At 49.5% G+C, this 65306-nt stretch overlaps 1 protein-coding gene, 1 long non-coding RNA gene and 1 pseudogene across 3 annotated transcripts; 2 read left to right on the top strand and 1 right to left on the bottom strand.

The window, feature by feature from the left end:
* The first annotated feature begins 6240 nt into the window (after positions 1-6240).
* Positions 6241-6588, top strand: LOC142923233 (peroxisome proliferator-activated receptor alpha pseudogene; annotated as a pseudogene).
* An 8673-nt stretch (positions 6589-15261) lies between these two features.
* On the bottom strand, positions 15262-20457 carry LOC142923234 (uncharacterized). Its single transcript, XR_012940622.1, has 3 exons — positions 20064-20457; positions 16610-16720; positions 15262-15988 (listed from the first exon to the last, which is right to left on the bottom strand). It is a non-coding gene; the product is annotated as an uncharacterized LOC142923234 (long non-coding RNA).
* A 224-nt stretch (positions 20458-20681) lies between these two features.
* On the top strand, positions 20682-30542 carry LOC116949273 (mRNA export factor GLE1-like). 2 transcript variants are annotated; one of them, XM_032966389.2, is made up of 14 exons: positions 20683-20992; positions 22302-22431; positions 23062-23243; positions 23860-23914; positions 24419-24482; positions 25070-25185; positions 25525-25594; positions 25786-25928; positions 26350-26540; positions 26663-26792; positions 27027-27131; positions 27277-27359; positions 27837-27900; positions 29341-30542. In XM_032966389.2, the coding sequence occupies exons 1-14, from the start codon at positions 20940-20942 to the stop codon at positions 29407-29409; spliced, it is 1455 nt and encodes a 484-aa protein (XP_032822280.2). In that variant the 5' UTR covers positions 20683-20939; the 3' UTR covers positions 29410-30542. The 2 variants fall into 2 exon arrangements, with proteins under 2 accessions (XP_075920287.1, XP_032822280.2); XM_076064172.1 differs by lacking the exon at positions 27277-27359 and having other exon boundaries at positions 20682-20992.
* Positions 30543-65306: the final 34764 nt, after the last annotated feature.

The following is a 65306-nucleotide window of genomic DNA, read 5'->3' as shown; positions in this document are numbered from 1 at the left end:
CCTACACTCCCTCACACTTACACTCCCTCACATCTACACTCCCTCACACTTAAACTCCCTCACACCGACATTCCTCTCACACCTACACTCCCTCCCACTTACACTCCCTCACACCTACACTCCCTCACACCTACACTCCCTCACACACTCCCTCACACCTACACTCCCTCACACTTACACTCCCTCACATCTACACTCCCTCACACTTACACTCCCTCACATCTACACTCCCTCACACTTAAACTCCCTCACACCCACACTTGCGCACACCTATACTCCTTCACACCTACACTCTCTCACACCTACACTCCCTCACACTTACACTCCCTCACACCTACACTCCCTCACACTTACACTCCCTCACACACACCTACACTCCCTCACACTACACTCACTCACACTTACACTCACTCACACCTACACTCCCTCACACTACACTCACTCACACTTACACTCACTCACACCTACACTCCCTCACACCTACACTCCCTCACACTTACACTCCCTCACACCTACACTTCCTCACACTTACACTCCCACACACCTACACTCCCTCACACCTACACTCTCTCACACTTAAACTCCCTCACACCTACACTCCCTCACACTTACACTCCCTCACACACTCCCTCACGCCTACACTCCCTCACACCTACACTCCCTCACACCTACACTCCCTCACACTTACACTCCCTCACACCTACACTCCCTCCCACTTACGCTCCCTCACATCTACACTCCCTCACACCGACATTCTCTCACACCTACACTCCCTCCCACTTACACTCCCTCACACCTACACTCCCTCACACCTACACTCCCTCACACACTCCCTCACACCTACACTCCCTCACACTTACACTCCCTCACATCTACACTCCCTCACACTTAAACTCCCTCACACCGACATTCTCTCACACCTACACTCCCTCCCACTTACACTCCCTCACACCTACAACTCCCTCACACCTACACTCCCTCACACACTCCCTCACACCTACACTCCCTCACACTTACACTCCCTCACATCTACACTCCCTCACACTTACACTCCCTCACATCTACACTCCCTCACACTTAAACTCCCTCACACCCACACTTGCGCACACCTATACTCCTTCACACCTACACTCTCTCACACCTACACTCCCTCACACTTACACTCCCTCACACCTACACTCCCTCACACTTACACTCCCTCACACACACCTACACTCCCTCACACTACACTCACTCACACTTACACTCACTCACACCTACACTCCCTCACACTACACTCACTCACACTTACACTCACTCACACCTACACTCCCTCACACCTACACTCCCTCACACTTACACTCCCTCACACCTACACTTCCTCACACTTACACTCCCACACACCTACACTCCCTCACACCTACACTCTCTCACACTTAAACTCCCTCACACCTACACTCCCTCACACTTACACTCCCTCACACACTCACACCTACACTCCCTCACAACTACACTCCCTCACACTTACACTCCCTCACCTACACGCCCGGTTTTACACTCAACATTTAGAATCAACGTCACGTGTTTAGAGAATTTGACTGCTTCTCATAGGTTTTTTCGGTAAAGTCACGTATGTAGAAATACAATAAAATAATATTGAAACAAAAACAATAACGACGTTTCGATCACAACACAAGCGATCTTCATCAGGTGTCAAGAACAAATCATGGAGGTAAATACAACAAGAAGATGAGAGAATTCAACAAACCCAAGAAACATTATGTGAAGCTTCTGTGTATGTGCAAGATGTGCTTGTTTCAGCTGCCGCGCTCTCTCTGGCCCCTCCCCCCAACCTTATTTCCTATTTAAGGCTTCTGTTCATCCCTCCAGCCCCCCTCTCTCTCTCTCCTTGCTTCCCTGTCCGTCTTTCCTCCCTCCTTGCCTCTTGTGAGCTTGTATATGTATTTCTACTGACTGTGTACCTCGTATTTTTTTCATTCTATGCTGGTATGTGCAATCCAGAGGTTGAACACGAAATTTAACACTCTTCTGAAATTCGTGGTCCGCCAGGAAGTGTCTGTGTTGTTGGCCTGACTGGTTGTGCTTCACATAATGTTTCTTAGGTTTGTTGAATTCTCTCATCTTGTTGTATTTACCTCCATGATTTGTTCTTGACACCTGATGAAGATCGCTTGTGTTGTGATCGAAACGTCGTTATTGTTTTTATTTCAATATAATTTTATTGTATTTCTACATACGTGACTTTACCGAAAAAAACCAATGAGTAGCAGTCAAATTCTCTAAACGCGTGACGTTGATTCTAAATGTTGAGTGTAAAACCGGAGCACCCGGAGAAAATCCACGTGACCACAGGGAAAGAGAGAGACACGCAAACTACAAATACACAACAGGCGTCAGGGTCGGGATCGAACTCACGTTCTCCTGTATACCAGGCGTGGTAGTTAACATCTCCTAGCCACCATAGTGCCCAGAGCGCCATCATCCTGTGCGAGAGACACCGATTGACTGATCGATTGATCGCCCCCGGCGATGTTCAAGTCCACCTCTTGAACGGTGCAGGCCCAGAGCGCCATCATCCTGAGCCGGGGGATGGGGGGGGGGTTAGACGGCGGTCATGGAGAGGGGGGGGGGTGCAAGGGTTGAGGGTTAGGTGACGGGCAGTGGGATTGAAGTGAAGGGATTGCTAGAGGGGGCCAAACGGGCTGGAGAAGAGATGGAGCTGATGCGGTACAAGATGATGTGGAGCTGAGTGTACTTGCCGATGACTGGTACCAACGGTATCAAGATCGGCCTCCGTGTGTATATAATCAGCACGTGTAATCTGTGTGTGTAATCTGTGTATGTAATGTGTATGTGTAATCTGTGTATGTAATGTTTGTGTAATGTGTGTGTGTAATCTGTGTATGTGTAATCTGTATGTGTAATCTGTATGTGTAATCTGTGTATATGTAATCTGTGTATGTAATCTGTTTATATGTAATCTGTGTATATGGATTCTGTACGTGTAATCTGTGTGTGTAATCTGTGTATGTGTAATCTGTACGTGCAATCTGTGTGTGTAATCTGTATGTGTAATCTGTGTGTGTAATCTGTATGTGTAATCTGTGCATATAGATTCTGTACGTGTAATCTGTGTATGTGTAATCTGTGCATAAAGATTCTGTACGTGTAATCTGTGTGTGTAATGTGTGTGTCATCTGTATGTGTAATCTGTGTATATGGATTATGTACGTGTAATCTGTGTATGTAATGTGTGTGTGTCATTTGTATATGTAATCTGTGTATATGCATTCTGTACGTGTAATCTGTGTGTGAATGTGTATGTGTAATGTGTATGTGTAATCTGTACGTGTAATCTGTGTGTGTAATGTGTGTGTGTGTCATCTGTATGTGTAATCTGTGTATATGGATTCTGTACATGTAATCTGTGTGTGTAATGTGTGCGTAATCTGTATGTGTAATCTGGGTATATGGATTCTGTACGTGTAATCTGTGTGTGCAATGTGTGTGTGTAATCTGTATGTGTAATCTGTGTATATGGATTCTGTACATGTAATCTGTGTATGTAATGTGTGTGTCATCTGTACGTGTAATCTGTGTATGTAATGTGTGTGTGTAATGTGTATGTGTAATCTGTGTATATGTATTCTGTACGTGTAATCTGTGTATGTAATGTGTGTGTGTCATCTGTGTATATGTATTCTGTATGTGTAATCTGTGTGTGTAATGTGTGTGTGTGTGTAATGTGTATGTGTAATCTGTGTATATGGATTCTGTACGTGTAATGTGTGTATGTAATGTGTGTATGTAATGTGTGTGTAATGTGTATGTGTAATCTGTGTATATGGATTCTGTACGTGTAATCTGTATGTGTAATGTGTGTATGTAATGTGTGTGTGTAATCTGTATGTGTAATCTGTGTATATGTATTCTGTACGTGTAATCTGTGTATGTAATGTGTGTGTGTAATGTGTATGTGTAATCTGTGTATATGTATTCTGTACGTGTAATCTGTGTGTGTAATGTGTGTGTGTAATCTGTGTGTGTAATCTGTGTATATGCATTCTGTACGTGTAATCTGTGTGTGTCATCTGTATGTGTAATCTGTGTATATGGATTCTGTACGTGTAATCTGTGTATGTAATCTGTATGTGTAATCTGTGTATGTAATGTGTGTGTGTGTGTAATCTGTATGTGTAATCTGTGTATATGGATTCTGTACGTATAATCAGTGTATGTAATCTGTGTGTGTAATGTGTATGTGCAATCTGTGTGTGTAATCTGTGTATATGGATTCTGTACGTGTAATCTGTGTATGTAATGTGTGTGTCATCTGTTTGTCTAATCAATATGTGTCATCTGTGTGTGTGTAATCTGGAGTGTAATCTTTGTACGTATGTGTGTGTAGTCTGTGTGTGTACTCTGTACGTGTAGTCTGTGTGTGTGTAATCTGTACTTGTAACGTGTATGTGTAAGCCGTGTAATGTGTGTAATCTGTGTGTATGCAATGTGTGTGTGTAATCTGTATTTGTAATGTTTGTGTGTAATATGTGCAAGTAATCTGTGTGTGTGTACAATCTGTAGTGTTAACGTGTGTGTGTAATCTGTTCGTGGAATCCGTGTGTGTGTAATCTGTGTGTGTGTGTAATGTGCCCGTGGGGAGCAGTAGTGTCGCGGTTACAGGCTATACGTGGGATCTTTGTGTGTAACCTGTGTAATATGTTTGTAAATGTGTGTGCAATGTGTTTGTGTAATCCGTGTTTGTATAATCTGTGTTTGTGGGGGTGTGTGCGGTTTATGACTGTGTGATATCTTGAAACCAAGGTTGGTGCCAAAGAGCACAAGTCACGCACAGGTGACTGACTACGATGATGAGTTCAGCGGGGAGACAAAGGTGACTGGGTGTGGTCCCAGCCACACCACGCCAAATGGGGGCTCGCTGACAGCGGTCGTCTCGACGGCCTGCACAGCTGCATAGCAGCAAGTTTGTTGAACTTCTTTCGTGCCCAATGTAGCCACCCGTGCTCATCGCGGGTGCAGGCGCGGACCCAACAAGCTAAACACAAAACGCAGCTCTAAAGAAGTGAGTTTTGTCAATCTAGATGGCGATTTTAAAGTGCACAGCTCCCAGCTGATTCCTTTTTTGGGAAGGAAGAGGCGTTCCAGACGGCCGCAGAAAGCGTGTCCGCAAGCGCCACGCGATGCGGTGACCGCCGCCGTCGTCTGTGTGAGATGGCAGCAGCCGGAAGCCACCGCCACCGCCACCGCCGCCGCCGCCGCGAGGATGGCCACTGGAGTCGACGTGGGAGGGGAGGGGGGGTGGGCACTTTGGCCGATCAGACATCATCAGTGTGAGGGACCGCCACACCATGTGAAACCACTGTTGGGTTTGTGACAACAGCACGATGATGATGATGATGATGTTGGGGGGAGTTTTCAGTTTTCACGTTCGGCGGGGGGGGGGGGGGGGGGTGCGCACTGAAGGCCCCCAGTGGCTCGCGGTGGCCTTAGCACACGAAGAACACTCGCTGGCTTCATTCTCCTTGACGAGATGATGCAGGCTGCAGAGCGATGCTGCGGGCAGCAGGTGGCAGTGCGGTCACGGTGCTACCGAGGCCACGCGGTGGCCTTCCCTCTGCGTCTGTGTCCCTGTGTTTCAGCACTTGCGCCAACAGTGGGCTACGGGATATTTGTCTTCGTGTACACGCGTGTGTGTGTGTCTGTGTGTATGTATGTCCGTGTGTCTCATCGTGGTCGTATAACCTGGTGCGGTGGGTAAAATAAGCGCCACTGGGGAGACAAAGGCGGCCGAGTGTGGTGCTGGCCACACACCCCCTCGTGTGACGTCCCGGCCTGCGTAGGTGCTCGCTCACAGCACTTTCCCCAGCAGTATGCTAAGGCTACACGGGGGATCTTTGTCTTTATAGCGATAAACATGCCGCGCTACGAACCCAGTGACCCGAGTTCGATTCCCGCTCACGGCCAACACGTTTTGTCCGGGGAACTCGCGGTTTTCTCTGCCGTGTGTACACCACTCACTATCCCCAGTTGGACGTTCCACTGTAAGGACGGCAGAGCTTGGACAATTGTTGGCGAGCAACTCTGGGCCTTCCTTTCCCGCTTGCCTGTGGATTTTCTCGAACCCCTGAATCACCCTCCTCCCTGCCGCGTTGCGCGCCACGTGAAAGTCTCGGCCGGGCGAAATTTTCCCTCGCCGCTTTCTAATCGTCGCTCCCTTGCCCGCGCCCAGACCGACCGGGCCTCCTGGACGTGGGCCCCGTGGAGCGGATGCAGGAGCGCGTGCTGCAGGCGCTCGACCTGCAGCTGAGGCGCAGCCACCCCAAGAGCTCCTTCCTCTTCCCCAAGCTGCTGCAGAAGCTCTCCAACCTGCGCCAGCTGGTGGCCGAGCACGCCCAGATGGTGCACGACATTCGGCGCACGGAGGCCGACACGGCCATGCCGCCCCTGCTGCATGAGATCTTCAAGGACATGTACTGAGGCACCCCCCTTGGGTGGGGGGAGCCCCCTCGGCTGTACCCGCCCCACCCCCGCATTCTACCCCCCTAGACACACAACCCCCACCCCCGCTGCCCCTCGGTGGAAGGCTTTGACCTTCGGAAACTGAACTCTCTGAAAGTAAACACAACGGGTGGCGTGAGTGTGGGGGGGGGGGGCGAGCGGGGAGGGAGGTGGACGTCTAAACAGTGGCCCCCACCACCGCCACCACCACACAGCCACCACCGGAGGAGGGGGTTGTGGGAGGTCCCCACCCCCCAACTGCCACTGAGCGGGGCAATGGCTGTGGTCCGGGAAGTCGCAAACTCTGTTCGTGAGCCTGCGTTTGCCACCAACGAAGAATACGTTATGATGCTGTTGCTGCTGCTGCTGATGATAATGGTGGTGATGACGATGGTGATGGCTGGTGATGGCAATGGTTATAGTATTGATGCTGCTGACAATGGTGAAGATGGTGATGATGCTGCTGATGACAATGGTGATGATGGCATCGGGGGTGGTGATGATGGCGATGTTTGATGGTAACGTTTTTAGAGTGGTGATTGGTGATGGACGTGGTATTGATGATGATGATGTTGCTTGTTGATGAGAGGAAGATGATATTGATGACGACGATGGGGATGATGACAGGACACGTGATCTCACGCGATGCCATCTCCAGACACCTACGACCACATCACCTGGAGTGCGCCAGAAGCGAGGAGAGATTTTACGTTGAGCCTGCCCAGTGGTGCTGGCGTCAGACAGACATTGTGGGGGCTGCCTCGACCTTCGTCGACTCGCACGGTGTCTCGATTTGAACCGACGCTCGCCCGTGTCACGTTGGGCATGCACGCACACGTGTACACACACGTGTACAGGATCTCGATCTTAATGCGAACCAGCATCGCGCGTCTCATGCATCACGCCGTGGCTTCGTTTGGCAATCACCGTGAATTGGGGGCGGAGGGGCGGACGAGATGGAGGGAGCGTGGGGCGGAGGGGCGGACGAGATGGGCAAAGCGGCGCCCGAGACGGAAGAGCAGGAACAGGAACCTTCGACTCGAGGCCCACGGCCACAACTGGACGGCTTCCCCTTTCACTTTCTTCTCTGCCCGGTTCCGCTTTATGTTGGGGGCGGGGTGGGTGGGTGGGTTCAGCCACCAGCGCCGTCATGAAGGACGCGTAAACATTCACCCCCCCCCCCCCCGCGGCATCGTGGTAAAAATAATCCGGGCAACGCGACAGAGTGAAGAACGGCCAGTTCCATGTGACATCCGGGGGGGGGGGGGGGGGCGGAGGGTGACACGGGGGACAGCGGCTTGGCTACCGAGGGGTGGGCGGAACCATCGCCACAAATGGAACTCTTCAGGGACACTACCGGCTATGGATGTAAACGCATCTCCTCTGTACCGGGGGTGCTTGGGGCGGGGGGTTGCCACCTCCGAGTTCACAAAAACCGGGACGTATCGTGTGCAAGAGGATATCGCACACGGCCACGCAGGTGCACCCATTATTCTGGAGTTGTTGATGCCTCATTACTTATCGGAGCTTCCGTTGTTGCTCTCGCTCGATGTCTGTTCGGAACGCTGCTCGGCGGGCTTGGGAGTCCGGGGTTCCACGGCGTTGGGCGAAAACCGTCGGAGTGGCAAAGCCTGCCCGATAATAATCCCGTACGATTCAACTCTCTTTGTCCCACGTTGAAATAATCCTGTCAGCTGCGTTGCGAAAACGAGACTGACGCGACGAGGCGAAGTGGATGCGGCGTGGCCGAAATGACTCCCAACGATTGGTGGGAAATGGTGCACCGCGTGCATCATCATCACCACCATAATCACCGTCATCACCACCGCCATCACCATCACCACCATCACCACCGCCATCACCACCATCACCACCGCCATCATCATCACCACCACCATCACCACCAAGGCGACCACCACTATCACCACCATCACTATCACCACCATCACTACCACAACCATCACTACCATCACCACCACCACTACCACGACGGTTCTCATCAAACTGACAGAAGCGGGGGTAGGGGGTGTGGGGGGGGCTCGGCTCTCCCAGGAGGACGTCAGAGCTGCCTCTTCAATAACGAGAGGTCGATCTCGGGGGGAAACCCCGGGACAGGTGGCAACCCTAAGCACAGTCCCTGCGTGCGTTCACCTCGCCATCTCCGCACGCCGAGATTCGGGAGGAGGTTGCGGATGTGGGACTCTAGAGTCGAGATTTATCATCTCAGGGAGGGAGGGGGGGGGGGTGAGAGTCTGCCTCCTTCGTTTCGTGTCGTCTCGGTTGCGTCGTTTTGTCCGATTGTTGGTGTCGTTTGTTCCGTCTGCGTTGATGTCGTTCCGTCTGCGTTGGTGGTGTCGTTTGTTCCGTCTGCGTTGGTGGTGTCGTTTGTTCCGTCTGCGTTGGTGGTGTCGTTCCGTCTGCGTTGGTGTCGTTCTGTCTGCGTTGGCGGTGTCGTTTGTTCCGTCTGCGTTGGTGGTGTCGTTTGTTCCGTCTGCGTTGGTGGTGTCGTTCCGTCTGCGTTGGTGGTGTCGTTTGTTCCGTCTGCGTTGGCGGTGGTGTTCCGTCTGCGTTGGCGGTGTTGTTCCGTCTGCGTTGGTGTCGTTCTGTCTGCGTTGGCGGTGTCGTTCGTTCCGTCTGCGTTGGTGGTGTCGTTTGTTCCGTCTGCGTTGGCGGTGTCGTTTGTTCCGTCTGCGTTGGTGGTGTTGTTCGTTCCGTCTGCGTTGGCGGTGTTGTTCCGTCTGCGTTGGTGATGTCGTTTGTTCCGTCTGCGTTGGCGGTGTTGTTTGTTCCGTCTGCGTTGGTGGTGTCGTTCCGTCTGCGTTGGTGGTGTCGTTCCGTCTGCGTTGGTGGTGTCGTTCCGTCTGCGTTGGTGGTGTCGTTCTGTCTGCGTTGGTGGTGTCATTTGTTCCGTCTGCGTTGGTGGTGTCGTTCTGTCTGCGTTGGTAGTGTTGTTCTGTCTGCGTTGGGAGTGTTGTTCCGTCTGCGTTGGCGCTGTCATTCTGTCTGCGTTGGTGGTGTCGTTCTGTCTGCGTTGGCGGTGTCATTCCGTCTCGTGATTCCCGAGCCGATTGTCCGGCAACTCTGCGGGTGCCTCCGCGTGCCGGGTTAAAAGTAATGAGAAGAACCGACACTCGTTCGCGGGCGCGAAAATACTCTATGCAATGTACCTGGAGCCAAAAACTAATTGATGTAAATAATCGATCATTAATCGATGAATAATCGCTACCCCCGTATTCTCCGGAGTATAAGACACGATCCGGAAAGTAAGACGCCACTCCGGGTGTCTTCCCTGTGTAAATTAAGTTAACACCGTACACAGCTACCGGAGCATAAGACGCACTCCCAAACGTTTGTTTTAACGTAGCGTGACGGGGGGCAGGGGGGGGGTTATTGAGTGCGTCTAACAATCCATAGATTATTCTCATTGTCTATCGCTGGGCTCTTGGGGGGCGGGGGGAAGGAAGGGGGGGGGTGATGCTGTGAAGGAGCGAGGTGTAGACTTGTGCACCACACACACGTCCCGTGTATTTGTACATATCGCAGCGAGACCAGGTGCTGTTGATGATGACGGGAACAATGGAGCAATGCAAGGAACTAAAAGAGGAGGTGGGGATGATTGACGACCTTGGGTGGTGGCCTCGGTTACTTTCACCGGTGATGGTGGGCGGGTGAGTGGGCAAGTGAGTGGGTGGGTGAATGGGTGGGCGAGTGGGTGGGTCAATGGGTGGGCGAGTGGGTGAGCGGGTGGCCGAGTGGGCGAGCGGGTGGCCGAGTGGGTGAGCGGGTGGGTGAACGAGTGGGCGAGTGGGCGAGCGGGTGGGCGATTGGGTGAGTGGGTGGGTGGGTCAATGGGTGGGCGAGTGGGTGGGTGAGTGTGTGGGCGAGTGGGTGGGTCAATGGGTAGGCGAGTGGGTGGGTCAATGGGTGGGCGAGTGGGTGGGTCAATGGGTGGGTGAGTGGGTGAGTGAGTGGGCGAGTGAGTGGCTGAGTGGTTGGCCGAGTGGGTGGGCGAGTGGGGGGCCGAGTGGGGGGCCGAGTTGGTGGGCGAGTGGGTGGGCGAGTGGATGGGCGAGTGGGTGGGCGAGTGGGTGGGTCAATGGGTGGGCGAGTGGGTGGGTCAATGGGTGGACGAGTGGGTGAGCGGGTGATCGGGCGGGTGAGCGGACGGGTGAGCGAGTGAGCGAGCGAGTGAGCGAGCGAGCGAGCGAGTGGGCGGGCGAGTGTGCAGGCGAGTGGGTGGGCGAGTGGGTGAGTCTGCGGGCAAGTGTGTGGGTGAGTTGGGCGGGCGAGTGGGTGGGTGAGTGTGCAGGTAAGTGGGTGAGTATGCGATCGAGTGGGTGAGTCGGGCGGGCGAGTGGGTGGGCGAGTGGGTGAGTCTGCGGGCGAGTGGGTGAGTGTGTGGGTGAGTTGGGTGGGCGAGTGGGCGAGTCTGTGGGCGAGTGTGTGGTCGAGTGGGTGGGCGAGTGAGTGAGTGGGTGGGTGAGTGTGCGGGGAAGTGGGTGAGTGGGTGGGCGAGTGGGCAAGTGTGTGGTTGAGTTGGGCGGGCGAGTGGGTGAGTGTGCGGGCGAGTGGGTGAGTGTGCGGGTGAGCGAGTGGGTGAGTGTGCGGGCGAGTGGGTGGGTGGGTGAGTGCTTGAGCGGGTGAGTGGGTGGGCGAGTGGGTGAGTGTGTGGGTGAGTTGGGTGGGCGAGTGGGTGGGCGAGTGGGCGAGTCTGTGGGCGAGTGTGTGGTCGAGTGGGTGGGCGAGTGAGTGAGTGGGTGGGTGAGTGTGCGGGCGAGTGGGTGAGTGTGCGGGTGAGCGAGTGGGTAAGTGTGCAGGCGAGTGGGTGGGTGAGTGCTTGAGCGGGTGAGTGGGTGGGTGGGTGGGTGAGTGGCAAAATAGGGAGCGGTTAGTGGTAGCGGTTAGCTCCGCACTGCGCCACGAACCCTGGCGACCTGATGTTCGACTCCCGCTCACGACCAACATCGGCAATGATTATCTGAACCCATCCTGGGCCTCCCCTAGGTCGACTCGGCCTCAAGTGCGTCCATTGACATGGTGCGTTGTGTCAGCATCACTACTGGGGGAGACAAAGGCGGTCGGGCGTGGATCGAGTGGATTGGATAGAGAGATATTGCGTGGTTGAATATTATCCATAACACACGGACTCCTCTACTTACGAATATATGTGAATTACGAACTTTCAGAGATATGAACAAACCTGTCCGTGTGTCCAGTTGCCTGTTCGGACCGAGAGTCGTGAGTTCAACCGCCATGCAATAGATGGCGGTAGTGACATCTACAGAACATGAAGAACCGAACATGAAGAACCAGTGGCATCTACATCCACAGAACATGAAGAACCAGTGGCATCTACATCTGTAGAACCAGTGGCATCTACATCTGCAGAAGATGAAAAACCAGTGGCATCTACATCTGTAGAACATGAAGAACTAGCGGCATCTACATTTGCAGAACGTGAAGAACCAGTGGCATCTACATCTGTAGAACATTAAGAACTAGTGGCATCTACATCTGCAGAACGTGAAAAACCAGTGGCATCTACATCTAAATGAGATTATATAACTTTTAATGCCATTCCCGGGTTAAGTGTACACGCCATACAACATGTTTGGAATCGACAGGAGTAAAGTTGGACTTACGAACGAATCGACATATACGAACAGACATATGGAACCCAACTAGTTCCTAAGTAGAGGAGTCTCTGTAGATTTTGTTGGGTTACATCGTGTGAATATAAATGTGTCGTTAAACCCACCACCACCCGACACAGCCAATTAGTAAGGTGTGTCACGTAAACAAAACGTGGCCAATTCGTTACCAGTACAGCACACAGCGGTTGTGTGTTGGAGAGTAAACCCACTGCAGCATTTACAATATGAGCCCCGTGACGTTCCGCCTGTAATTACAACTCAGCATCATCAGGCGGACAGCCACAGAGCTGTGGATAAATCCTCCTCCTGCCCGGTTCTTGAATAGCGGGACATGACGTGAGATCATTACTTGTGAATCAGTGTTGCGAAGGCCAGGGCGCGGGGGTGGGCGGGGGTGGTGTTTAATGTTTGCGTAAAAATTACAATGCTTCGCGCGTGTGTGGGGTTCTAGTAGGAAGGAGGAGATGATGAGACGTCAGCCAGCCGGAGGGGCGGCATTGCCGGCCGGGAATGTGAGTGCCGTAGGCTTTGCATAGACCGACCAGTAGCAAAACTAAATAATTTTTTCAGTACTCTTTGGTTCTATTCGGTAAAGTCACGTAAAAAAACAACAACAAAAAAATTCACGACGTTTCGGCCACAACACAAGTGGCCTTCATCAGGTGAAGGGAGCAGACTGTCTAGAGGACAGCGCTGGAGTGAAACAGAGCCAAGCTCAGACCGCGACCTTTAAGCAGTGTGAGAGGGAGCAGAGCGCCTTGACAAAGGAATTAGCATAAAAAATAGCATTTAATTGGAGGACTTAGCATGATGAACGATGTACAGGGGGGGAGCAAGTGTCGACCGCACTTGCTGGCCGACACGTCGCGGCATTTTTTATTTATTATTTTGATTATTATTTTTTGTTGATTTTTTTTACGTGACTTTACCGAATAGAACCAAAGAGTATGGATCCTTGCAGTCACGAAAGCTTCAAATCTAGAATTATTTTTTCAGTGTTATTGTATACCAGATAAGCGCCCTGGCTCTCACAAAGCAGATGGCTTGACGAAGTGGCTGCTGATATCATCGCACGTCAATGTATTGCAGCACAAATAATACTCTAAACCCCACGATGTTGATTCTAAAACGTGGAGGGGGAAAGCTGGAGAAGCCGGAGACGAACAAATCCACACGACCGCGGGGAGAGAGACGCCGCAAACTACAAATATACAGCAGGGTTCAAGGTGGGGATCGAACCCACGGCATCCTGCCTACCAGGCGAGGTAGTTAACATCTCCTAGCAACCGTGGCAGCAAGCGCGGAGGCACGAGGTGCACCCCCTCCCCCCGTTGGTGGCCAAAGCTACGAGCTGCCCCCCCCCCCCTGACAACCACCATGGTATTTGATTTCAACAACGGCATCAAAGAACAACAAAAAAGTTATTGACAACGCAGTTCACGTAATTTTTTTAAAAATGAAAATGAGTCCATTTACGTTCCACGTTTTATTTAAATTCAGTTAAGAGCAGTAACGTGATGTTACAAAGAGGTAACTAGGACTATGGAGCTGTGGTGGCTGCATTTTGTGAAGATGGAGCGCCTCCTACAGCATTAAATGTTTGCGACCGTGAGCGTACGGATGATGTGATTAGGGCAAGAGGAGCCGCGATGTCTCATAGCCTCTGGGGTGCGACCGTGCGAGACAAATCAAATATTGGGGCCTCACCTTGCCGCACCCCCTGAGCTGATAATGTAGTCACTACGTCACTGATAATGTGGTTACTACGTCACTGATAATGTAGTTACGTCACTGATAATGTAGTCACTACACCACTGATAATGTAGTTACTACGTCACTGATAATGTAGTCACTACGTCACTGATAATGTAGTCACTACGTCACTGATAATGTAGTCACTACGTCACTGATAATGTAGTTACTACGTCACTGATAATGTGGTTACTACGTCACTGATAATGTAGTTACTACGTCACTGATAATGTAGTTACTACGTCACTGATAATGTAGTTACTACACCACTGATAATGTAGTCACTACACCACTGATAATGTAGTTACTACGTCACTGATAATGTAGTTACTACACCACTGATAATGTAGTTACTACGTCACTGATAATGTAGTTACTACACCACTGATAATGTAGTCACTACACCATTGATAATGAAGTTATTACGTCACTGATAATGTAGTTACTACGTCACTGATAATGTAGTTACTACACCACTGATAATGTAGTCACTACACCATTGATAATGTAGTCACTACACCACTGATAATGAAGTTATTACGTCACTGATAATGTAGCTACTACGTCACTGATAATGTAGTTACTACACCACTGATAATGTAGTCACTACAGCACTGATAATGTAGTCACTACACCACTGATAATGTAGTTACTACGTCACTGATAATGTAGTCACTACACCACTGATAATGTAGTTACTACGTCACTGATAATGTAGTTACTACGTCACTGATAATGTAGTCACTACACCACTGATAATGTAGTTACTACACCACTGATAATGTAGTCACTACAGCACTGATAATGCACTGTGTAACAATGTTTTTTGTTCCTGGGTAGTAAGTGTTATTTCCTAATTGCTTATGCCTCAAAAGTAGAGAAGATGGAAATCATTATCCACAAACTTTGCTTTTGTGACCAGGACAGTGATATTTTGTAATTTACATATTTTCCAGAACATTCCAGAAAGATTCAGTGCTGAGTAAACTTGGAGTAACTTCTAGAACATTCTAGAACTTTCCAGTAATATAAATAGTAGTATAAATACAGGGGCCTTAAGCCCACCAGTTCATTTTAGTTCCAGCTGCCTAAGTGCATACATATCTGCATTTTTCCGAGATGGCATCAAGCGGCTGCAAGCATCCGGCAGACGCATTTTGCTCTGTCTGTGGCCAATTTATCAAGACAAGAGCGAAAAAGCACTCTGTGGAAGCATCTGCTAAGATGTGTGAGGACTACAAGCCATATTTCGACATGCCTGTCGAGGATCAAGACAAACCCTGGGCACCTTATTTCACCTGCGAGCAATTAAAAAAAAACTCTGCACGGTAAGATGGACAATTGTTGCTCGTAATTTTATGTTATGAAATTTGTAAAAAAAAAAGAATTGTAAAAGTTTTACATTTGAAAATGTTTTACAATTTTCAATGTTGTTGAAAAAATATAACATATGAAAAATGTTGCGAGAATCTTACAGTCATGGGTGAAATATATATATTTTTGTAAGATGGTACAGAGGGGAAAAGAGAGCCATAAAGTTCGCTATCCCAAGAATTTGGCAAGAACCCACTAACCACTGAAGCAACTGCTACTTCTGCATGGTGGACCCTTTCAAACGTATGACTGTCAAGAATGCACCTGCTATCACTTTCCTTCATCCATCGCCCCGGTGCCACAATGCCATGAGCTACCCGTACCCACTCATCCGGAGAGAGAGCAGCAAGTCAGAGAGCGAAGAAGACGTTGTAGATCCAGATGACAATTTCAGAGGTGGAGCTGAGGAGAGAAACCCATACTACCCCAACCAAAAAGACCTCAACGACTTGATCAGATATCTTGGTCTCACCAAGCCCAATACCAAGCTTTTGACGTCTAGGCTCAAGCAGTGGAACTTGTTGGATGAAAGTGTGCAAATCGCACATAATTTTCGACCTTGTGATTGCCCAGGGGTAGCGGTGCCGGCGACGACGGCGGAGGTGACAGTGATGACGATGATGGCGGTGATGGCGTTGATGTCGAAGTGCGGACGAGCTGCGATTCCGTCACCGGTAATCTGATGCCACCTGGCAGGGGATAAGAGAATCAGTTTAATTATTTAGTTTTCGTGTCTATTTAACTGTGGCATAATTATTTGTTGCCGCGTGTGATTTCAATGTCTGATATGCAACAAATATTGTGCCAAATATAACCAGAATTGTGCTGTTCAGGTTATGCATTGGGTGGCGTGTCGAGACGTGAAGCATCCATTTGGAAATATTTTCAGCGAGCAGTGCACATTTGTGACGGCGAACGACCCTCGGGATCGGACATGACAAAACTACTCCTGAGAATCTGTTATCCGATTGGTTGAGTAATGGAACCGGTAATCGGTAGGGAAATCAATCACTCAAATAAAACATATAATCAGATATCGCAGCTCTAGCGGTGAGTGGTGCAGGGTGTAGTGGTGGTGAGCGGTGCAGGGAGTGGTGGTGGTGAGTGGTGCAGGGTGTGGTGGTGAGCGGTGCAGGGTGTGGTGGCGATGGTGAGCGGTGCAGGGTGTGGTGGCGATGGTGAGCGGTGCAGGGTGTGGTGGTGAGTTGTGGTGAGTTGTGGGGAGTGGTGGTGAGTTGTGGGGAGTGGTGGTGAGTTGTGGGGAGTGGTGGTGAGTTGTGGGGAGTCGTGGCGAGTACGCCACCGCTCACCTCCCCGTGCGTGGGACCTCTCTCTGTGCCACGTTCCGCGTGCGAACCGCACAGCGAGCAGCACCGCCCCAACGAACGGGAGGAGGAGGAGCAGGAGGAACTGGAGGGATCCTAGGAGTGCGCGTGGGGGAGGGACATGGAGAAGAGAGCCAGCAGAGCGGCTTAGGACAGACATTACGGACTCGACTCCCCAGCGACTTATACCCTGGGATTCATTTTCTAAATGCTGCTAGGCTGGCTTGCAAGTAGGGACTATTGGTATAAGGCACTACCACTACAACACAAGGTATCCCTGGTCCACAATAATCCTATATTATTGTACCATGCAATCCTATCTTGGGTAGCGAAAACAAGTCGTTGCCTTATGGACAGACCCCCCCCCCCCCACCATAGGAATGTGGAATTTCCACCGCTGGTTCTCAGCTGCAAACCACAGATGAGTACCTCTGTAACTCTCATTCGAGCCGGAAATCACTTTGCCTTTAAAAAATATATATATTTGTATTATATTATTCCTACACGTGTTTACCGTGGAAAGCCTCACTATATCTTCCTTCCTTTGGAGGGTCCTGCCAAGTTTCCGCAGTAAGGGGGCAGTAATTGCTCTGCACAATGCCAATTGATTAACTCGACCGACTTTCAGACCTCATTCCATTCTCCTTCTCTCCCCCCTCCTCCGCTCCGAGCATAGATGGACTCGTCCGCCTCAACAACCGCTAGTCGCTGTCCGTGGTGCTAACGTTAAGACAAAAACGCCACTTTTTTCAAAAATACATTCTTGCTGTGGTTTTCACACCTGATGATGATTGCTTGTGTTGCAATCGAAACGTCGTGAGAATGTTATTGTTTTATTTTATTATTTCCCTTCTACGTGACTTTACCGAAATAACCAAGAATATCTTCTTTGGTTCTTTCGGTAAAGTCACGTAGAATGAGAATAAAATAATAAATTGATAAAATAAAATAACACAATATTCTCACGACGTTTCGGCCACAACACAAGCGGCCTTCATCAGATGAAGGGGACGAGACTGTCTGGAGGACAGCGCTGGAGTGAGAAAGCCACGCTGAGATCACGACCTTTAAGCTGTGTGAGAAGAAACAAAGCGCCTTGACAAAGGAATTAGCATATAATTTAGCATTGAAATGGCTGAGTGATTAGCTTGTGACTGGTCACAGAAAAGGTTATGTTAAAGTTAAAGCATACACATCCGCAAAGGCACCCCTTGACAAAGGAATTAGCATAGGATTTAGCATTGCAATAGCTAAGTTAAAGTATACACATCCGCAAAGGCACTCCTTGACAAAGGAATTAGCATAGAATTTAGCATTGAAATAGCTGAGTGATTAGCTTGTAACTGGTCACAGAAATAGCTATGTTAAAGTCAGAGCATATACATTCACCGAGGCACCTAGTACAAATCAAACAGGAGAATTTAGCATTGAAATAACTAGGCGAATTTAGCATTGAAATAACTGAGTGATTAGCTTGTGACTGGTCACAGAAATGGCTATTTTGAAGTTAAGGCCTACACATCTGAGCTATTCACAGTAACTGGGTATACAATACAATATATAATGAATACTATATAGTGAACCAATAAAAAATACTAAAATATAAATTACCTCAATGTTATCAATAAACTCTATATTCTCCAATCAGCTAAGCTACCAACAATAAGTTGTTATATATCACAATGCTATATGGCGAAAAAATGGGTGGATTCTTACCCTCAACTTTAGCACCACGGATAGCTACGGGCCCCGTTCAGACGGACGAGTTCATCCATGGTCGGAACAGAGGAGGGAGAGAGACAGCTGCGAGGCGCTATTATACTCCATGTTGTAAACTATACCATTAACCGTGGTGCGAGAGGTATTAAGAGTCAATGCCAGCGAAAAAGCTGCGGTCTGAAGGTAATCGTAAAATACAATTAATTAAGAACGGAAATGGTTTAAAACATCTTTCCAATGGTTACTAAGCCAGAATCCATCTTCTCGGTTGAAACTGTCCCCCATTTTTCGCCATATAGCATTGTGATATATGACGACTTATTGTTGGTAGCTTAGCTGATTGGAGAATATAGAGTTTATTGATAACATTGAGGTAATTTATATTTTAGTATTTTTTATTGGTTCACTATATAGTATTCATTATATATTGTATTGTATACCCAGTTACTGTGAATAGCTCAGATGTGTAGGCCTTAACTTCAACATAGCCATTTCTGTGATCAGTCACAAGCTAATCACTCAGTTATTTCAAAGCTAAATTCGCCTAGTTATTTCAATGCTAAATTCTCCTGTTTGATTTGTACTAGGTGCCTCGGTGATTGTATATGCTCTGACTTTAACATAGCTATTTCTGTGACCAGTTACAAGCTAATCACTCAGCTATTTCAATGCTAAATTCTATGCTAATTCCTTTGTCAAGGAGTGCCTTTGTGGATGTGTATACTTTAACTTAGCTATTTCAATGCTAAATTCTATGCTAATTCCTTTGTCAAGGGGTGCCTTTGCGGATGTGTATGCTTTAACTTAACTATTTCAATGCTAAACTCTATGTTAATTCCTTTGTCAAGGGGTGCCTTTGCGGATGTGTATGCTTTAACTTTAACATAGCCTTTTCTGTGACCAGTCACAAGCTAATCACTCAGCCATTTCAATGCTAATTTTTATGCTAATTCCTTTGTCAAGGCGCTTTGTTTCTTCTCACACAGCTTAAAGGTCGTGATCTCAGCGTGGCTTTCTCACTCCAGCGCTGTCCTCCAGACAGTCTCGTCCCTTCACCTGATGAAGGCCGTTTGTGTTGTGGCCGAAACGTCGTGAGAATATTGTTATTTTATCAATTTATTATTTTATTCTCATTCTACGTTACTTTACCGAAAGAACCAAAGAAGATGAATCCTTGCAGTCACGAAAGCTTTATATCGAAACCAAGAATATGTTGTGGGTTTACTCTCCAACACGCTATTTGGTGTGTTTTGTTTACGTGACAAACCTAATTGGATGTCGGGTGGTGGCGGGCTTAACGACAGATTTCTATTCACGCGATCCAATCCACAGTCCTCTACTATGGACAATATTGGTCGCGAAAGCCTACTCCGTTTCGTTAAACTTGAAAAGATCAGATTGTAGTCGTTTACGAACGATGCCCGAACGTGAAGCGAGTGGCGAGCCTGAGGCCTTGCGTACGAAGAGGCGGCTCCCCACACTCGGAGCGGCAGAGCAGCAGCAGCAGCGGCGGCTGGGCGCTGATCCACGCCGGGCCACAGAGCAGCGCCGCCAACCCCCCCCCCCTAGCCATGCGGGCAGCAGCAGCAGCAGCGCCGCCAACCCCCCCCAGCCATGCGGGCAGCAGCAGCAGCGCCGCCAACCCCCCCCAGCCATGCGGGCAGCAGCAGCTGGGCCCCCACGTTCGCCTGCAAACTGCTCACACGACGAGGCCATTCACCTGGGGTCGTCGCGATGAACGGTCGCGATTCGAATTGGTAATCGATTTCTCTCCACCCCCCCCCTCCCCCGTTCACTCTCTCTACTTCGTATTTTATCTTCTATCGATCTCGCGTGCCCACTGTTGCTCGCTCCATCGGCATCAATGTCAGGTGAGATAAAACATTTTCGCGAGCCGTTGGCCCCAATCTTCCCCACGGTCGCGATTCGATTCATATAGTTGCAATCGATGTCTCTCGGTTAGTGTTAACGTGAGTCGATTATTAATCATGTGTCATTCTGTCTCCGTTTACAAACAAAACAATTGAAAAATAAACAGGGGACGTCTCATGGCGAACCCTCATCGATAGGACAGCCGCAGTTGGGAATTCAACCAAATAGCGCTGCGAACCTGAGTGGATCAGGGTGCGATGAGGCCTCGATTCGTTGAGAATCGATGAATCGTGTGGTGGTCACGTGGGCGGCGCGGGGCGTGGCCTGTGGGCGGCGCGCGGCGAGGCCTGTGGGCGGCGCGGGGCGTGGCCTGTGGGCGGCGCGGGGCGTGGCCTGTGGGCGGCGCGGGGCGTGGACTGTGGGCGGCGCGGGGCGTGGCTAATGGGAGGCGCGGGGCGTGGCCTGTGGGCGTGACCTCACTCGACGTGGAGCTGGGCAGGTGGAAAGCAGCAGCGCTCCTACGTCCGCTCGAATCTCCTCCTCCTCAATCTTGATCCTCCTCCTCCTCAATCTTGATCCTCCTCCTCCTCAATCTTGATCCTCCTCCTCAATCTTGATCCTCCTCCTCAATCTTGATCCTCCTCGTCGGCGATCTTCGTCGGTACCCAAAGGGCGATCGCCTCGACTCGCCCCTCGTGTCCCCGTGCGGACGAACGGTCCCGCCATGGGAGCGTGCTATTCCCGAACTCCGAAGCGCGAGCGTCCCAGCAAGAAGAGGTGAGTCGGACGCTAAAGCCTCACGCCGGGCTCCGTGTGAGTCGGACGCTAAAGCCCCACGCCGGGCTCCGTGTGAGTCGGACGCTAAAGCCCCACGCCGGGCTCCGTGTGAGTCGGACGTTAAAGCCTCACGCCGGGCTCCGTGTGAGTCGGACGCTAAAGCCCCACGCCGGGCTCCGTGTGAGTCGGACGCTAAAGCCCCGCAGTGTAAACACTGGGGGAGGGGTTGGTGACCATTGTTATAATCGTAGCCACAACTTATCCACGGTCTCGCGTCTTATTCAAGTCACTCTACTGCTGGATGAGGACCTCCCCACACCGTATGGGTCGTGGGGGTTATTTGACCATACTTCACCACTCTGGGCAGTGCGAGGTTGTCAAGGCGGGGGACAGCGATGGTGGAGTATGTAAGTGCAGTACAACGATGTGTTCAGCACAGTCCACCAATCACATTGTAGCCCCGCAGTCTCTAGCACCTGTTGTGATTTAGTGGTCGCCTATCCAAGCACTGATCGCGCCCATTCACAGTGACAACAAATACTGCCTCTGAGAACCCAAACTTTCATCAGCATTGGAGCAAGCAAGTCCTGTCTACTGGACAGTGTCTCATCACCAAAGTCGGGCTTGCTTGACCCAATACTGGTGACATACAAGGCCGTAATTATAATAAATATTGTGGGGGGGGGGGACGCATCCCCCCCAATATTCAAATATGCTCAAAATGTCCACCCCATTATATTGCTTTAAAATAGATTTCCGTTTATATGATTGTGGTTATGGTTGTACTTTAGAAATCACTAATCTCTGCCATTACATAGAATGTAACAAGAAAAGGTAAAAAAAAGAAAAAAACAGCAATATAATACAATATACACTATCAGACATTTTTGTTAATAAATAAATAAAAATCCCGTATTATCTTAGTTTTTTCGGTAAAGTTACGTTGAAGGGAAACAACAAAATAATACAATTTATTGTTTTATATATTTTTTTTATTATTTTGTTGTTTCCCTTCAACGTGACTTTACCGAAAAAACTAAGAATATGAATTACTGCAGTCACGAAAGCTTTAAATCAAAATAATCCCGTATGTTAGTTTAATTTTTTAATATTTTAGGCAGGAAATTCGTTTTCAAATTTAGATTTTTTTTTCTGGGGGGGGGACCCCCAGACCCCCTGGAAGATTTGGTCCCCCCCAATGTTGACTCCATGGCTACGGCTTTGGTGAAATGCCAGATGTTTTATGAGATTGAGATCCATTGCTTGGACGAACTCAATGCTGATATTAAAATCGAATCACTTATTGCAGGCATTGTAAGAAACACCGCTGCAGGCATAACCGTGTGAAGAATGGCCTTGATGACCACGCAGATGCATCCTCTCCCACCACGGCGTCACCGGTGGTGCAGGAAGGTGGTGCAGACACCTCATGTGGAAAGGTAATAATCATCACCATCACCGTCCCACACGAACACACAATCTCGTGCATTCAGCCACATGGTAACCAGCATAGAACACATCCACCACGGAGATGGAATTAATAAATAAGTTTATGTGCAGGTGCCAGCTAGACTCTTTTGCATTGTCGGACTGTGAGAGGATTATTTTGAATTTTCGGACTGTGAGAGGGAGTGACAGATTGGGGAGGCCTTCATCCAACATCAGATTAACTATGGCTGATGATTGTTGAATGATTCCTCTGTCATCGTATCATCACCAACTATTTTCTATCCGCTCCCGATTAACGGCCCGACACACATCATCACCACCCATCACAGTCACGCAATGCCACAATGTATCCGACTCCTGCACGGGAACTGAACTCATTGATCCATCTCTGCGGTGGCCGTACTCTTTCCTTTTTGGCTGCCATTCAATTACCAATCCCGTCCATCAGTTCTCGCGATGTATCCTGCACAATCCCGTTTATCGGAACGGCCAATTGGATGGTTCAAACGTGACTTTCTACGCGTCTTGGTGCACACTTTAGCTTGTGTTCCCCTACCACTGTACTGCACATGTGCACTCTGTATCTGGTGCGTAAACCATGAACGTGATTCCCTCGACAGGAGGCGCCGGCAGAGGGCCGGGTCATTGTGCCGCTCTCCCCACTTGACATCACTGGACGACCATTGCCCCATGGGGATGGCGAGCCCCCCCACGCCTCCGCTGACAACCCCCTTCTCCTGGTCGAGGAGAAGGGACCCAGCGAGGAGGAGGCGGAGCGACGCGACAATGAGCCGGAAGTCAGGTAGGGAGGGGACTGCGAGATGCAGCGGTGGACACTGTGGTCTGGTTAGGGAGCATCGGTCGTCTGGACGGGCAGTTAGACAATTACTGTAGGTGTGAGGGAGTGTAGGTGTGAGGGAGTGTAAGTGTGAGGGAGTGTAAGTGTGAGGGAGTGTAGGTGTGAGGGAGTGTAGGTGTGAGGGAGTGTAGGTGTGAGTGAATACGTATGAGGGAGTGTAGGTGTGAGGGAGTGTAGGTGTGAGGGAGTGTAAGTGTGAGCAAGTGTAAGTGTGAGGGAGTGTAGGTGTGAGGGAGTGTAGGTGTGAGGGAGTGTAGGTGTAAGGGAGTGTAGGTGTGAGTGAATACGTGTGAGGGAGTGTAGGTGTGAGGTAGTGTAGCTGTGAGTGAGTGTAAGTGTGAGGGAGTGTAGGTTTGAGGGAGTGTAGGTGTGAGGGAGTGTAGATGTGAGTGAGTACGTGCGAGGTAGTGTACGTGTGAGTCTTTGTGCAGGCTCATATATGAGTGTGAGTGTCAGCTAGAGCTCGTGTACACTGGTGTTGGTTCCAGCTAGCATAAGGGTACGCAGAATGACACTAGCGAACACTATTGTGATCATTTGTTGTTTTGTTTTTGTTCAGCTCTGAGAATGTTATCCTCGAGATCATCACTGAGGAGCGTTTCTCTGGAATCACGGTAAGAGTCTTGGTGTAGCGAGTTTATAGTCTCAGCCTGGTCACCAATTGTCATGTAACATTTGTTTTGCCACTTGCTTTGGTAGTTCGGCACAGCAGTTTGCACGCTGTGCTGTGAACCCAGCCACCTCAGTTGGATTCCCAGCAAAGGCTAGATTAATTGGAGGGGGATATCAGGGAATACGGACTGTACGTTTGTAACGATGTTTTAAACGTGCGGCTTAGCCCGAACACGCAACCTTGACACCCATCTACACGACAATCAGGCATACCCTGCTGACGAGACTCAGATCATTAACACCGGCCCAGAGATTCCCTGATGGAAAACATTGGTCCCACAAGCTCATAGTCCGATGAACTAAAATGTTAATTTCTTTATAGACTGTGAAACAGATACGCGTGCTTTGATTTTTCTTAAGTCGGAACATTCATCAGCTATGAGAATGCATTTGGCGGCACACCCTTATAAAATACAGCGTGGTCTGGTGTGGTTTGCTGTCTGCAGAACAGCGGTGATGGTGGCGAGGATGCACCGCGTCTGGCACGCGAGTGCGAGCCGCTGGAGCAAGGTGAGGCGTCGTTTCCTCTGTTATAACGGGTTGCGTGTGGATCCCCGGTTATAATGGACCGTGTGTGAGTCTTTGGTTATAAGGGGTTATGTGTGGGACCCTGGTAATTATGACCCATATGTGGAACCCTGGTTATAATGTGTGTTGTGTGGGTCCCTGGTTCTAACGGGCTGCGTGTGGAACCCTGGTTATAATGTGTGTTGTGTGGGTCCCTGGTTCTAACGGGCTGCGTGTGGAACCCTGGTTATAATGTGTGTTGTGTGGGTCCCTGATTCTAACGGGCTGTTTGTGGAACCCTGGTTATAATGTGTGTTGTGTGGGTCCCTGGTTCTAACGGGCTGCGTGTGGAACCCTGGTTATAATGTGTGTTGTGTGGGTCCCTGGTTCTAACGGGCTGCGTGTGGAACCCTGGTTATAATGTGTGTTGTGTGGGTCCCTGATTCTAACGGGCTGTTTGTGGAACCCTGGTTATAATGTGTGTTGTGTGGGTCCCTGGTTCTAACGGGCTGCGTGTGGAACCCTGGTTATAATGTGTGTTGTGTGGGTCCCTGCTTCTAACGGGCTGTGTGTTGCATTGATTGCCACAGCGGGTGGAGATTGGGCGGAGGGCAGCGTCCCGCAGCGCCGTCACCAAGAGCTGCAGCGCCACTTGGCGGAGACGGTGGAGAGACTGAAGGAGCTCAACGGCAACCAGGACCTCAAGGTATGCGGGGGGGGGTCGTGAGTTCAAATGCCCGATTCTGACAGCTACTGTATATTTGCAGTGTACGTATTCTCCTCATGGTTGCGTGGATTTTTCTCTAGGTCCTCCAGTTTTTCCCTCCACAATTAGAAACGCGTGTTTTTAGAGTATTTGGCTGCTATAAATATCCATGCGATATTTCACTTCGTGGAGCTAGCAGTTGTAGCCGAGTCTCTTCTGAAAAAGAGCTATATAGCTCAGTGGGCCTTACCTAGTAAAATAAAAAACAAATAGTTTTAGTGTCATAGTTTAGTTTTAATAGTGTGAGTGTACCTGTGTGTGTGTGTGCGCGATGGGCAGACCAAGGTCATGAAGTTCGAGCTGGCCAAGGCCTCGTCAATGCCCATCAACCAGATCTCCAACACGTCTGGTGAGCACCGTCCCCTCCCCTCTCTCGTGAAACGTCGAGTCTCAGCCTGCCCCAGCTCCCGCGGTGTAAACGCACAATCGGGCAGCTTGCGCGGCAGTCACTGTGTCACGACTGCCGTAGTGCAGCGCTGTTGTATAATACACGTCCCCCCGTTTTTACCCGTGCCCCCCCCAACGTGTCCTCGTGCGCAGGTTCTCACCTGCGCGTCATCACCGGCAAGCTGGACTTGCTGTTGAGCGGCACGGCCGTCGTGTCGGGCACGCGCTCCACCAGCGTGTCGGACCACCCGCAGGGCCTGCTCTACGTCCTGCACCGGGTGGCTGAGAGGCTCGTGGTACGTCGACAAGCCCCCTCGCAAAGCCCCCGCGTCTTGCCTCGCAGTCAAATGCACCTCGCATGCACGCACCTCCACGGCACCACCGTCGTCATCGCCATCATCCACCGACATCTGCATTTCACCTTCGCCTGTGTGCTCGCTGCTAGGATCAGTTCACTTCAATGTGTGTTCATTTATTCTCACGGTTCATTCATCGATGCTTCTTATACCAGAAAGCCACAATGCGTCTCATCAAGAATGTTTTTTTTCAGCGGGGCTCCTCTTGCAATGTTTGTGAAGTTCATAATTGCCCGTTTAATTGGGAAAGCTAAATGAGATAGGTTATTTATGACAAACTAAATAAGTACAGCAAATTGGTTGTCTTCGGTTCCGGTTTCTTCACCTCACCCTCTCTCCCCCTGCGTCTCTGCCACTACAGAAGCAGAGCGAGGAGGAGGTGGGGTGGAACCACGCGGCGGTGTTCCCCATCGCGGCTGTCACCGTGGAACTGTGGCACCGCCACCCAGCCCTCGGGGAGCTCCTGCTTGCTCACCTGCTCAGCAAGTGCCCCTACATGGGCCCCGTCTTCCCTCGTCCCACGCCTGGGCAGAGCCAGGAGGACACTTTCAGGTGAGGGCACTAGGGACCTGGCTTGGGGGGCGGTGGTAGTTGGGGGGTGAGGAGTGAGCGGTGAGAGCTGTGCGTGCGTGTGGCGTGTGCTTGACGCCCGTGTCTCCCCCCATCACCCGCAGGATCCTCGGTTACCGCTTCGAGGATGGGAGAGTAGAGAACGAAGACTTGTTTCTCCAGAGAATGTCGGGCATGGCGCGCATGTACGCGGCCATCATCTCCGCGCCCGTGCCCCCCTCCAGTGGCAACAAGGTAGCACCGCCAATCCGGGGTCACGATCTCCATCAAGAATCGGATCTCACTCTCTCCATCACGTACAGTTTGGTTCGCTCTGCTAGTGTACGTGTAACATTGTTTGCATGCGATCTGCTTAAATCGTAAGCCACTGGCTCTGTGTAGCGCAAGTACGATAATGGGATTTTAAATTGACGAATCTCTCCCACACCTGCCACCCTACCCCACGCGTGCCGTGTGCGTGAATCGCAGAGCCACCCCCACGGCATGAGTCACGGCTGGACCTGGCTCATGCAGGTCCTGGATATGGAGCCCATGGCCAATGTCACCCCCACGGTGCTCTTCAGCTTTCTGGAGGTACGCACGAGAGCACACGGGCATGAGCACACAGCGCGTGCACAGGAACACACGGGTACACACACGGGAACACAGCGCACAAGCATTGTGATAGAGACGAGGCTGCCCTGTGACTTGTTCACATGCTCCTGGCGTGTGTGAGCAGGTGGCAGGTAATGCAATGGCGATTGCATACGGCGATCAGCTCTGGGAGCTGCTCGATGGGTTAAGGAAAGAATACATCCCAAGGTACCTCTCGCCCGGTGGCAGTCTCGTCTCCATCTCACCTTCACGAAGCCATTTATATTTGCACGTGTTCCTTGCATTGACGCCTGAAGTCGATTTGCTTTCTACTGTTTTTATGTTGTGGCAATAGACTGAATCACCTTGTCAAGTAACCAGCTAATATCAAAGTAACATTGCACTTGTACATACAGAAAGGTCCTTGCACCGCCATAATTTTCCCCTGCGGATCGTAAACTTTGGCTCTTGGAAGACTCTTGACCAGCCCAGTTTTCCACCCACAGCAATTGGCAGGGAGGCGGTAGCGATGCGATCGACGTGACTGTGAAGTCAGCTGTCGACAGCAGGCTCCCGTTACAGTGTGTCTCTGAACGAGCTTCAAGCTGTGGTTGGTGATGGTCACCGGTTAAGGACTGGAGCCGGAAGTTTGTAAGAATCGATGGATGCACAACTAAACTCGCTGCGTCTCTTCTTGTCCTGCAGAATCGAGAAAGTATCCATCCCGCAGCAGATGGGAACTGTGGTCAGACTGAGGCTGTTCCTCGAGGTACCGGCTTTGACGACACAACTTTGACACACACACATTTATTCCAGTGCCATTGTCATAACCCGCACAGCAATGTGTGTAGCATTACCTTAAGTCATAACAGCCGCGGAAGGTGACATCACATAATGATATCTGAAGTCACTCAGTAGCTCCCTTTATCCATGCTCGCAGCAATCGCCATCCTTAGTGGGCACATTGCGAGCTGGTCAGGAGACGTCAGTACAGCAGCGGAGTGAACGTAACTGTGCAGAGCTGTGTTTTATCCGAATGTGTTGTGGCTTTTCCCCGGGTATTCTGGATTCTTCCCAATCGCCAAACTTGCCTTTACGGAATTCGCCAAACATCCCAATACAGGGCCATCCTGAAGTAGAGTGTTAACACTCAATGCGGCCAAAGTTACATTCATTAGGGGCATAGTTAGTACCATGTGTGTGGGTGTAATTATTGTCAAAGCATTTGTAAGTACATGTCAATGAAATCGTAAATATTAAGAGTTAGAAAATCCAAATTAGATGAAAATTTGAGTTGAACAAAGGTATTTTTTCGTGAAGTAATCTGTGCCCAGGATAATACCTTAAACTCGCTACACTTGAGACTCCGGTTTAATCACAGATGGCTGAAACCTCAATTCAAACCCAAGATCTGAGTGGTGCTGGCTTTGCACTCGAACACATAATTAGCCCCGTATTCACTTTGTCACTTAATGTAATTTTTTACGTGTCGGGAAGTTGGGAAACACTTCCCAGAAATAAATTAGTAATTCTCCTCTCATTCCGGCATGCGTACACACGAAGGGACGGTTAATAGTCAATTGCCTGAATCACCAGGTCTCCCCTTCACACAGGGTTTCTAGTACATCATCAGACATGTGCGGCAGTCCTACCCCAGGATTGTGTATAACTCACAAATGACATCATTCCCTACCGCATTACACCAGGGATGGTGGGTTAGGTAATTGGGATCATCTACCTCACACCTGAATGGGAGGAGCAGGAGGATGGGTTGAAAGGTGATTGGCCAGGAGGGTTGAAGGGGAAAGGCAGGGAAGGGTTGAGGGAAAAGCTCGATGGTGGATCGGGACATTTGCCAGGAAACTCTTAACGCGTGTGTCGGACTGTTCAATAAACATACAAATAGCACAACCAAGTACGCGTCTAGAACTTCTCCACAAAGTGCGCTTTGGGCTGAAAAAGCCTCTGACCGGCGTGCATCGCTTCCTGCACAAGAAACAGCAGCTACATTAAAATAACTTATTAAATATTCACCTTAACAGCACTCCAGACACCAGAGCGAGGCATTCTATTGGCACGCTGCCACTGGTTGGCCCTTCAAAACCCATGTGGAGCTGCTGGGCTGCCCGGACTCGAGTATCCATTAATCCCTGTTTGTGTGTGTTGTGTTTGTGTGTGTTGTGTTTGTGTGTGTTGTGTTTGCCTGCAGGACTGTTTTGTTAATCGGGAGATTCCTTTGCCAAGCGGGCATCTCTCAGAAGAATTTTGGAAGGCTTAATAAGATCACCCTTCACACCTGTACATTATGTAAATATGTGTTTTATGCAAGTAACTCCCATAATACAGGTTTTCTAGGTTAGATCGCATAAGTGTACAAATGTGTCGTTAACCCCGCCACCACCCGACACAGGCAATGAGTAAGGTTTGTCACGTAAACAGAATATGCCAATTCGTCACTAGTACAGTACACCGCTTTGTTGGAGAGCAAAGCCACAACATTTACAATCTGTGTACGATGTTTCGCCAGTAATGACAATGAGCTTCTTCAGGCTGCAGCCAGATTTGTGGAGAAATCCTGTTTCGTTCCTTAACTAGAGGGGTAGTAGATGTGATGACAACACTTGTGTGTTCTTCTTGTGCCGTGGTGGGGGGGGAATTAATTAATGTAAATAATTAATGTATATAATTAATCTATATAAATAATGTATATAAATAATGCATATAAATAATGCATATAATTAATGTATATAATGAATGTATATAATTAATGTATATAATTTATGTATTTAAATAATGTATCTAATTGCTGCTTTGTAAGCCAACCATCAAATAATAAAATGTTTAAATGCAGGTCAGCATGCTTCAATAGTGATTACCGTTGGTATGGCTATTTTAGTATACACAATCAGCAGCAGGTACAATAACAATGGCCTTGCATAATGCGCATGCATAATGTACATTGATTACCATATATATATAACTCAAACGGCAACGGATACCCACAGTAATTTATATGCATTAATTCATCCCTCCCCCACTTCGCGCAAGAACGGCACACAAGTGATGTCATCACATCTACCCCTCTATTTAACAAAACAGGAGGATTTCTCCACCAATCTGGCTGTCACCTGATGAAGCTCGTTATTACTGGCGAAACGTCGTACTCAGATTGTAAATGTTGTGGCTTTGCTCACCAACACAGCAGTGTGCTCTACTAGTAACGAATTGGCACGTTCTGTTTACATTATAAACATTACTAATTGGCAGTGTCGGGTGGTGGCGGGTTTTTTGACACATATTTACGCGATCTAACAAAAAAAACCTGTATTATGGATGACGTCAGTCGCGAAAGCTTACGTGTTAAACAGTAAATCATTTATTCGTAAATGAAATAAAAACCCTGAATTGCTACATTGTGTCATGGTTGCTTGTATGCAATATCTACAGTGGTGTGTTCCTGGTGTGTAAACAGCAAAAAATAACTGCAAAACATGCACAAATACACACGAAGATGAATAGCAAAACAAAAACTCACTGGGCATGACACACCAACCGGGCCTTTATATGGGAAGAGACAGCGGCATTAACCACGATGTGTTCATCGTCATTTGCTGAAGGCTACCAAATGTTTGGATGGCTCAACCAGGACACATGGTGAATTGGTCGCCCCTCTATCTGTCCCCCTCCTACTTTACATAGCCATGCTTACACTAACAACCGTTAATATACTCTGCCCACTGATCATAGGCCTCACTAATCTATCAGCAACGCTGGAGGACCCAGAGAAAAATCCACGTGATCACCACACGGAGATAGAACACGCAAGCTCAAAATATACAACAGGCAACGCCAGGTTCCAGCACCGAACCCACGACATCCTCCATGCCAGGCGAGGGAGATAACGTCGCCTTCGCCACGGTTGATGCCATGGGTTGGGGTTACAGTGCACAGAACGTTACTAGGCCCAGACTCCAAGAACACAACAGCGGTCACGTCACACCTTTATCACTTTTTATTTCGGATTCTACGGATACAAAAGTTTCCATGCTTAAGATGACAATACTTTGCGTTGAGATGATACGCAGTGATATTTGCAGATACATTTTCGTCTATGTCACAAAAATGATTATAAAAACAAAAATAGTTTGGCTTCTTGTGGGGCAGAATCCCCCCCACCACCCCTCAGGCACGGCTTTGACACCGCACACCGCACGGATTTTTACAAAAACTGTTCCACCATCAGTCGTCATCGGCACCTATCGGCCACGAGCGCGCGTTCAGCACAAATCACAAAACGTCGGACGTGTCCGGCCCTGTCCGCCTGGCTATCCAGGCCCCAGTCGCTACCCAATACCAGAAACCACCACCCAGCAACAGCACCACCGTCACCACAACCAACAACAACTGCCGTAAGCCACCGTGACACGTTACGTGAACTGAGACCCACGTCTAACAGAGAGGGTCCTTGCCTATAAACATGATTTGAAGATTTCGTGACTGCAGGAATCCATACTCTTTGGTTCTTTCGGTCAAGTCACGTAGGTAGAAAAAATAATACTAGATCACGACGTTTCGATCGCCACAAGCAATCGTCTTCAGGTGGGAGAGAGAAACAGCCAACCACTCACAAGGTGCGACTCCTTCTTCCGAGATTTGAGGCACGGCAGCCTCAGCAGGGGTATCCCCACTTTCCCCCATGATGTTGTCTGGGTTGAGGGATTTCCCTTTCCCTAAGACCTCAGAAATGTTTAACAAACCTGCACACCTGTCCTTGGGGGTTAGAGATCGGATCACCTTTCTTTCCCGTAAGGATTGTGAATTCTGTGCCGTTGCAAGTTACTTTTTTGATGGAATTAAAGAGTGATTTGTAATCCCGGGGTCTAAGGCAGCTCCATCTTATCAGCAACCTGCGACCACGAGTAAGCCTCCTCATTTCGACGTGGGGACGCTGTAGACAGTGGGAGGGGGCGTTTCGTGTTTTCCTGTCGACGTGGGACGCTGTAGACAGTGGGAGGGGGCATTTCGTGTTTTCTCAGCCAGCTAGAGAACCTCCTCCGTCAGCCAGGGTCTCTGGGGAAGTGTGGAACGCGTAACCAAAGCAGCCATTGCAGCTGCATGAGCCACAGGTCTAAAGCTCAACCATTCCCCCTCGGCATTAGGATGAGGGGGGGAAGGATGCCAACCCCAGCTGCTGGCAATGATTAAATGATCGCTTGCAACTTGTACCAGCGAGCTGAGACCAGGCGACTGTGTCTTTGAATGGGGTCCGAGATGGTCAGCCACCACCGCAGTGGAACAATGGCGAGCGCATCGTACAGATGACGAGCTAACAGTCAGATACACTCCACAGTAGGTCCTGGTGTCTACGCCGATGCTGGAACAAAATGTTGGTGATTACCAGGCCATGAGCTGCACAGAAGTCTAGCAGCGTCCGACCACCAACACCTCCACTACACCACCACCCACAATCTCCACCACCACCTCCACCACCACCTCCACTACACCACCACCTCCACAAAACACCACCACCTCCAGCACGCCACCACCTCCACCACATCATCATCCCCACAACACTACCACCTTTACCATCACCACACCGCCACACTCAAGACACCGCCACCTCCACCAGACCCCCACCTCCACCAAACCACCACCTCCATCAGACCTCCACTCTACCACCACCTCCACCAATGACCGCCGTTCACAACTAAGTGGCAGTGACGCCAAGCGACCGGTTTATTTTGGCTCCTGTAAAACCCAATGTGCAATAAATGCTCGCTTTCGATGGGGATCTGGTTGTACCGTAGACACCTGCTCACTGCCGCAAACAGAACGCGAACAAAACCATCCATAAACACGTGTACAGGTTCCAGTGTGCAGGTTCCAGTGTAAAGGTTCCAGTGTACAGGGTCCAGTGTGTAGGTTCCAGTGTACAGGGTTCCGTGTGCAAGTTCCAGTGTACAGGGTTCCGTGTGCAGGTTCCAGTGTGCAGGTTCCAGTGTACAGGTTCCAGTGTACAGGGTCCAATGTGCAGGGTCGAGTGTACAAGGTCCAGTGTGTAGGTTCCAGTGTACAGGGTTCCGTGTGCAAGTTCCAGTGTACAGGGTTCCGTGTGCAGGTTCCAGTGTACAGGTTCCAGTGTACAGGGTCCAATGTGCAGGTCCAGTGTACAGGTTCCAGTGTACAGGTTCCAGTGTACAGGGTCCAGTGTGCAGGTTCCAGTGTGCAGGTTCCAGTGTGCAGAGTCCAGTGTGCAGGTTCCAGTGTGCAGGTTCCAGTTTACAGGTTCCAGTGTACAGGGTCCAGTGTGCAGGTTCCAGTGTGCAGGTTCCAGTGTGCAGAGTCCAGTGTACAGGGTCCAGTGTACAAGTTCCAGTGTACAGGTTCCAGTGTACAGGGTCCAGTGTGCAGGTTCCAGTATGCAGGGTCCAGTGTACAGAGTGCAGTGTGCAGGTTCCAGTGTACAGGTTCCAGTGTGCAGGGTCCAGTGTGCAGGGTCCAATGTGCAGGTTCCAGTGTACAGGGTTCCGTGTGCAGGTTCCAGTGTGCAGGTTCCAGTATACAGGGTCCACTGTGCAGGTTCCACTGTACAGAGTGCAGTGTGCAGGTTCCAGTGTGCGGGTTCTAGTGTAAATGGTCCAGTGTACAAGGTTGAGTTCCGAATGGCAAGGTCATGCATCAACATCACGGCACAATCAGCACACAGAACACGAGGCGAGATGAACACAATATGTAAGTAAATAACTTAAAGTGTGCAAAGAAGAGCACGTACACTTGAAGGGATTGGAGGTCCAAAAGTGATTTAGAGTAGGACAAGTGTGGTAAAGTGTTGATCCCAAACGTTGCTCGGCTATTTCTAAGATCATGGGTTGCCATACGGAACAGGGGGTGGGAGGGGGGGGACTGAGCATGAAGAGCGAGGAGCTGCTACGGAAGCGTGCACGGGGATTGTGGTCCCCGTGCACGGGGATTGTGGTCCCCGTGCACGGGGATTGTGGTCCTCGTGCACGGGGATTGTGGCCCCCGTGCACGGGGATTGTGGTCCTCGTGCACGGGGATTGTGGTCCTCGTGCACGGGGATTGTGGTCCCCGCTGTCAAAGGGACCAGCCACTGGTCTGGACAACAACGGCCATTGCTTAGAAACAGACGCCTAATGTTTATATTCCATTGAAGACGGTGTCATTGACGAGTGTGTTGAGTCGTGTTTGTTGTTAATTGTCCTTGTTCACCACCGTCAACGCAGCACGTACAAATAATCTGTTGGAACAGATTTGTGAACAAGAAGGCATCATGTGCAGGTGTACTGCATTGTAACATCAACAGGGTCAGGTGTTGAGCCATGGCACTGCTGCATGGAGTGTTGCACTCAACTCGGACCCATATCTGACAGTGGGGCCTTGCTTGTAACATCTGGCACTTTACAAGCATTGATACAAGCGATGAGACTGAGGGCCAAAAAAAGATATTGAAAATATAAAATAAATAAATAAACACAAATTGGGAAACTAAAAAAATAAAATATATTTTTTTTAAAAATAAATATAAAAAGAGGGTCAAAACCTGTCCAGAGTATTGCTTGTTGTTCAACCAATGCTGCTGATAGAATGCACTCTTAGAAGGTTGTGTGGCTGATGGGATGCGTAAAGCACTTGCATCGTTTATGTGCAGATACAAATATGTAGCGGCTCGTGTCTGCTTCGGTACTTCGTTATTTTATTAATGTATCTGTTGTAGCTTTGTATTTGTCCTGAAGTGGGCGTCACGTGAGCGTGTACCGTGCAGTACTGCACCGGGACTCCAAAGATGTCCCCCAGAGGGCGACTTATAGCCAAACCACTCATCTCTAACCTTCACCTCTAAACCCTTAACCCTAATGACTGTAACCCTTGACCCTAAACCCGAACGATGACCACTAAACGGTGAGTATGTAAGAGAGTACTGAATATGTCCACGAGAGGGTGACAGGTAACCAAAGCGAACTCCGACCCCTCACCACCGTCATATAAACTTACTCGTTGGTAACTCAACCACAACCACAACACTAACCCCCCAAACCCCTGACCCTAACACCCCTGATATAAACGTTACTCGTGGGCTTGTGGCCACATCTGCGTCATTACATGTTGTTGCCTGCTGCCGGTCTTGTTTGATTCTCCGCTATAATGTCCCTAAGTCGACACAAGTATATGGTTGAAGCATCACCCTCCTCTCTAAGCCCCTCCTCGTCAATGCACGATAATAATGTACTTATTTATCTATCCAGGAGAGCCACACTGAGAGGGTCCTCCTACATTGGGTTCATATTTTGAAGTTTTATTTTAATAATCCTTACATGAATCATACATTATTATCCCCACTTTTAATTATATTCGTCGGTTTCGCGACTAATATTATTCATCATAAATATTTTTTGACTTAGATCCTATAAATATATCGTTAACCCACCACTACCCGACACACCCATAATTCTGGCAAATCGCCTGATGAAGCTGGTTATAATCACCAGTGAAACATCGTACTCAAATTGTAAATGTTGTGGGTTTACTCTCCAACACACAACCTGTTAGTGATGTCGTAGTAACTAATTGGCACGTTTCGTGGAAGGTTGACAAACCTCAGTAATTGGCTGTGTCGAGTGCTGGTGGGTTAACGACGCATTTATATTTACATTATCTAACACTCCCTCACACTTACACTTCCTCACACCTACACTCACTCACACTTACACTCCCTCACACCTACACTCCCTCACACCTACACTCCATCACACTTACACTCACTCACACTCACACTCCCTCACACCAACACTCCCTCACACCTACACTCCCTCACACTGACACTCCCTCACACCAACACTCCCTCACACCTACACTCCCTCACACCTACACTCCCACACACTTACACTCCCTCACCTACACGCCCTTACACTTACACTCCCTCACACCTACACTCCCTCACACTTACACTCCCTCACACCTACACAACCTCACACTTACACTTCCTCACACCTACACTCCCTCACACCTACACTCACTCACACTTACACTCCCTCACACCTACACTCCCTCACACTTACACTCACTCACACTCCCTCACACCTACACTCCCTCACACCTACACTCCCTCACACTTACACTCCCTCACACTTACACTCCCTCACACCTACACTCCCTCACACTTACACTCCCTCACACCTACACTCCCTCACACCTACACTCCCTCACACCTACACTCACTCACACTCACACTCCCTCACACCTACACTCCCTCACACCTACACTCCCTCACACTTACACTCCCTCAAACTTACACTCCCTCACACCTACACTCCCTCACACCTACACTCCCTCACACCTACACTCCCTCACCTACACGCCCTCACACTTACACTCCCTCACACCTACACTCCCTCACACTTACACTTCCTCACACCTACACTCCCTCACACCTACACTCCCTCACACTCACACCTACACTCCCTCACACCTACACTCCCTCACACCTACACTCCCTCACACTTACACTCACTCACACCTACACTCCCTCACACCTACACTCCCTGACACCTACACTCACTCACACTTACACTCACTCACACCTACACTCCCTCACACCTACACTCCCTCACACTTACACTCCCTCACACCTACAGTCCCTCACACCTACACTCTCTCACACTCCCTCACACACTCACACCTACGCTCCCTCACACCTACACTCCCTCACACCTACACTCCCTCACACCTACATTCCCTCACACCTACACTCCCTCACACCTACACTCCCTCACACCTACACTCCCTCACACTTACACTCCCTCACACCTACACTCCCGCACCCTTACACTCCCTCACACTTACACGCGCTCACACCTACACTCCCTCACACTTACACTCCCTCACACCTACACTCCCTCACCCTTACACTCCCTCACACTTACACTCCCTCACACTTACACTCCCTCACACTTACACTCCTTCACACCTACACTCCCTCACCCTTACACTCCCTCACACTTACACTCCCTCACACTTACACTCCCTCACACTTACACTCCCTCACACCTACAGTAATTGTCTAACTGCCTGTCCAGACGACCGGTGCTCCCTGACCAGACCACAGTGTCCACCACCACCACCGCCGCTGCTGCTGCTGCTGCATCTCGCAGTCCCCTCCTCCCTACCTGACTTCCAGCTCGTCGCTTCGCCTCCTCCTCCTCCTCGCTGGCTCCCTTCTTCTCGACCAGGAGAAGGGGGTTGTCAGCAGAGGCGTGGGGGGGCTCGCCATCCCCATCGGGAAATGGTCGTCTCTCTCATTAAGTAATGCACATTTAAGGTTTGTGCCACGATCGGTTAGAAGCTGCTGCGGCAGTTACATTAAAAAACATGGCCCTTGATGGATGCATCTGCATTCGTTTTGGCTATTTGATCTGACAGGAGGCAAGTTATGGGCCACCTCGTCAAGTGATTCCATTGCTACTTGGATGTACTTACTGTATCTCCATCGCGGATGTTGGCAACGGACCCAGAATGTCCAAAGCTACCAGCATCACAAACTTCATGAACTCGTGCGACCACCGTAACGGATCGCAACTGCTGTGTTGGTGGCTCGCGCTGAGCGTGACCGCCGTTCACGGCCACCCCCACTGCTCGACATCGATCTCCATCCTTCGCGAGTGGAATCGTGGCGCGATGGCTTAGAAATAACTCGGCTTTGGGAGAGTGAGTGGAGGTCGCTTCAGCCGGGTTACACGGAGCATGGTGTACCACGTGTCGGCACGAATAAACTAATACACGTGTTCTGAGTAAAGGTTGTTCGGGGTAAGATAATGTAAATATAAATGCGTCGTTAACCCACCAGCACTCGACACAGCCAATTACTGAGGTTTGTCAACCTTCCACAAAACGTGCCAATTCGTTATTACGACATCACTAACCGGTTGTGTGTTGGAGAGTAAACACACAACATTGACAATTTGAGTACGATGTTTCGCTGGTGATTATAACCAGCTTCATCAGGTGATTTGCCATAATTATGGGTGTGTCGGGTAGTGGTGGGTTAACGATATATTTATAGGATCTAAGTCAAAAAATATTTATGATGAATAATATTAGTCGCGAAACCGACGAATATAATTAAAAGTGGGGATAATAATGTATGATTCATGTAAGGATTATTAAAATAAAACTTCAAAATATGAACCCAATGTAGGAGGACCCTCTCAGTGTGGCTCTCCTAGATAGATAAATAAGTAAATTATTATCGTGCATTGACGAGGAGGGGCCTAGAGAGGAGGGTGATGCTTCAACCGTATACTTGTGTCGACTTAAGGATATTAAAGCGGAGAATCAAACAAGACCGGCAGCAAGCAACACCATGTAATGACGCAGATGTGGCCACAAGCCCACGAGTAACGTTTATATCAGGGGTGTTAGGGTCAGGGGTTTGGGGGGGTAGTGGTGTGGTTGTGGTTGAGTTGCCAACGAGTAAGTTTATATGACGGTGGTGAGGGGTCGGAGTTCGCTGTGGTTACCTGTCACCCTCTCGTGGACATATTCAGTACTCTCTTATATACTCACCGTTTAGTGGTCATCGTTCGGGTTTAGGGTCAAGGGTTACAGTCATTAGGGTTAAGTGTTTAGAGGTGAACGTTAGAGATGAGTGGTTTGGCTATAAGTCGCCCTCTGGGGGACATCTTTGGAGTACCGGTGCAGAACTGCACTGTACACGGTCACGTGACGCCCACTTCAGGACAAATACAAAGCTACAACAGATACATTAATAAAATAACGAAGTACCGAAGCAGACACGAGCCGCTACATATTTGTCCCTGCACATAAACGATTCAAGTGCTTTATGCATCCCATCAGCCACACAACCTTCTAAGAATGCATTCTATCAGCAGCATTGGTTGAACAACAAGCAATACTCTGGACAGGTTTTGACCCTCTTTTTTATATATATTTTTTATTTTTATTTTGTTAAAAAATATATTATTTTTCAATTTTTTGTTTTTATTTATTTATCTTATATTTTAAATATTTTTTTGACCCTCAGTCTCATCGCTTGTATCAATGCTTGTAAAGTGCCAGATGTTACAAGCAAGGCCCCACTCTGTCAGATATGGGTCCGAGTTGAGTGCAAAACTCCATGCAGCAGTGCCATGGCTCAACACCTGACCCTGTTGATGTTACAATGCAGTACACCTGCACATTATGCCTTCTTGTTCACAAATCTATTCCAACATTATTTGTACGTGCTGCGTGTACAGTGGAGAGCAAGGACAATTAACAACAAACACGACTCAACACAATCGTCAATGACACCGTCTTCAATGGAATATAAACATTAGGCGTCTGTTTCTAAGCAATGGCCGTTGTTGCCCAGAACAGTGGCTGGTCCCTTTGAAAGCGGACACCAAAATCCCCATGCACGAGGACCACAATCCCCGTGCACGGGGGCCACAATCCCCATGCACGGGGGCCACAATCCCCGTGCACACTTCCGTAGCAGCTCCTCGCTCTTCGTGCTCAGTCCCCCCCTCCCACCCCCTGTTCCGTAGGGCAACCCATGATCTTAGAAATAGCCGAGCAACGTTTGGGAACAACACTTTACCACACTTGTCCTACTCTAAATCACTTTTGACCTCCAATCCCTTCAAGTGTACGTGCTCTTCTTTGCACACTTTAAGTTATTTACTTACATATTGTGTTCATCTCGCCTCGTGTTCTGTGTGCTGATTGCGCGTGATGTTGATGCATGACATTGCCATTCGGAACTCAACCTTGTACACTGGACCATTTACACTGGAACCTGCACACTGGAACCTGCACACTGGAACCTGCACACTGGACCCTGCACACTGGAACCTGCACACGGAACCTCCACACTGGAACCTACACTCCCTCACACTTACACTCCCTCAAACTTACACTCCCTCACACCTACACTCTCTCACACTTAAACTCCCTCACACCTACACTCCCTCAAACTTACACTCCCTCACATCTACACTCTCACACACTTAAACTCCTTCACACCTACACTCCCTCACACTTACACTTCCTCACACCTACACTCCCTCACACTTACACTCCCTCAAACTTACACTCCTTCACACCTACACTCCCTCACACCTACACTCCCTCACACTTACACTCCCTCACCTACACGCCCTCACACTTACACTCCCTCACACACTCACACCTAAACTCCCTCACACCTACACTCTCTCACACCTACACTCCCTCACACCTACACTCTCTCACACCTTCACTCCCTCACACTTACACTCCCTCACCTACACGCCCTCACACTTACGCACTCTCACACCTACACTCCCTCACACTTACACTCCCTCAAACTTACACTCCCTCACACCTACACTCCCTCACACTTACACTCCCTCACACTTACACTCCCTCACACCTACACTCCCTCACACCTACACTCCCTCACACCTACACTCCCTCACACTTACACTCCCTCACACTTACACTCCCTCACACCTACACTCCCTCACACTTAAACTCCCTCACACCTACACTACCTCACACTTACACTCCCTCACACCTACACTCCCTCACACTTACACTCCCTCACACCTACACTCCCTCACACCTACACTCCCTCACACTTACACTCCCTCACACCTACACTCCCTCACACTTACACTCCCTCACACCTACAGTAATTGTCTAACTGCCTGTCCAGACGACCGGTGCTCCCTGACCAGACCACAGTGTCCACCACCACCACCGCCGCTGCTGCTGCTGCATCTCGCAGTCCCCTCCTCCCTACCTGACTTCCAGCTCGTCGCTTCGCCTCCTCCTCCTCGCTGGGTCCCTTCTTCTCGACCAGGAGAAGGGGGTTGTCAGCAGAGGCGTGGGGGGGCTCGCCATCCCCATCGGGCAATGGTCGTCTCTCTCATTAAGTAATGCACATTTAAGGTTTGTGCCACGATCGGTTAGAAGCTGCTGCGGCAGTTACATTAAAAAACATAGCGCTTGATGGATGCATCTGCAATCGTTTTGGCTATTTGATCTGACAGGACATAAGTTACGGGCCACCTCGTCAAGTGATTCCATTGCTACTTGGATGTACTTACTGTATCCCCATCACGGATGTTGGCAACGGACCCAGAATGTCCAAAGCTACCAGCTGCACAAACTTCATGAACTCGTGCGACCACCGTAACGGATCGCAACTGCGCCCGCTCGTGCTGTGTTGGTGGCTCGCGCTGAGCGTGACCGCCGTACACGGCCACCCCCACTGCTCGACATCGATCTCCATCCTTCGCGAGTGGAATCGCGGCGCGATGGCTTAGAAATAACTCGGCTTTGGGAGAGTGAGTGGAGGTCGCTTCAGCCGGGTTACACGGAGCATGGTGTACCACGTGTCGGCACGAATAAACTAATACACGTGTTCTGAGTAAAGGTTGTTCGGGGTTAGATAATGTAAATATAAATGCGTCGTTAACGACACATTTATATTTATAGGATCTAAGTAAAAAAATATTCATGATGAATAATATTAGTCGCGAAAGCGAATAATATTATGATGAAAAGTGGGGATAATAATGTATGATTCATGTAAGGATTATGGAAGGTTTAAGTGAGATTATGGTTAAAGGTTGGGCATTATTTTAGCCAGTGGAATAACTGCTATCTGTTACCATCAGTACAGGGATAGAGTGTTGCCCCCTTGCGCATGTGGGTTTTCTCCACGTATAATAAACGCTGATAATCAATTGGCAAAATAAAACCTCAAAATATGAACCCAATATAGGAGGACCCTCTCAGTGTGGCTCTCCTGGATAGATAAATAAGTAAATTATTATCGTGCATTGACGAGGAGGGGCCTAGAGAGGAGGGTGATGCTTCAACCATATACTTGTGTCGACTTAGGGACATTAAATCGGAGAATCAAACAAGACCGGCAGCAAGCAACACCATGTAATGACGCAGATGTGGCCACAAGCCCACGAGTAACGTTTATATCAGGGGTGTTAGGGTCAGGGGTTTGGGGGGGTAGTGGTGTGGTTGTGGTTGAGTTACCAACGAGTAAGTTTATATGACGGTGGTGAGGGGTCGGAGTTCGCTGTGGTTACCTGTCACTCTCTCGTGGACATATTCAGTACTCTCTTATATACTCACCGTTTAGTGGTCATCGTTCGGGTTTAGGGTCAAGGGTTACAGTCATTAGGGTTAAGTGTTTAGAGGTGAACGTTAGAGATGAGTGGTTTGGCTATAAGTCGCCCTCTGGGGGACATCTTTGGAGTACCGGTGCAGAACTGCACTGTACACGGTCACGTGACGCCCACTTCAGGACAAATACAAAGCTACAACAGATACATTAATAAAATAACGAAGTACCGAAGCAGACACGAGCCGCTACATATTTGTCCCTGCACATAAACGATTCAAGTGCTTTATGCATCCCATCAGCCACACAACCTTCTAAGAATGCATTCTATCAGCAGCATTGGTTGAACAACAAGCAATACTCTGGACAGGTTTTGACCCTCTTTTTTATATATATTTTTTATTTTGTTAAAAAATATATATTATTTTTCAATTTTTTGTTTTTATTTATTTATCTTATATTTTAAATATTTTTTTGACCCTCAGTCTCATCGCTTGTATCAATGCTTGTAAAGTGCCAGATGTTACAAGCAAGGCCCCACTCTGTCAGATATGGGTCCGAGTTGAGTGCAAAACTCCATGCAGCAGTGCCATGGCTCAACACCTGACCCTGTTGATGTTACAATGCAGTACACCTGCACATTATGCCTTCTTGTTCACAAATCTATTCCAACAGATTATTTGTACGTGCTGCGTGTACAGTGGAGAGCAAGGACAATTAACAACAAACACGACTCAACACAATCGTCAATGACACCGTCTTCAATGGAATATAAACATTAGGCGTCTGTTTCTAAGCAATGGCCGTTGTTGCCCAGAACAGTGGCTGGTCCCTTTGAAAGCGGACACCAAAATCCCCGTGCACGAGGACCACAATCCCCGTGCAGGAGGACCACAATCCCCGTGCACGGGGGCCACAATCCCCATGCACGAGGGCCACAATCCCCGTGCACACTTCCGTAGCAGCTCCTCGCTCTTCGTGCTCAGTCCCCCCCTCCCACCCCCTGTTCCGTAGGGCAACCCATGATCTTAGAAATAGCCGAGCAACGTTTGGGAACAACACTTTACCACACTTGTCCTACTCTAAATCACTTTTGGACCTCCAATCCCTTCAAGTGTACGTGCTCTTCTTTGCACACTTTAAGTTATTTACTTACATATTGTGTTCATCTCGCCTCGTGTACTGTGTGCTGATTGCGCGTGATGTTGATGCATGACATTGCCATTCGGAACTCAACCTTGTACACGGGACCATTTACACTAGAACCTGCACACTGGAACCTGCACACCGGAACCTGCACACTGGAACCTGCACACTGGAACCTGCACACTGGAACCTGCACACTGGACCCTGTACACTGGAACTTGCACAGTGGACCCTGTACACTGGAACCTGTACACTGGAACCTGCACACTGGACCCTGTACACTGGAACCTACACTCCCTCACACTTACACTCCCTCACACCTACACTCCCTCACACTTACACTCCCTCACAACTACACTCCCTCACACCTACACTCCCTCACACTTACACTCCCTCACACCTACACTCCCTCACATTTACACTCCCTCACACACACCTACACTCCCTCACACCTACACTCCCTCACACATACACTCCCTCACACCTACACTCCCTCACACTTACACTCCCTCACACCTACACTCCCTCACACCTACACTCCCTCACACTTCCACTCCCTCACCTACACGCCCTCACACTTACACTCCCTCACACCTACACTCCCTCACACTTACACTCCCTCACACCTACACTCCCTCACACCTACACTCTCTCACATTTACACTCCCTCACACACTCACACCTACACTCCCTCACACCTACACTCCCTCACACCTACACTCCCTCAAACCTACACTCCCTCACACTTACACTCCCTCACCTACACGCCCACACACTTACACTTCCTCACACCTACACTCCCTCACACTTACACTCCCTCACACTTACACTCCCTCACACCTACACTCCCTCACACTTACACTCCCTCACACTTACACTCCCTCACACTTACACTCCCTCACACCTACACTCCCTCACACCTACACTCCCTCACACTTACACTCCCTCACACCTACACTCCCTCACACCTACACTCCTTCACACCTACACTCCCTAACAATTACACTCCCTGACCTACACGCCCTCACACTTACACTCCCTCACACTTACACTCCCTCACAATTACACTCCCTCACACTTACACTCCCTCACACTTACACTCCCTCACACCTACACTCATTCACACCTACACTCCCTCACACTTACACTCCCTCACACTTACACTCCCTCACACCTACACTCCCTCACACCTACACTCCCTCACACTTACACTCCCTCACACTTACACTCCCTCACACTTACACTCCCTCACACCTACACAACCTCACACCTACACTCCCTCACACTTACACTTCCTCACACCTACACGCCCTCACACTTACACTCCCTCACACCTACACTCCCTCACACTTACACTCCCTCACACCTACACTCCCTCACACCTACACTCACTCACACTTACACTCCCTCACCTTCACTCCCTCACACTTACACTCCCTCAAACTTACACTCCCTCACACCTACACTCCCTCACACCTACACTCCCTCACACCTACACTCCCTCACACTTACACTCCCTCACCTACACTCCCTCACACCTACACTCCCTCACACTTACACTTCCTCACACCTACACTTCCTCACACTTACACTCCCTCGCACTTACACTCACTCACACTCCCGCACACCTACACTCCCTCACACCTACACTCCCTCACACCTACACTCCCTCACACTTACACTCCCTCACCTACACGCCCTCACACTTACACTCCCTCACCTACACGCCCTCACACTTACACTCCCTCACACCTACACTCCCTCACACCTACACTTCCTCACACACTCACACCTACACTCCCTCACACTTACACTCCCTCACACACTCACACCTACACTCCGTCACACTTACACTCCCTCACACTTACACTCCCTCACACTTACACTCCCTCACACCTACACTCCCTCACACCTACACTCCCTCACGCTTACACTCCCTCACACCTACAGTCCCTCACACCTACACTCTCACACTTACACTCCCTCACACACTCACACCTACACTCCCTCACACCTACACTCCCTCACACCTACACTCCCTCACACCTACATTCCCTCACACCTACACTCCCTCACACCTACACTCCCTCACACCTACACTCCCTCACACTTACACTCCCTCACACCTACACTCCCTCACCCTTACACTCCCTCACACTTACACGCGCTCACACCTACACTCCCTCACACTTACACTCCCTCACACCTACACTCCCTCACACTTACACTCCCTCACACTTACACTCCCTCACACTTACACTCCTTCACACCTACACTCCCTCACCCTTACACTCCCTCACACTTACACTCCCTCACACTTACACTCCCTCACACTTACACTCCCTCACACCTACAGTAATTGTCTAACTGCCTGTCCAGACGACCCGTGCTCCCTGACCAGACCACAGTGTCCACCACCACCACCACCGCTGCTGCTGCTGCTGCATCTCGCAGTCCCCTCCTCCCTACCTGACTTCCAGCTCGTCGCTTCGCCTCCTCCTCCTCGCTGGGTCCCTTCTTCTCGACCAGGAGAAGGGGGTTGTCAGCAGAGGCGTGGGGGGGCTCGCCATCCCCATCGGGCAATGGTCGTCTCTCTCATTAAGTAATGCACATTTAAGGTTTGTGCCACGATCGGTTAGAAGCTGCTGCGGCAGTTACATTAAAAAAAACATGGCCCTTGATGGATGCATCTGCAATCGTTTTGGCTATTTGATCTGACAGGACATAAGTTACGGGCCACCTCGTCAAGTGATTCCATTGCTACTTGGATGTACTTACTGTATCCCCATCGCGGATGTTGGCAACGGACCCAGAATGTCCAAAGCTACCAGCATCACAAACTTCATGAACTCGTGCGACCACCGTAACGGATCGCAACTGCGCCCGCTCGTGCTGTGTTGGTGGCTCGCGCTGAGCGTGACCGCCGTACACGGCCACCCCCACTGCTCGACATCGATCTCCATCCTTTGCGAGTGGAATCGTGGCGCGATGGCTTAGAAATAACTCGGCTTTGGGAGAGTGAGTGGAGGTCGCTTCAGCCGGGTTACACGGAGCATGGTGTACCACGTGTCGGCACGAATAAACTAATACACGTGTTCTGAGTAAAGGTTGTTCGGGGTAAGATAATGTAAATATAAATGCGTCGTTAACGACACATTTATATTTATAGGATCTAAGTAAAAAAATATTCATGATGAATAATATTAGTCGCGAAAGCGAATAATATTATGATGAAAAGTGGGGATAATAATGTATGATTCATGTAAGGATTATGGAAGGTTTAAGTGAGATTATGGTTAAAGGTTGGGCATTATTTTAGCCAGTGGAATAACTGCTATCTGTTACCATCAGTACAGGGATAGAGTGTTGCCCCCTTGCGCATGTGGGTTTTCTCCACGTATAATAAACGCTGATAATCAATTGGCAAAACCTCAAAATATGAACCCAATGTAGGAGGACCCTCTCAGTGTGGCTCTCCTGGATAGATAAATAAGTAAATTATTATCGTGCATTGACGAGGAGGGGCCTAGAGAGGAGGGTGATGCTTCAACCATATACTTGTGTCGACTTAGGGACATTAAATCGGAGAATCAAACAAGACCGGCAGCAAGCAACACCATGTAATGACGCAGATGTGGCCACAAGCCCACGAGTAACGTTTATATCAGGGGTGTTAGGGTCAGGGGTTTGGGGGGGTAGTGGTGTGGTTGTGGTTGAGTTACCAACGAGTAAGTTTATATGACGGTGGTGAGGGGTCGGAGTTCGCTGTGGTTACCTGTCACTCTCTCGTGGACATATTCAGTACTCTCTTATATACTCACCGTTTAGTGGTCATCGTTCGGGTTTAGGGTCAACGGTTACAGTCATTAGGGTTAAGTGTTTAGAGGTGAACGTTAGAGATGAGTGGTTTGGCTATAAGTCGCCCTCTGGGGGACATCTTTGGAGTACCGGTGCAGAACTGCACTGTACACGGTCACGTGACGCCCACTTCAGGACAAATACAAAGCTACAACACATACATTAATAAAATAACGAAGTACCGAAGCAGACACGAGCCGCTACATCTTTGTCCCTGCACATAAACGATTCAAGTGCTTTATGCATCCCATCAGCCACACAACCTTCTAAGAATGCATTCTATCAGCAGCATTGGTTGAACAACAAGCAATACTCTGGACAGGTTTTGACCCTCTATTTATATATTTATTTTTAGTTTTCATATTTTTAAAAAATATATATTTGCAAATTTTTTTTTCTTTATTTATTTATTTTATATTTTAATTTTTTTTACCTCAGTCTCATCGCTTGTATCAATGCTTGTAAAGTGCCAGATGTTACAAGTGTAGTGGGTTCGAATTAGGTGCACACACGACTCCTTGGGAGGCAACGCTGATTTATTAGAACGGTAAGTAATATAACACTGCACATAAGGTGGTGACCACCAACCTACTCTAGCTAACACATACTTATCAAATACTCTAGCGTGACCCAGCCAGGTGGGCTACTGCCAGGTCCGCTGACTGGAGGCTTGACTCTTCTTGGCGTCTTCACGATGCATCTTCGTTCTTGATACGGGCAGCCTCGAACCTTGTGAGGAGGCTGCTTATATGGGCCTCGGCGTGCCCGGGCCCCACCCCGGCCACGCCTCCCTTCGAAAACCCTCTCGAAGCCCCCCTGCTATCCACGTGCCCTCCGAGGTGCCCCCTAGGCCCCCAGCCCCCACTGGGGTCCAGTCACGTGTCCAGCCGGGGTCACAGAGAGTGCCACGGCCTCACACCACCCTCGTGGCCTCCCGGAGCCCAGAACCGGCCCTGACGTCATTCCCGCCTCCAGCCGGGAAGACGTCATGCGTGTGTGTAGACCCGCGTGGTCATGACGCTCCCCCGCATAGTGACGTCACGCTTGTGCGTGTGTACACAGTAGTGATTCTACAATCACTACACAAGCAAGGCCCCACTCTGTCAGATATGGGTCCGAGTTGAGTGCAAAACTCCATGCAGCAGTGCCATGGCTCAACACCTGACCCTGTTGATGTTACAATGCAGTACACCTGCACATTATGCCTTCTTGTTCACAAATCTATTCCAACATTATTTGTACGTGCTGCGTGTACAGTGGAGAGCAAGGACAATTAACAACAAACACGACTCAACACAATCGTCAATGACACCGTCTTCAATGGAATATAAACATTAGGCGTCTGTTTCTAAGCAATGGCCGTTGTTGCCCAGAACAGTGGCTGGTCCCTTTGAAAGCGGACACCAAAATCCCCGTGCACGAGGACCACAATCCCCGTGCACGGGGGCCACAATCCCCATGCACGGGGGCCACAATCCCCGTGCACACTTCCGTAGCAGCTCCTCGCTCTTCGTGCTCAGTCCCCCCCTCCCACCCCCTGTTCCGTAGGGCAACCCATGATCTTAGAAATAGCCGAGCAACGTTTGGGAACAACACTTTACCACACTTGTCCTACTCTAAATCACTTTTGACCTCCAATCCCTTCAAGTGTACGTGCTCTTCTTTGCACACTTTAAGTTATTTACTTACATATTGTGTTCATCTCGCCTCGTGTTCTGTGTGCTGATTGCGCGTGATGTTGATGCATGACATTGCCATTCGGAACTCAACCTTGTACACTGGACCATTTACACTGGAACCTGCACACTGGAACCTGCACACTGGAACCTGCACACTGGACCCTGCACACTGGAACCTGCACACGGAACCTCCACACTGGAACCTACACTCCCTCACACTTACACTCCCTCAAACTTACACTCCCTCACACCTACACTCTCTCACACTTAAACTCCCTCACACCTACACTCCCTCAAACTTACACTCCCTCACATCTACACTCTCACACACTTAAACTCCCTCACACCTACACTCCCTCACACTTACACTTCCTCACACCTACACTCCCTCACACTTACACTCCCTCAAACTTACACTCCTTCACACCTACACTCCCTCACACCTACACTCCCTCACACTTACACTCCCTCACCTACACGCCCTCACACTTACACTCCCTCACACACTCACACCTAAACTCCCTCACACCTACACTCTCTCACACCTACACTCCCTCACACCTACACTCTCTCACACCTTCACTCCCTCACACTTACACTCCCTCACCTACACGCCCTCACACTTACGCACTCTCACACCTACACTCCCTCACACTTACACTCCCTCAAACTTACACTCCCTCACACCTACACTCCCTCACACTTACACTCCCTCACACTTACACTCCCTCACACCTACACTCCCTTACACTTACACTCCCTCACACCTACACTCCCTCACACCTACACTCCCTCACACTTACACTCCCTCACACTTACACTCCCTCACACCTACACTCCCTCACACTTAAACTCCCTCACACCTACACTACCTCACACTTACACTCCCTCACACCTACACTCCCTCACACTTACACTCCCTCACACTTACACTCCCTCACACCTACACTCCCTCACACCTACACTCCCTCACACTTACACTCCCTCACACCTACACTCCCTCACACTTACACTCCCTCACACCTACAGTAATTGTCTAACTGCCTGTCCAGACGACCGGTGCTTCCTGACCAGACCACAGTGTCCACCACCACCGCTGCTGCTGCTGCATCTCGCAGTCCCCTCCTCCCTACCTGACTTCCAGCTCGTCGCTTCGCCTCCTCCTCCTCCTCGCTGGCTCCCTTCTTCTCGACCAGGAGAAGGGGGTTGTCAGCAGAGGCATGGGGGGGCTCGCCATCCCCATCGGGCAATGGTCGTCTCTCTCATTAAGTAATGCACATTTAAGGTTTGTGCCACGATCGGTTAGAAGCTGCTGCGGCAGTTACATAAAAAAAAACATAGCCCTTGATGGATGCATCTGCATTCGTTTTGGCTATTTGATCTGACAGGACATAAGTTACGGGCCACCTCGTCAAGTGATTCCATTGCTACTTGGATGTACTTACTGTATCCCCATCACGGATGTTGGCAACGGACCCAGAATGTCCAAAGCTACCAGCATCACAAACTTCATGAACTCGTGCGACCACCGTAACGGATCGCAACTGCGCCCGCTCGTGCTGTGTTGGTGGCTCGCGCTGAGCGTGACCGCCGTACACGGCCACCCCCACTGCTCGACATCGATCTCCATCCTTCGCGAGTGGAATCGTGGCGCGATGGCTTAGAAATAACTCGGCTTTGGGAGAGTGAGTGGAGGTCGCTTCAGCCGGGTTACACGGAGCATGGTGTACCACGTGTCGGCACGAATAAACTAATACACGTGTTCTGAGTAAAGGTTGTTCGGGGTTAGATAATGTAAATATAAATGCGTCGTTAACGACACATTTATATTTATAGGATCTAAGTAAAAAAATATTCATGATGAATAATATTAGTCGCGAAAGCGAATAATATTATGATGAAAAGTGGGGATAATAATGTATGATTCATGTAAGGATTATGGAAGGTTTAAGTGAGATTATGGTTAAAGGTTGGGCATTATTTTAGCCAGTGGAATAACTGCTATCTGTTACCATCAGTACAGGGATAGAGTGTTGCCCCTTGCGCATGTGGGTTTTCTCCACGTATAATAAACGCTGATAATCAATTGGCAAAATAAAACCTCAAAATATGAACCCAATATAGGAGGACCCTCTCAGTGTGGCTCTCCTGGATAGATAAATAAGTAAATTATTATCGTGCATTGACGAGGAGGGGCCTAGAGAGGAGGGTGATGCTTCAACCATATACTTGTGTCGACTTAGGGACATTAAATCGGAGAATCAAACAAGACCGGCAGCAAGCAACACCATGTAATGACGCAGATGTGGCCACAAGCCCACGAGTAACGTTTATATCAGGGGTGTTAGGGTCAGGGGTTTGGGGGGGTAGTGGTTGTGGTTGAGTTACCAACGAGTAAGTTTATATGACGGTGGTGAGGGGTCGGAGTTCGCTGTGGTTACCTGTCACTCTCTCGTGGACATATTCAGTACTCTCTTATATACTCACCGTTTAGTGGTCATCGTTCGGGTTTAGGGTCAAGGGTTACAGTCATTAGGGTTAAGTGTTTAGAGGTGAACGTTAGAGATGAGTGGTTTGGCTATAAGTCGCCCTCTGGGGGACATCTTTGGAGTACCGGTGCAGAACTGCACTGTACACGGTCACGTGACGCCCACTTCAGGACAAATACACAGCTACAACACATACATTAATAAAATAACGAAGTACCGAAGCAGACACGAGCCGCTACATATTTGTCCCTGCACATAAACGATTCAAGTGCTTTATGCATCCCATCAGCCACACAACCTTCTAAGAATGCATTCTATCAGCAGCATTGGTTGAACAACAAGCAATACTCTGGACAGGTTTTGACCCTCTTTTTTATATATATATTTTTTATTTTGTTAAAAAATATATTATTTTTCAATTTTTTGTTTTTATTTATTTATCTTATATTTTAAATATTTTTTTGACCCTCAGTCTCATCGCTTGTATCAATGCTTGTAAAGTGCCAGATGTTACAAGCAAGGCCCCACTCTGTCAGATATGGGTCCGAGTTGAGTGCAAAACTCCATGCAGCAGTGCCATGGCTCAACACCTGACCCTGTTGATGTTACAATGCAGTACACCTGCACATTATGCCTTCTTGTTCACAAATCTATTCCAACAGATTATTTGTACGTGCTGCGTGTACAGTGGAGAGCAAGGACAATTAACAACAAACACGACTCAACACAATCGTCAATGACACCGTCTTCAATGGAATATAAACATTAGGCGTCTGTTTCTAAGCAATGGCCGTTGTTGCCCAGAACAGTGGCTGGTCCCTTTGAAAGCGGACACCAAAATCCCCGTGCACGAGGACCACAATCCCCGTGCAGGAGGACCACAATCCCCGTGCACGGGGGCCACAATCCCCATGCACGGGGGCCACAATCCCCGTGCACACTTCCGTAGCAGCTCCTCGCTCTTCGTGCTCAGTCCACCCCTCCCACCCCCTGTTCCGTAGGGCAACCCATGATCTTAGAAATAGCCGAGCAACGTTTGGGAACAACACTTTACCACACTTGTCCTACTCTAAATCACTTTTGGACCTCCAATCCCTTCAAGTGTACGTGCTCTTCTTTGCACACTTTAAGTTATTTACTTACATATTGTGTTCATCTCGCCTCGTGTACTGTGTGCTGATTGCGCGTGATGTTGATGCATGACATTGCCATTCGGAACTCAACCTTGTACACTGGACCATTTACACTAGAACCTGCACACTGGAACCTGCACACCGGAACCTGCACACTGGAACCTGCACACTGGAACCTGCACACTGGAACCTGCACACTGGACCCTGTACACTGGAACTTGCACAGTGGACCCTGTACACTGGAACCTGTACACTGGAACCTGCACACTGGACCCTGTACACTGGAACCTACACTCCCTCACACTTACACTCCCTCACACCTACACTCCCTCACACTTACACTCCCTCACAACTACACTCCCTCACACCTACACTCCCTCACACTTACACTCCCTCACACCTACACTCCCTCACATTTACACTCCCTCACACACTCACACCTACACTCCCTCACACCTACACTCCCTCACACATACACTCCCTCACACCTACACTCCCTCACACTTACACTCCCTCACACCTACACTCCCTCACACCTACACTCCCTCACACTTCCACTCCCTCACCTACACGCCCTCACACTTACACTCCCTCACACCTACACTCCCTCACACTTACACTCCCTCACACCTACACTCCCTCACACCTACACTCTCTCACATTTACACTTCCTCACACTTACACTCCCTCACACTTACACTTCCTCAAACCTACACTCCCTCACACCTACACTCCCTCACACCTACACTCCCTCACACTTACACTCACTCACACTCCATCACACCTACACTCCCTCACACATACACTCCCTCACACTTACACTCCCTCACACCTACACTCGCTCACACCTACACTCCCTCACACCTACACTCCCTCACACCTACACTCACTCACACTCACACTCCCTCACACTTACACTCCCTCACACCTACACTCCCTCACACTTACACTCCCTCACACCTGCACTCCCTCACACTTACACTTCCTCACACCTACACTCACTCACACTTACACTCCCTCACACCTACACTCCCTCACACCTACACTCCCTCACACTTACACTCACTCACTCTCCCTCACACCTACACTCCCTCACACCTACACTCCCTCACACGTACACTCCTTCACACTTACACTCCCTCACACACTCACACCTACACTCCCTCACACCTACACTCCCTCACAACTACACTCCCTCACACTTACACTCCCTCACACTTACACTCCCTCACACCTACACTCCCTCACTTACACTCCCTCACACTTACACTCCCTCACACCTACACTCCCTCACACTTACACTTCCTCACACCTACACTTCCTCACACTTACACTCCCTCACACCTACACTCCCTCACACTTACACTCCCTCACACTTACACTCCCTCACACTTACACTCCCTCACACCTACACTCTCTCACATTTACACTCCCTCACACCTACACTCCCTCACACTTACACTCCCTCACACTCACACTCCCTCACACTTACACTCCCTCACACCTACACTCCCTCACACTTACACTCCCTCACACTTACACTTCCTCACACTTACACTCCCTCACACCTACACTCCCTCACACCTACACTCCCTCACACTTACACTCACTCACTCTCCCTCATACCTACACTCCCTCACACGCCCTCACACTTACACTCCCTCACACTTACACTCCCTCACACTTACACTCGCTCACACCTACACTCCCTCACACCTACACTCCCTCACACCTACACTCACTCACACTCACACTCCCTCACACTTACACTCCCTCACACCTACACTCCCTCACACTTACACTCCCTCACACCTGCACTCCCTCACACTTACACTTCCTCACACCTACACTCACTCACACTTACACTCCCTCACACCTACACTCCCTCACACCTACACTCCCTCACACTTACACTCACTCACTCTCCCTCACACCTACACTCCCTCACACCTACACTCCCTCACACGTACACTCCTTCACACTTACACTCCCTCACACACTCACACCTACACTCCCTCACACCTACACTCCCTCACAACTACACTCCCTCACACTTACACTCCCTCACACTTACACTCCCTCACACCTACACTCCCTCACTTACACTCCCTCACACTTACACTCCCTCACACCTACACTCCCTCACACTTACACTCCCTCACACCTACACTCCCTCACACTTACACTTCCTCACACCTACACTTCCTCACACTTACACTCCCTCACACCTACACTCCCTCACACTTACACTCCCTCACACTTACACTCCCTCACACTTACACTCCCTCACACCTACACTCTCTCACATTTACACTCCCTCACACCTACACTCCCTCACACTTACACTCCCTCACACTTACACTTCCTCACACCTACACTCCCTCACACCTACACTCCCTCACACTTACACTCACTCACACTCCCTCACACCTACACTCCCTCACACCTACACTCCCTCACACTTACACTCCCTCAAACTTACACTCCCTCACACCTACACTCCCTCACACCTACACTCCCTCACACTTACACTTCCTCACACCTACACTTCCTCACACTTACACTCTCTCACATTTACACTCCCTCACACCTACACTCGCTCACACTTACACTCCCTCACACCTACACTCCCTCACACTTACACTCCCTCACACCTACACTTCCTCACACTTACACTCCCTCACACTTACACTCCCTCACACCTACACTCACTCACACCTACACTTCCTCACACTTACACTCCCTCACACCTACACTCCCTCACACTTACACTCCCTCAAACTTACACTCCCTCACACTTACACTCCCTCACCTACACGCCCTCACACTTACGCTCCCTCACACCTACACTCCCACACACCTACACTCCCTCACAATTACACTCCCTCAAACTTACACTCCCTCACACCTACACTCCCTCACACCTACACTCCCTCACACTTACACTCCCTCACCTACACGCCCTCACACTTACACTCCCTCACACTTACACTAGCTCACACTTACACTCCCTCACACTTACACTCCCTCACACTTACACTCCCTCACACTTACACTCCCTCAAACTTACACTCCCTCACACCTACACTCCCTCACACTTACACTCCCTCACCTACACGCCCTCACACTTACACTCCCTCACACCTACACTCCCTCACACCTACACTCACTCACACCTACACTTCCTCACACTTACACTCCCTCACACCTACACTCCCTCACACTTACATTCCCTCAAACTTACACTCCCTCACACCTACACTCCCTCACACTTACACTCCCTCACCTACACGCCCTCACACTTACGCTCCCTCACACCTACACTCCCTCACACCTACACTCCCTCACAATTACACTCCCTCAAACTTACACTCCCTCACACCTACACTCCCTCACACCTACACTCCCTCACACTTACACTCCCTCACCTACACGCCCTCACACCTGCACTCCCTCACACTTACACTTCCTCACACCTACACTCACTCACACTTACACTCACTCACACTCACACTCCCTCACACCTACACTCCCTCACACCTACACTCCCTCACACCTACACTCCCTCACACTTACACTCTCTCACACACTCACACCTACACTCCCTCACACCTACACTCCCTCACACCTACACTCCCTCACACTCACACTCCCTCAAACTTACACTCCCTCACACCTACACTACCTCACACCTACACTCCCTCACACCTACACTCCCTCACACTTACACTCCCTCACCTACACGCCCTCACACTTACACTCCCTCACACCTACACTCCCTCACACTTAAACTCCCTCACACCTACACTCCCTCACCCTTACACTCCCTCACACTTACACTCGCTCACACCTACACTCCCTCACACTTACACTCCCTCAAACTTACACTCCTTCACACCTACACTCCCTCACACCTACACTCCCTCACACTTACACTCCCTCACCTACACGCCCTCACACTTACACTCCCTCACACACTCACACCTAAACTCCCTCACACCTACACTCTCTCACACCTACACTCCCTCACACCTACACTCTCTCACACCTTCACTCCCTCACACTTACACTCCCTCACCTACACGCCCTCACACTTACGCACTCTCACACCTACACTCCCTCACACTTACACTCCCTCAAACTTACACTCCCTCACACCTACACTCCCTCACACTTACACTCCCTCACACTTACACTCCCTCACACCTACACTCCCTTACACTTACACTCCCTCACACCTACACTCCCTCACACCTACACTCCCTCACACTTACACTCCCTCACACTTACACTCCCTCACACCTACACTCCCTCACACTTAAACTCCCTCACACCTACACTACCTCACACTTACACTCCCTCACACCTACACTCCCTCACACTTACACTCCCTCACACTTACACTCCCTCACACCTACACTCCCTCACACCTACACTCCCTCACACTTACACTCCCTCACACCTACACTCCCTCACACTTACACTCCCTCACACCTACAGTAATTGTCTAACTGCCTGTCCAGACGACCGGTGCTTCCTGACCAGACCACAGTGTCCACCACCACCGCTGCTGCTGCTGCATCTCGCAGTCCCCTCCTCCCTACCTGACTTCCAGCTCGTCGCTTCGCCTCCTCCTCCTCCTCGCTGGCTCCCTTCTTCTCGACCAGGAGAAGGGGGTTGTCAGCAGAGGCATGGGGGGGCTCGCCATCCCCATCGGGCAATGGTCGTCTCTCTCATTAAGTAATGCACATTTAAGGTTTGTGCCACGATCGGTTAGAAGCTGCTGCGGCAGTTACATAAAAAAAAACATAGCCCTTGATGGATGCATCTGCATTCGTTTTGGCTATTTGATCTGACAGGACATAAGTTACGGGCCACCTCGTCAAGTGATTCCATTGCTACTTGGATGTACTTACTGTATCCCCATCACGGATGTTGGCAACGGACCCAGAATGTCCAAAGCTACCAGCATCACAAACTTCATGAACTCGTGCGACCACCGTAACGGATCGCAACTGCGCCCGCTCGTGCTGTGTTGGTGGCTCGCGCTGAGCGTGACCGCCGTACACGGCCACCCCCACTACTCGACATCGATCTCCATCCTTCGCGAGTGGAATCGTGGCGCGATGGCTTAGAAATAACTCGGCTTTGGGAGAGTGAGTGGAGGTCGCTTCAGCCGGGTTACACGGAGCATGGTGTACCACGTGTCGGCACGAATAAACTAATACACGTGTTCTGAGTAAAGGTTGTTCGGGGTTAGATAATGTAAATATAAATGCGTCGTTAACGACACATTTATATTTATAGGATCTAAGTAAAAAAATATTCATGATGAATAATATTAGTCGCGAAAGCGAATAATATTATGATGAAAAGTGGGGATAATAATGTATGATTCATGTAAGGATTATGGAAGGTTTAAGTGAGATTATGGTTAAAGGTTGGGCATTATTTTAGCCAGTGGAATAACTGCTATCTGTTACCATCAGTACAGGGATAGAGTGTTGCCCCTTGCGCATGTGGGTTTTCTCCACGTATAATAAACGCTGATAATCAATTGGCAAAATAAAACCTCAAAATATGAACCCAATATAGGAGGACCCTCTCAGTGTGGCTCTCCTGGATAGATAAATAAGTAAATTATTATCGTGCATTGACGAGGAGGGGCCTAGAGAGGAGGGTGATGCTTCAACCATATACTTGTGTCGACTTAGGGACATTAAATCGGAGAATCAAACAAGACCGGCAGCAAGCAACACCATGTAATGACGCAGATGTGGCCACAAGCCCACGAGTAACGTTTATATCAGGGGTGTTAGGGTCAGGGGTTTGGGGGGGTAGTGGTTGTGGTTGAGTTACCAACGAGTAAGTTTATATGACGGTGGTGAGGGGTCGGAGTTCGCTGTGGTTACCTGTCACTCTCTCGTGGACATATTCAGTACTCTCTTATATACTCACCGTTTAGTGGTCATCGTTCGGGTTTAGGGTCAAGGGTTACAGTCATTAGGGTTAAGTGTTTAGAGGTGAACGTTAGAGATGAGTGGTTTGGCTATAAGTCGCCCTCTGGGGGACATCTTTGGAGTACCGGTGCAGAACTGCACTGTACACGGTCACGTGACGCCCACTTCAGGACAAATACAAAGCTACAACACATACATTAATAAAATAACGAAGTACCGAAGCAGACACGAGCCGCTACATATTTGTCCCTGCACATAAACGATTCAAGTGCTTTATGCATCCCATCAGCCACACAACCTTCTAAGAATGCATTCTATCAGCAGCATTGGTTGAACAACAAGCAATACTCTGGACAGGTTTTGACCCTCTTTTTTATATATATATTTTTTATTTTGTTAAAAAATATATTATTTTTCAATTTTTTGTTTTTATTTATTTATCTTATATTTTAAATATTTTTTTGACCCTCAGTCTCATCGCTTGTATCAATGCTTGTAAAGTGCCAGATGTTACAAGCAAGGCCCCACTCTGTCAGATATGGGTCCGAGTTGAGTGCAAAACTCCATGCAGCAGTGCCATGGCTCAACACCTGACCCTGTTGATGTTACAATGCAGTACACCTGCACATTATGCCTTCTTGTTCACAAATCTATTCCAACAGATTATTTGTACGTGCTGCGTGTACAGTGGAGAGCAAGGACAATTAACAACAAACACGACTCAACACAATCGTCAATGACACCGTCTTCAATGGAATATAAACATTAGGCGTCTGTTTCTAAGCAATGGCCGTTGTTGCCCAGAACAGTGGCTGGTCCCTTTGAAAGCGGACACCAAAATCCCCGTGCACGAGGACCACAATCCCCGTGCAGGAGGACCACAATCCCCGTGCACGGGGGCCACAATCCCCATGCACGGGGGCCACAATCCCCGTGCACACTTCCGTAGCAGCTCCTCGCTCTTCGTGCTCAGTCCCCCCCTCCCACCCCCTGTTCCGTAGGGCAACCCATGATCTTAGAAATAGCCGAGCAACGTTTGGGAACAACACTTTACCACACTTGTCCTACTCTAAATCACTTTTGGACCTCCAATCCCTTCAAGTGTACGTGCTCTTCTTTGCACACTTTAAGTTATTTACTTACATATTGTGTTCATCTCGCCTCGTGTACTGTGTGCTGATTGCGCGTGATGTTGATGCATGACATTGCCATTCGGAACTCAACCTTGTACACTGGACCATTTACACTAGAACCTGCACACTGGAACCTGCACACCGGAACCTGCACACTGGAACCTGCACACTGGAACCTGCACACTGGAACCTGCACACTGGACCCTGTACACTGGAACTTGCACAGTGGACCCTGTACACTGGAACCTGTACACTGGAACCTGCACACTGGACCCTGTACACTGGAACCTACACTCCCTCACACTTACACTCCCTCACACCTACACTCCCTCACACTTACACTCCCTCACAACTACACTCCCTCACACCTACACTCCCTCACACTTACACTCCCTCACACCTACACTCCCTCACATTTACACTCCCTCACACACTCACACCTACACTCCCTCACACCTACACTCCCTCACACATACACTCCCTCACACCTACACTCCCTCACACTTACACTCCCTCACACCTACACTCCCTCACACCTACACTCCCTCACACTTCCACTCCCTCACCTACACGCCCTCACACTTACACTCCCTCACACCTACACTCCCTCACACTTACACTCCCTCACACCTACACTCCCTCACACCTACACTCTCTCACATTTACACTTCCTCACACTTACACTCCCTCACACTTACACTTCCTCAAACCTACACTCCCTCACACCTACACTCCCTCACACCTACACTCCCTCACACTTACACTCACTCACACTCCATCACACCTACACTCCCTCACACATACACTCCCTCACACTTACACTCCCTCACACCTACACTCGCTCACACCTACACTCCCTCACACCTACACTCCCTCACACCTACACTCACTCACACTCACACTCCCTCACACTTACACTCCCTCACACCTACACTCCCTCACACTTACACTCCCTCACACCTGCACTCCCTCACACTTACACTTCCTCACACCTACACTCACTCACACTTACACTCCCTCACACCTACACTCCCTCACACCTACACTCCCTCACACTTACACTCACTCACTCTCCCTCACACCTACACTCCCTCACACCTACACTCCCTCACACGTACACTCCTTCACACTTACACTCCCTCACACACTCACACCTACACTCCCTCACACCTACACTCCCTCACAACTACACTCCCTCACACTTACACTCCCTCACACTTACACTCCCTCACACCTACACTCCCTCACTTACACTCCCTCACACTTACACTCCCTCACACCTACACTCCCTCACACTTACACTTCCTCACACCTACACTTCCTCACACTTACACTCCCTCACACCTACACTCCCTCACACTTACACTCCCTCACACTTACACTCCCTCACACTTACACTCCCTCACACCTACACTCTCTCACATTTACACTCCCTCACACCTACACTCCCTCACACTTACACTCCCTCACACTCACACTCCCTCACACTTACACTCCCTCACACCTACACTCCCTCACACTTACACTCCCTCACACTTACACTTCCTCACACTTACACTCCCTCACACCTACACTCCCTCACACCTACACTCCCTCACACTTACACTCACTCACTCTCCCTCATACCTACACTCCCTCACACGCCCTCACACTTACACTCCCTCACACTTACACTCCCTCACACTTACACTCGCTCACACCTACACTCCCTCACACCTACACTCCCTCACACCTACACTCACTCACACTCACACTCCCTCACACTTACACTCCCTCACACCTACACTCCCTCACACTTACACTCCCTCACACCTGCACTCCCTCACACTTACACTTCCTCACACCTACACTCACTCACACTTACACTCCCTCACACCTACACTCCCTCACACCTACACTCCCTCACACTTACACTCACTCACTCTCCCTCACACCTACACTCCCTCACACCTACACTCCCTCACACGTACACTCCTTCACACTTACACTCCCTCACACACTCACACCTACACTCCCTCACACCTACACTCCCTCACAACTACACTCCCTCACACTTACACTCCCTCACACTTACACTCCCTCACACCTACACTCCCTCACTTACACTCCCTCACACTTACACTCCCTCACACCTACACTCCCTCACACTTACACTCCCTCACACCTACACTCCCTCACACTTACACTTCCTCACACCTACACTTCCTCACACTTACACTCCCTCACACCTACACTCCCTCACACTTACACTCCCTCACACTTACACTCCCTCACACTTACACTCCCTCACACCTACACTCTCTCACATTTACACTCCCTCACACCTACACTCCCTCACACTTACACTCCCTCACACTTACACTTCCTCACACCTACACTCCCTCACACCTACACTCCCTCACACTTACACTCACTCACACTCCCTCACACCTACACTCCCTCACACCTACACTCCCTCACACTTACACTCCCTCAAACTTACACTCCCTCACACCTACACTCCCTCACACCTACACTCCCTCACACTTACACTTCCTCACACCTACACTTCCTCACACTTACACTCTCTCACATTTACACTCCCTCACACCTACACTCGCTCACACTTACACTCCCTCACACCTACACTCCCTCACACTTACACTCCCTCACACCTACACTTCCTCACACTTACACTCCCTCACACTTACACTCCCTCACACCTACACTCACTCACACCTACACTTCCTCACACTTACACTCCCTCACACCTACACTCCCTCACACTTACACTCCCTCAAACTTACACTCCCTCACACTTACACTCCCTCACCTACACGCCCTCACACTTACGCTCCCTCACACCTACACTCCCACACACCTACACTCCCTCACAATTACACTCCCTCAAACTTACACTCCCTCACACCTACACTCCCTCACACCTACACTCCCTCACACTTACACTCCCTCACCTACACGCCCTCACACTTACACTCCCTCACACTTACACTAGCTCACACTTACACTCCCTCACACTTACACTCCCTCACACTTACACTCCCTCACACTTACACTCCCTCAAACTTACACTCCCTCACACCTACACTCCCTCACACTTACACTCCCTCACCTACACGCCCTCACACTTACACTCCCTCACACCTACACTCCCTCACACCTACACTCACTCACACCTACACTTCCTCACACTTACACTCCCTCACACCTACACTCCCTCACACTTACATTCCCTCAAACTTACACTCCCTCACACCTACACTCCCTCACACTTACACTCCCTCACCTACACGCCCTCACACTTACGCTCCCTCACACCTACACTCCCTCACACCTACACTCCCTCACAATTACACTCCCTCAAACTTACACTCCCTCACACCTACACTCCCTCACACCTACACTCCCTCACACTTACACTCCCTCACCTACACGCCCTCACACCTGCACTCCCTCACACTTACACTTCCTCACACCTACACTCACTCACACTTACACTCACTCACACTCACACTCCCTCACACCTACACTCCCTCACACCTACACTCCCTCACACCTACACTCCCTCACACTTACACTCTCTCACACACTCACACCTACACTCCCTCACACCTACACTCCCTCACACCTACACTCCCTCACACTCACACTCCCTCAAACTTACACTCCCTCACACCTACACTACCTCACACCTACACTCCCTCACACCTACACTCCCTCACACTTACACTCCCTCACCTACACGCCCTCACACTTACACTCCCTCACACCTACACTCCCTCACACTTAAACTCCCTCACACCTACACTCCCTCACCCTTACACTCCCTCACACTTACACTCGCTCACACCTACACTCCCTCACACTTACACTCCCTCACACCTACACTCCCTCACCCTTACACTCCCTCACACTTACACTCCCTCACACCTACACTCCCTCACCCTTACACTCCCTCACACTTACACTCCCTCACACTTACACTCCCTCACACTTACACTCCCTCACACCTACAGTAATTGTCTAACTGCCTGTCCAGACGACCGGTGCTCCCTGACCAGACCACAGTGTCCACCACCACCGCTGCTGCTGCTGCTGCATCTCGCAGTCCCCTCCTCCCTACCTGACTTCCAGCTCGTCGCTTCGCCTCCTCCTCGCTGGCTCCCTTCTTCTCGACCAGGAGAAGGGGGTTGTCAGTAGAGGCGTGGGGGGGCTCGCCATCCCCATCGGGCAATGGTCGTCTCTCTCATTGAGTAATGCACATTGAAGGTTTGTGCCACGATCGGTTAAAACAAAAAAAAAACATGGCCCTTGATGGATGCATCTGCAATCGTTTTGGCTGTTTCATCTGACAGGACGTAAGTTACGGGCCACTTCGTCAAGTGATTCCATCGCTACTTGGATGTACTTACTGTATCCCCATCGCGGATGTTGGCAACGGACCCAGAATGTCCAAAGCTACCAGCATCACAAACTTCATGAACTCGTGCGACCACCGTAACGGATCGCAACTGCGCCCGCTCGTGCTGTGTTGGTGGCTCGCGCTGAGCGTGACCGCCGTACACGGCCACCCCCACTGCTCGACATCGATCTCCATCCTTCGCGAGTGGAATCGTGGCGCGATGGCTTAGAAATAACTCGGCTTTGGGAGAGTGAGTGGAGGTCGCTTCAGCCGGGTTACACGGAGCATGGTGTACCACGTGTCGGCAAAGGGTCTTCGTGCACGAATAAACTAATACACGTGTTCTGAGTAAAGGTTGTTCGGGGTTAGAATGTAAATATAGATGCGTCTTTAACTCACCAGCACTCGACACAGCCAATTACGGAGGTTTGTCACCTTCATTAAACGTGCCAATTAGTTACTACGACTAACCGGTTGTGTTGGAGAGTAAACCCACAACATTGACAATTTGAGTACGATGTTTCGCTGATGATTATAACCAGCTTCATCAGGTGATTTGCCATAATTATGGGTGTGTCGGGTAGTGGTGGGTTAACGATATATTTATATTTATAAGATCTAAGTAAAAAAATATTTATGATGAATAATATTAGTCGCGAAAGCGAATAATATTGATTGAAAGTGGGTATAATAATGTATGATTCATGTAAGGATTATGGAAGGTTTAAGTGAGATTATGGGTAAAGGTTGGGCATTATTTTAGCCAGTGGAATAACTGCTATCTGTTTCCATCAGTACAGGGATAGAGTGTTGCCCCCTTGCGCATGTGGGTTTTCTCCACGTATAATAAACACTGATAATCAATTGGCAAAATAAAACCTCAAAATATGAACCCAATGTAGGAGGACCCTCTCAGTGTGGCTCTCCTGGATAGATAGATAAGTAAATTATTATCGTGCATTGACGAGGGGCCTAGAGAGGAGGGTGATGCTTCAACCATATACTTGTGTCGACTTAAGGACATTAAAACGGAGAATCAAACAAGACCGGCAGCAGGCAACAACATGTAATGACGCAGATGTGGCCACAAGCCCACGAGTAACGTTTATATCAGGGGTGTTAGGGTCAGGGGTTTGGGGGGTTAGTGTTGTGGTTGTGTTACCAACGAGTAAGTTTATATGACGGTGGTGAGGGGTCGGAGTTCGCTGTGGTTACCTGTCACCCTCTCGT

The sequence above is a fragment of the Petromyzon marinus genome, unplaced genomic scaffold (genome assembly GCF_048934315.1).
Source record: "Petromyzon marinus isolate PM22_M1 ecotype Great Lakes invasive population unplaced genomic scaffold, UKy_Petmar_22M1.pri1.0 PM_Scaffold_349, whole genome shotgun sequence".
In the NCBI taxonomy this organism is placed as follows: Eukaryota; Metazoa; Chordata; class Hyperoartia; order Petromyzontiformes; family Petromyzontidae; genus Petromyzon; species Petromyzon marinus.
Note: the sequence above shows the minus strand (reverse complement) of the source record. Positions and strands in the feature narration are given on the sequence as shown.

Coding starts and splice junctions, on each gene's coding strand:
- LOC116949273 (XM_032966389.2), top strand. CDS start 20,940: ATGGGAGCGTGCTATTCCCGAACTCCGAAGCGCGAGCGTCCCAGCAAG. Junction 20,993..22,301: donor GAGCGTCCCAGCAAGAAGAG/GTGAGTCGGACG, acceptor CACTTATTGCAG/GCATTGTAAGAAACACCGCT. Junction 26,541..26,662: donor AGCCAGGAGGACACTTTCAG/GTGAGGGCACTA, acceptor CATCACCCGCAG/GATCCTCGGTTACCGCTTCG.